The 72,089-nt window shown below is 34.0% G+C and overlaps 2 protein-coding genes across 5 annotated transcripts; both read left to right on the top strand.

The window, feature by feature from the left end:
• The first annotated feature begins 10,759 nt into the window (after nt 1–10,759).
• LOC120126049 (zinc finger A20 and AN1 domain-containing stress-associated protein 8-like) lies at nt 10,760–12,952 on the top strand. 4 transcript variants are annotated; one of them, XM_039144352.1, is made up of 3 exons: nt 10,760–10,963; nt 11,081–11,132; nt 12,087–12,952. In XM_039144352.1, exon 3 carries the CDS (start codon nt 12,100–12,102, stop codon nt 12,613–12,615), a length of 516 nt encoding a protein of 171 aa, XP_039000283.1. In that variant the 5' UTR covers nt 10,760–10,963; nt 11,081–11,132; nt 12,087–12,099; the 3' UTR covers nt 12,616–12,952. The 4 variants fall into 4 exon arrangements, with proteins under 4 accessions (XP_039000283.1, XP_039000282.1, XP_039000281.1 ...); XM_039144351.1 differs by having other exon boundaries at nt 12,081–12,952; XM_039144350.1 differs by having other exon boundaries at nt 10,760–10,968.
• Nucleotides 12,953–27,105: 14,153 nt separating this feature from the next.
• Nucleotides 27,106–40,330, top strand: LOC120125998 (transcription factor bHLH130-like). The gene is made up of 6 exons (XM_039144305.1): nt 27,106–27,820; nt 37,694–37,930; nt 38,002–38,172; nt 38,549–38,614; nt 39,612–39,680; nt 40,014–40,330. The coding sequence occupies exons 2-6, from the start codon at nt 37,835–37,837 to the stop codon at nt 40,083–40,085; spliced, it is 474 nt and encodes a 157-aa protein (XP_039000236.1). The 5' UTR covers nt 27,106–27,820; nt 37,694–37,834; the 3' UTR covers nt 40,086–40,330.
• Nucleotides 40,331–72,089: the final 31,759 nt, after the last annotated feature.

The raw sequence follows: 72,089 nt of genomic DNA, 5'->3' as shown, positions 1-72,089 counted from the left end.
TAAAAGATTGTTACAGCTAGGAATAAGTGTCACTAACTAATCCTGAATATTTAAGTCTAATGATATAAACAAAGAAAATATGCAATGGCAAATGATATGAACAGATGGAAAAAGTTTGTCGAGGCAAGAAAAGTGTGAAGTGAAGTAAACATATAAATTTTGTCGTGACAAGAAAATAATTTATAATGAGTAAAAATGAAAATGTTGGGACAATGTAAAATGGTAAAAAATAGCAAATAAATGGAATAACTTGATAATCCTCACACGGGAAACTACTTCAGAAATGATTGGTGGGAGACACTTAAGGAGATGAAAACGTATCTCTCTAGCTGATTTAGTCTACTAATGCCTTACCTGCTCAACGGAGTTTGCTAAAAGTTTTCTCACTATCTCTAGTCATAAGAACCTAACAGAATATAATGCCATTGTATATCCTCTCAGTCTCAACTATGGCAACCTACACTATTGATGACACACTACCCCACTTAGTCATTGAAATCCTAGCTTAGTATCTCTCAAGAACTAAAAGATTAGGCATAGTGATTAACTATATCCCATTGATTATGTTAATCTTACTCAAGTTTCTCTCGAACACTTAAGAATTAATGTCTAATTTCTCTCGAACATCTAGTCTTTATCTAAGAAATGGACACTCTCATGCCTCCTAGAATCTTAGAAGATGACACACATAAACAAAACAAGTAAAATCAAAAGATAAACATTAATCAACCATTAAAACAAAGTTTTCAAGCATCCATCAAATGAACCCCACCAAATATAGCTTAGTTCATAGTGGGGTTCGAATAAACCATGGAAAATATCCAATCATTCATTCAACCAAACAACGCAAATAAGTTTTTAATATTTAACAATGGAGCAAAGGTTAGAGAAAAAACACTCGGTGTGCACGGCCGGTGCTTCCTCAAACCACCATGAATGGATATAGCGTGAGCTCCTCTCATATGCTTACGCCACTTCCTCGAGCTTCACCAATGGAGGAACACCAAGAAAAATGGAGGAAGAAAACGATGGAGAGAATAGAGAAAATGATGATTTTTCAAGCTTGGTAACCGTCCTCTTCTCTCTCTTGTGTGGTGTCATTTTATAATAAAAATATCTAAGGGTATTCTTGTGAATTTCACACTCAAAATACCCATCATACCCCCAAATTCATTTTTTGGGCATGAAGCTTATCTCTACATGTGGCAGTGGACCCCTTTAGGCGGTTACAAATAGCAAACGCGTGCTTTGACAGTTGTTCTCTTGCGAAAATATATTTTTGTCCTTTTCTGTGCTAGAAATGCCAAGGCATTGCAGTCTGCTTCAGTAACCTATGATGCCACAACATTCTTCTCAGCTCACCCTATGCTCATTTTTTTATGCACATCACTAACCAAACACACATTTCCCATCAAATAACACATTAACAAAAGAAAAAAACACAACCACCGCAAATGCAACTATATGAATCTAAAATGACCTATATGAACCCTTAGATAAACAATAACTTAAGTAAAAAATGACTTAAAAGTAACATTTTTTTACAGAGTTATCAACAATATAGATACTCCCAGCCCGAGTATCGTTACTCCATTGTTTGTAGTATTTTAATCCCCAACGTCTCCAAACCATCCCCAACATCAAGAAACGGTCACAAACACATTCCAACATACAAAAAGAAGTTGAAGACACTTAAAGAAGATTACAAAACCTATCCGAGCAATCCACATCAAGAGAAAATCTATTTCAATCTTATTTTTCTTTTCTCTTGTAAATAGAGTGTTTTAGTGAGCTTAATTATGTAAAAACCTTCATTTGAGAGTTTTTCTTGTTTACATTTATTTATCCTTTTGTGAAAGGAATTTGGTTCTAGTTTAGCCATTGAAAGCTAAGGAGTTGTAAAAGATTACTCTTTATACTAGAAAAATACAAAAAAAATTAGTGAATTTGTTAGAAAATCCTTAGTGTGGAGCTAAGGTAGTGGTTGTAAACTTGGTTGAAAAGTCAAACCACTATAAATCATTGTGCATATTTCCTATTCTTCATCTATATACTCCCAAAAAATTTATTTGGCCAATTCACCCCCTCTTGACACATTTTCGGTTGATCGATTGATCTTTAAAAATCCTAACAATTGGTATAAGAGCGGGTTACAAATCAAGGTTTAACAACCTTGTGAAGATCCTTGAAGCTGTCTATTAAATTTTCGAAGCAACTGATCGAGAAGATGACTCCTATTATCTTGAGGACTCTCACTCTATCCACATGCCTCCTTACTTTAATAGAGCAAATTACTCATATTGGAAGAATAAGATGATGTTGTTCATCCAAGATACCAACCCTGCAGTTTGGGATGCCATCATCGACGGTTTTCCTCCTCCTTCAAGGAATCGAAAGGATTGGACAATTGAAGATAGGAAGCTTGCCTAACTCAAATCCAAATCCATGCACATCATCTTTTGTGCTCTTGGTCCAGACAAATATAGTAGAGTATTTTCATGCTCTAATGCTAAGGAGATTTGGGGCAAGTTAGAGGTGACCCATGAAAGAACAAGCCAAGTGAAAAAGTCCAAGATTGATATTCTCACTCTCAACTATGAGAACTTCAAGATGAAGCCCGATGAATACATTAAGATGATGTCAGATTTATTCACTTCAATCTTAAATGATTTGAAGAACTTTGGGAAGGTTTATACCAATGAAGAAGTAGTGAGAAAGATGCTTGCCTTATTACCTACATCTTGGAAAGACAAAGAAAATGTCATTAAAAAAGCCAAGGACTTGGAGCTATATACCCTCGATGAGCTCATCTATTCTTTATTCATTCATGAGGTGAAACTCCAAAGTAATAAGGTAGAAGAAGAAGAGAAGAACAAGAAAAAGAATGAGGTAGAAATTGCCTTCAAATCCACCAATGAGAGCAATCAAGACTCAAGTGAAGAGATGGATGAAGATGAAGATATGTCTAAACTCTTCAAAAGATTCACAAAATTCATGTCTTCTAAAGAAAAAGAAGTGAAGCATGAACCGAGTGAGAAAAAGAGTCCCCCGGTGTGCTTTGAGTGCCAAATAATGGGACATATCAAATATGAATGTCATCTTTTTAAAAAAGAGATCGAACAAAAAAACATTTGTGGCGGTTTAGAGTGATGAAGACAACTCTGATGATGAAAAAGTAGCCAATCTTTTCCTTATGGCCATCGAATAAGATTCAATAGTAACTTCTAACTCTAGTAATTTAAATTAATATTGTTTTAAAGAGTTATAAGATGCATATGATGAATTATATTCAGTATTTGAGACCATGAATTCGAAATATAAGAAATTAATTTCAAAATTTAAAGTTGAAAATGATTTTGAAAGTAAAAATTTGATTCAGAAAAACAAAATAAAATTTTTAAAATTTATTTAGAGCTTTCAAAAATAAAAACAACGATTTAGAAAAATAAAATTTTGATTTGAAAGTTAAGCTTGAAAGCTTAACAAAAGAAAAATAATTAATTTCTCAAAACAATTCATCATGTTTAAAAATGTTAAAATGCTCACATTGTCATTTTCATGGTCACATGGAATATACTTTTCCCTTAAAACTTAGAAAACAATTTAAAATTAGACAAGTATGAGTTCCTAAGGGAACAAGGGGCATTACCACTAATAATCAAGGATCCAAAGAAATTTGGATACCAAAATCAAAATGAATGTCTTTTGTGAATGTGTAGGAGCAATGGTGAAAAAGGTGAGATATTCAAATGCTCTAGCCACACTTGATATGGAATGGGTAACCTCTAAACTCAAATTTTTTTTATCTTGCATAATTTGTTGCCTTTTTGTTTTATGCATGCACAAGTAAGCTTAAATGATTATGTGTGTTTTCAATCTCATGTATGTTAAAATGTATTATGATAGACATTTTTTTTTTGGTTTTAATGATCTTTCATAAATATTTGTTCATCATAATGATTTTAGATCAAATTTGATTTTAATGTATTTGTTTTTACAAATTTTAATTTTGAACCTTAAATCTAAATGTTTATGCTTGTGATGTTATTGCAAATGATATCTCTCTAACAATTGATATCAATTTTTCAAATGCATAACATTTTTGGATAGCTTTATGCATATGAGCTTTAATGTCTCATGTTAATATTGCATAAAGTAGTTTAGACTTTGATTTATTGAATTTCATGTGTTACTAAAATATTTTTTCATCTTTATTGAGATTCAATAGTTTTTAAGTGTTAAATTTTCAAAGTCAAATTTAATTTTTTGGAATGCTTTTGTTGAGGGGGAGATTTTGATTTTTCAAATGATTTTTATGTTAAAATTTCTACTTACTCTCCATTGCTATTTTTGAACATAAATGTTTCAATTATTTTTTATATAAAAAGGGAGAGAAATATAGGTTTGAAAAACTCAATTTCAAGAATGAAAAAAGGGGGAACTTTAATATTTTTCAAAATATTTCTCTTTTCCATTAAAGATTTTATTAAGGAGAATTTTTGGGAAAAAATCATTTTTCAAATGTTTTGTTATATCAAAAAGGGAGAGATTGTTAAACTTATTTTGATATAACAAATTTAAGGGTAAAATGTTTTTGGACTAAATTGAATTTATTTGAAGTTTTAAAAAATAATTCAAAGTCCAAAAAACATAAATTTGAACATAAAAAATTTTCAGGGCAAGAAGTACCGATACTGTTTTTACAGTATATATACCACATGAACAGTACCAATATTGTTCTTGTAGTATCAATACCCAAGGTAAGAGAAGTATCGATACTCCCATGGCAGTACCGATACTGCCTATTGGTTTTAAATGTGTTTAGATTCCAGTATGCGAATTTGGTACTTATATATGCAAGTATCGATACTATAAACCCTAGTATCGATACTCCAAGCTCAACGGTCGAAAAAAGCTAGTTTTTATTAGAGTAGTATCGATACTCCTAGCCCGAGTATCGATACTCCCTTGTTTGGGCAGTTTTATTTTGTAGCATTTTAGTCCATAACGGCTCCAAACCATCCCTAACGGCAAGAAACGGTCACAAACACATTCCAACATATAAAAAAGTTGAAGAAGGTTACAACACCTATCAAAGCAATCCACATCAAGAGAAAAACTCTTTCAATCTTATTTTTCCTTTTCTCAAGTAAATAGTGTTTTAGTGAGCTTAATTGTGTAAACATCTTCCTTTGAGAGGTTTTCTTGTTTACAAATATTTATCCTTTTGTGAAAGGGGTTTGGTTATAGTTTAACTATTGAAAACTAGGGAGTTGTAACCCCCTACACCCCGCCTATGCATTTCGACTAAGTCTAGAAGATTACATTCACGGTTCAAAAAAACATTTTCCAAAAATATTTTCGATCAATGTAAAATCACATTATAAATGGAATTTAAGTACATAATAATTTTCTCATGAATATAAAACTAAATAGTTAAAAATTTAATTTAAAACATGTCATAAAATTTGGATCATCATAAACCCAATATCAGTAACAAAAGCAATAGTCATCACTGAAACAAATATTTTGAAATAAAGGCCTATGTTACCAAAATAAAGTCAACTTGCAAGATAAAAATATTATAATCAGATGTGCTACAAGGGTTGTGTTGATCCTCCAAGTGTTTGATTCGGGTGTCTAACCAAAAGTATCTGAAAGGAAGAAAACATTTTCGAAAAGTAAGCTAAGCTCAGTGTGTCCCAACATTACGATAAAATCATGATAGGTACACTAAACAAGTCATAGTCCAGTAAATCTCATAAAATCATACTGCAATAAATCTCATAAAAGAGTTAACCTAAGGGAACATCTTAAGGCCTGAGAGCCTACCCAAGAAAGATTTTGGGGTCATGGGGCCTACCTAAGAACACATCTTAGGGCTGCAGGGCCTACCCGAGAATGATCTCAGGACCGTAGAGCCTACCTAAGAGTCATATTAGGTCCATAAAAATTTTCCAGCTTGATCAGAGTTGTACTTTATAAATCAGTATCTCAAAAATACAATTGCACCGTGACATAATTTCCATAAATCCTTAATCATTGTAATCATATACCAGTGCAAACCAAAAATCAGATAGCAGTCATAATGCATAAGCCATTACATTAATTCGGTGCATCAATAAAACATTAACCATAGATTCCAGTGTACCACATGTTATAATAATAAAACAATTAAGTAATATATAGGGAACACACCTCGATAATAGGTTCAAACAGTAGATCTATTATGTACCGGCCTCGCTACGCTCAACTACAGTTTTTGAACCTAATTCATAACAATACTATATTACTGGTGGGTAACATAATTAATTTATGAAATCATAAGATTTACATGTCATACGAGTGAATATTGGTGCACGCGGTCTAACGGATTAAGAGGAGTTGGGTCGAGCCGTCGAGTGATAAGGAGAGCCTCTTGTACCTTCAAACAATAATAATTTATCAGTCTCAAATCTTACTTTAATCATTCAAAGCTAAAACTCTTAAGTATATATGCATGTTTCGGGGTTGACTGATAATTTGGAGGCTTTCGAGTTTGAATTTGGCCAGACGGACTGTTGAATCGAATTCAGGACGTCGAAAAAACATAAAATATGTATTTTCAAAAATTGACTTTTTGGTCAAAGTCAACGGGGTTGACTGACGATTTCAAGGCTTTCGGGTTCGAATTTTGAAAAACGGACTTCGAATTCGGACTCAGGACGTTAAAAACAAAAAATATAACTTTTCAAAAAATTTGACTTTTTAGTCAAAGTCAACGGTCAACGAGTCGGGTCAACGGGTCGGGTCGGGTCGGGTTAGGTCAAACCGGTTCGGATCGGTCAAACCGGTTCAAACTGGTCAAAACTGCCCAGCCACCATTTTGAAGCTCCCCTACGCGCATGGGCGGCGTGTGAGCCCACTTCTGATGTCCTAAAAATTCTCGAAAATTTTCCTAAAATTCTTTTAAGCAATTTCAAGACACTTACCAAGCTCGATTCAAAAATTTGAACGGTGGACAGCTCGATTTCAACATGTTGGAAACTTCGACTTCCTCACCTACCTCACGCACCGGCGACGACGAAGACGAAGACGCAACGGACACCGGTGGACTCGGAACGACGCAAGGAACACGATGGTGTGGGAGGTGTCGAAAACGGAGCAACGATCGGCGATGAATTGACTTCACGACGATTTTGTTAAAAAAAGTTAAAAATTTAACTCGAAATTCACGGCGTTTGACAACGTTTCAGTACGATTGGTTTACGGGGTTTTGTTCACCTCTCGACGACTAACACGATGGAGGTTTCAAATTGACGATCGGTGGCCGGACAGCATCGGGATCGAGTTTGAAAGGAGGGTGTTGGAGGAGGTAATTTGAGCTTTTGTTTTCTAATTTTGAAATCAGAAAACAAGTATATAACAAAGTTTTCTGTCGACACTCCTTGGATAAATTCAGGGCTTGGTCCCTGAATTTCCTTTAACTCTAAAACAGGATTCAAGTTTTCAAAACTTTTAATTTAATCCTCAAATTTCACCCAATTTCTTAAATATTTTTTTCGGGTTGTTACAGGAGTTGTAAAAGATTACACTTGAGCCTAGAAAAAGAAAGAACAAATTAGTGAATTTGTTAGAAAATCCTTAGTGTGGAGCTAAGGTAATGAATGTAGACTCAGTTGAAAAGTCAAACCACTATAAATTGTTGTGCATGTTTCCTATCCTTTCCTACTCCCAAAATTTTTATTTGGCCAATTCACCCCCTCTTGACACATTTTTTGTTGATCGTTTGAGCTTCAAAAATCCTAATATTTTTCTTTTTTTCTTCTTATTTCATTTCTCTTCTTCTTCCTTCCTTTAAAGCCTTATCTCATGAGTATGCAATGATCCAATGAGTTCATCAAGAGTAATAACTTCAAGATCTTTAGCTTCTTCAATATTCGTCATCTTGGATTCCCATGAAATTGACAAACTATTAAGAAACTTTCTCACAATTTTCTTATTTAGTTGAATTTCCCAAAAGCGCTAAGCTTGTTGATGTTGCCGGTAATTTAATCAGACAGGACTTCAATGTCTTTATTACGCTTTATTTTGAAATTCTCATAATTAAGTGTGAGAATGTCAATCTTCGATTTTTTTCACTTGAGTTATGTTAGTTGCATCAATCATACGAAATATGCCAAAAGGGGGTGAATTGACCTTTTAAAAATTTTGAGAAAGCAACCAGAAAATAAAAAAATTTGCATAATGATTTTACAGTGGTTCAACTTCTAAACCAAGTTTACATCCACTAACTTAGCATCCACACTAAGGATTTATCAAATCCACTAGATTTGCTAACCTTTGAGGATAAGGTGTAACCTTACAACAACACACAAGGTTTATACCTCAAAACCTTGCTTACACCCTCTTCATAAGAAGAATTACTAATAAAGCAAACAATTGAGAAAACCTGAAAACCTCTCAGTATCGGTATTGTTATTTTAATATCGATACTCTTACCCAGAAATCTCTCTCTTAGGCTCGAGAAACACAAAAAAATCATCCCAAAGGTCTTAGTTTGGTCTTAAATCATGTACAAAAGCTTTGGAAAGTTACTTAGGGTCATAAAGTACCATAAAAATACATGCCTTACATAAAAAATATCATTTATGGCATAAATCAAGCATAAACCCAAAAATGATTAAATACTTAAATTTTAACAAATCTTCATTCTTATGAAAGCCTGAACACCACAAAAGATTAAAAATACACTATCTTGATGCTAGAATCTCGAAATAAAACTCCTTTAGCTAGCTATCACTCTCCTCCAAGACTTGGATGATAAAACGATCACTTCCTCTAGCAAAATAAGAAACCCAATGCTTGAATCTTCAAAACAAGGTTAATGGAGATATTAGAGACGAATTTGAAGCTTAAAGTGAGCATAAAAGAGCTCAAGGAACTTACCCTTAGCTATGACGCTTAGAAAAGAAGAATGGGGAAATGAGAAGTAATGAAGAAAATGTAGAGAATAAGAAAATGAAAAGAGATAAAAGGCTTCTCATCTTTTCAAAATAGGGTAATTACATTATTGGTCCTTCAACTTTCTACTATACAAGGATCCATTTTTTTACAGATGGGGATCAATTCACATCCAAGCCCACACTCGATCCAACGACTTTAATTGAAACCTTCACGCAGTTCACTTACCTCTCGGGTAAACCTGAAACTACTAACTTAAAATTTGGGGTGTTACAAAATATGTTTGCACAATTAAAACACTCACATAATACATGCTTGAGCAAAATAAACAATTTAACTCAAGAGTGTGTTTACAATAAGGAATTTGACAAATTAAGCACAAAAGAATACATTGATGTTGGTAGGTTGGTTCAATATTATTCTTGATGACCTTGAGGACCTTCAATTTATATATTCTATATCAATTCTAGTATTTTGAAGACTTGGGAGTCATTATAGCCATTACTTACAATCAAAAATAATATTTAATGCACAAGGGATCGATCCTTTAGTCAAATAGATCGATCATTTTTCTAAGGGATTTCAGAGTTCGAGCTTCTTTTTCATTTCATTTCAATTTTAAATTTCTCAAATTTTAAAACAAATGGGTTTCGGAGCTCGTTTTTTCAGGAGCTCATGAACGGTGGTTAATTTGTTAGAAGCTTGAGCTTCAATTTCCATTTCATTTCTTCTAAATTTTCTCAACTTCCATCATTGTATTCGCCAACCAATCATTCTAAAACACTATGAAAATCTTCAATTTTCTCTCGATTGCTAACTATCTTCTTCATATTAAATTTATGAGAGTTGTTTTCAAAAAGAAGTAATTCATTTTGTAAATAATGTTGTCTAAAATCTGTTTTAAACGGATTTTATTAAGTGATTTTAGTTATAAAAAATATTATTTAAGCAGCTTTCATTGTACGAATAAAATTAAAGAAATTCTAAATAAGCAGTATATTGTAATGAGTCTATATTATTTAAAAAACCGAATGAGAATATATTTGCGCTTAGAGCAACTCCAGTGTTGCGTTGGAGTAGAGTATAATCTCTACTTTGGAGACTCCAGCACTGTGCCAACAATGATATCTACTTTAGCGAGTTTTACGATACATCTAGAGTTTTACGATAGTTGCGCTACAAAATTTTTTGGTTATTTTTATGATTTTTGGTTTTTATTTTTTACTATCTTTTGTTATTTTCTTTTTATTTTCCTTTTATTTATTATATTATTTTCTCTTATTCTATCTTTTATGTTTTTTATTGTAATTTCTACACAATAAAATAAAAATTAAACATAATATAATATATTCAAGTAGATTAAATTGTAAGATAAATAAAAATACATTGAAATTAGATAAATAAACATACTAATTTTTTGAAACATAAAAATACAACAAACATAAAAACATAAAAAATACTAATAAAACTCAAATAACATTTTATGAATTGTAATTATGTAATTTATGTTTTTTGTATTATTATTATTATGAATTGTAATTTTTTTATTTATTTATATTTTCGTAATGTTATTTATGAATGTTTTATTTATATTTTTTATCTTGATATTTATTAAAAATATATATATTTTATTTTATATTTGTAAAATCAATACTATAATAATTAAATATTATGAATAAAACAGAGTTAAAGGTAATAGAGAGATAATATTTTAAATGAATTAATGTTTCATCTTTAAAGTAGAGATAGAAATATTCTAAAATAGAAATGAGGGTAGGAGATAATCTCCCCTAAAATCGAGTACATGGACCAAGAGATGAGAGGCGCGTTCAATACAAGGAATGGTGGAAGTGTAAAAACGGAGTTGCTGGAGGGCAATGTGTTCATGGCAGCCAAAAAGCTGTACTTAGAAAGGTTTTAAATAATATGATGGAGGAAACATAATTTTCTTTTCAAATCCCAATATGTATATATAAATCCACCCAATATTTGCCTGTCTCTATATACCTCTCCGATTGAAGTAAGGTATTCTTATCCTCCTTTTTATATATGATTTCGTTTGGTTGAAATTAGATGGGAAGAAATGGATTTTATTTTATATCAAAAAATTGAATTTTGTGTTTTGCATATGATACAGTAATCACCGGGTTCGATTCTGTCTCACAAGATCGGCCTAATTAATATTTCAGGTAAGGATTAAGGGTTTTCTGCCTTTTCCCCTCTTTTTTAAAGTTCTTTCCACCTGGTTGTGCTTGATTTGGGTCAATTTGGTGTTTAGGGTTTTTGCTAAGAGTTTTGAACTTTTTTACTTGAGAAGTGTAAAGAGAAATTAGAAATTTGTTTGCTTACTGAGAGTTTTTAGTGTGGATTAAGATCAGTTTATATATTTTAATTATGAGCTGGGAGACTCTGGACTATCTGCTTACTTCTGAAACTAATCGTATTCGTAAAATTGATGAAGTTTGTGAGAAATGTTTAGCAGGGAAGATTTGTAGGAATAGCCTTGGCTTGATAGCTGAAATAATTTTATCTGTTGCGAAGATTGGGAAATTACTACCTTTGAGCAATGGAAGATAGGTTTTTGTTATATGATTTTGCTGAACTAGATCTAATCTTATGGTTATGGTTGCAAACATAGTGATTCTTGAGCCTGTATTACGAGCACCATTAGCTTGTTATCGTGCTAAACTGGTGTTAATAAGGACACTTCGTATTAGATTTATGTATGTGTCTTTTGTTTTGGCAGCTTCATAATGTTCTCTCTTGCTCCATTCTTTGCATCTTGGATTTGTTCCAACTCTTCATTTTTTTACCACATTTTTGGACATGAGCATGGGAATATTACTCCAAAAAAACTTGGAATAAATTGAACATGCCCCATGTTGGATACATACATATATTATTGATGTTCCCCTTTGATTGTGATAATTTGTATTAGGTACCAGTTCTTATCAAGTAAATTGATCATTTGCATGAATATGGGCTCATGCCTTCTATGTCCATAAAGCGCCATGCTTTCCCATCTGACATTTATTGATGTGGAACTTTAGGAGTTGAATGTCTTGTGGTTCTTCCCCTTTTTTGTATGTTCTTGTGTACCTCCTCCATTTTGGGTCATTGACTGTTGGTTGGTTAAGTTGCAGGAGAGTAGAGAAGATGGACTCTCATGATGAGACAGGCCGCCAATCTCCGGAAGGTCCCATCCTGTGTATCAATAACTGTGGTTTTTTTGGAAGTGCAGCTACCATGAATATGTGCTCCAAGTGTCACAAGGCAATGATCCTGAAGCAGAAGCAGCTGCAAGTGCAAGTCATAGCATCATCCATTGGAAGCATTGTTAGTGGCAGCTCTAGTGGGAATGATAACGAACCATCTATAGCACCTGCTTTGGCTGTACAATCCGGAAATTTCGAGTCAAAAATTGAATCATCCATCGATCCATCCCTTAAGAAATTTGATGGGATGAAAACAAAAGAGGGTCCCAACAGGTGTACTGCGTGTCACAAGCGTGTCGGTTTGACAGGATTTAACTGCAGGTGTGGAAACACCTTCTGCGCAGCTCATCGGTACTCCGACAAACACAACTGTCCTTTCGACTACAGGACCGCCGCTCGAGATGCTATTGCTAAAGCCAACCCTGTAGTCAGGACCGAGAAGCTTGATAAGATTTAAAGTGTCGAGGATGAAGGTGGAGATTTGTGTAATGAAATACGATGTTTCTCCTACGCATTTGTGTCATCAGCTCAATCATAATGAAGGTTAATGTAAATTGGGTGCTTTGTCTCATCATCATGCGTCCCCTTGATTGATATAAAAGAGCTGCAAAGTCCATGATAGGGAGGACATCGTTGCAGTGTAAGGAAAGTTTGTATTCCTTGTAGGTTGGCGTAACATGACGTTCGCCCCAATTTGTATGTCTTTATTTTATGCTGGTTTGATGGGAACATCGACATGATTACCTTGTAATGCTTCTTCTTCTTTTTTATATATATATAATTCTATATTCAAGTAGTTGAGCCTATAAAGTATGTGTGCAGTAGAAAAAATTTGAACAGACGATATCTTGTAAACATCCCAAACTAATAAAAAAATTATATTCAAGTTGAACCTATCAAATTTATTATTAGGCCATCTCCATCTCCCTTATAGAGTTCTTCAATATGTGCAATGATGGAAACTAACAATTCAACAACATTAGAAAACAAAAACGTAACTAATAAAAGCTTCTTAATCATAGTTTGTTCTATGATTTTACAACATGAATCAATCAACCTCATGACCCAAGTATTAGACTGAACGGCCGAGTTAGTAATAGTATTTATATGGTACAAGATATATTCAATCCAGTCATGAAACCTAGTTATAAATGGTGAGGCCTCTCCTCTACTTCCTCATAGTTTCTAATATTCGATATTATATACAATACTAGCTACCATTTAAACTATTTTCCCATAAATCTAACCCTTGAAACTTCTTCAGAATTCATAGCTCCATCTTCAGTTGATTTGCGTGCAATGTCGCTGCACTGAAGTTGCAACAGATGTTTAATTATTGTTATCAGTTGACATTAGGACAAATATATAACTCATTAGTATGAATCGATAAATTATGACTAATATCAAACTTTATAAATGTTACATGCAGCAAACATCTCAAAGCTGACAACAAATAATTTACTAGACACCCCTCCCAACCTGCTTCCCCCCAAGTTATCAAGTGTAAGTATGATAAATTGATAATAGCCACTGCAGATAATGAAATGGGCAAATATTTTGTTGGTTGCCCATTGGCCATTTTAACCAAGGGAAGTAGTAGTTCAAGTATTTATAGTTTAAGCTGGAACTTGAAAGTTCGCAATGGTTCAAAATGTTACACAGTTGTCTGCATATTTACTGATCATAGTAGTTCGAAAGCAATGTACCTGAATTTGCCGAGGAGTCGTAAGTTAAAAGTGAGTTCTCTGGAGTAATGTAATTATGGCAGACTTCTTCTCTTCCCCAAACAGGCTGCTAAAGTGCATCAAAATGCCATTGGTGTTGATATGGTTGTCTGTGTCCATTGCCTAGAACCTCAGGCCACATCACAGGCATAACCAAGCTGAGGAAGTTGCTGTCCATTGGAGATCCACTCTACACATGTTAAAAGATGGTCAGCCATGTTAGTAGAAGCTTTCAGGTAACAAAATCAACAGCTATTATCCTGTCATCGGAAGAGAGATTTGATGGACTACTGTGTAACTGAAACATTGTATAGGTACTTATTCCTAACATAATCTACTGCATGGTTAATTTATCATCTTCTCTAATTATCAATTTTCATAACAATATGTCATTTCACTACAGAGGGTAACATGTTCTGCTAAGCAGCATAGCATGTCGTATAGGTACTTATTTCTAACATAATCTTGCATGGTTACTTTATTATCTTCTCTAATTATCAATTTACATGACAATATGTAGTAAGAGGGTAACATGTTCTGCTAAGCAGCATTGCATGTCGTATGAGACCCATGAATTTCAATAATTTCTTGCAATCATGGACCTTCATGTATGGACCCACCATTCTGATCCTCCATAGCAATGATACACCTTCATTCAGCTGACTGGCAGCCATTGTTCCCATTCAAACATTAATGAATTGGTAGAAGGAAGTTGGTGGTCCAGACATGATCAACTGTCCACTAAATAATAATGAGGATCAGTCTTCTAAGAAAATGGGTAGGAATCCAGTGGAAGAAGCCATAAAATAAAGTGTATACCGGTTGGGCTTTACCGATCTACATTACAAGCTCATAACGAACAATCCTCGAATGAAAAAGAATTTTTCATGAAACTCCTTCCATAAAGGTGCTCCAGAGGAATACAGAAGTAGCTTAATTCCCACCAAAGTTATAAAAGGCAACATTGCAGAGCTACTAGAAACAAGAATGGGAAGAATCACCAGAAAAGCTTTCGATTTCCGACTTTGGCTTACACATAAAATGCAAAAGTGCTCAAACTTACCTCTGATGTTAATATATTATCAAGGTTGACATCAATTACTGGGTTCACTGCTGCAAGTATCATTGGTAAAAACTGCAACCAAAGAAATTTTTTTTACAAGAATCAGACCATGGGAATGGAAGATACTGCAAGTAAAACCACATCAAAATGATACAATATGTCAGTCTAGAGGGATCTTTGCTAAAATTTTGCAAATTTTTCATGTTATTGTTGGGAGGCAATGCAAATAACTCCATTTAACCTGCAAAGGATGCTAACAGTAAGAACCAAGAGAAAAACCAACATTGTAAGGGTCCTCCTACACATCAGTGAACCCCACATAAAACTCCTGGTAAATATGTAATATGATTAATCCCAGGTCACCAGACTTTCATGATCATTTAAAGGTAATTTTTTTAAACAAGACACTAATTTTTTCAAAATGCATATGATATTTAAAAAGAAAAATTGGGGTAGAAGATCTAATGGCTCATCTAGTGGCCAAGTCCCGGGTCTTGCTCTGTACCTTATCATTCCAATTGCGTCACTTAAGAAAGTGTAGCAATTCATATTACTACAACAAACTTTCTCGTGTCAAAGAAAAATAAAATCCAATGCATCATTTGGGGCTATCTAACATATTGTTCACTTGAATTAGCACATTGACCATCTGAAACTGTCTGATTGTAAACCACTACGAAATAAACATGGTTGTATTCTCGGGAACACACCATTTGTAGTTGGATCTTGTGTTGACGTGGAGTTCAAAGTACGAGCAACAATTATAGTTTGAGAATCTATCCTTAGTCTTGGACTAAAACCACTATTAGCAATATAATTGTCCATTTGTTCATGTTCCTCATTTAGTGCGCGAACCTGCTAGTTTTTAACTGGATTAGAAATTTGAGTCATATTACCATTTTCCTACTATTGACTTGCTAACTCTGTTGAAGGTTGTAGTTTACTAGTTGAAGACTCATGTCGCATCATAAGAATTTCCAAAAACCTCGAAGATGTCACAACTAACGACACACCCATTGAACAATCTTCACTCAGAAGCACATCATATGTGCTTGCAGCACTCCTGAAAGTAATATTTTTAGCTGCGAATAAAAACATTACTAGCATAAAAAACAACATTACAAGGAATAAAAATCCGTACCAGTTTCATCCAAACATTTGTACCCTTTATGAAACGAACTACATCCCAAAACACACATTGTTTAGATAAAAAAAAAAAAGCTTGTGACGATTGAAGGGTCGCAACAGCGGATAACATACACAACCAAAAACTCGAGCCAACGAATAATCTAGTTGTTGATTAAACAAGGCTTCATATGATGTTTTCCCTTTAGCACACCAGTAGGCAACCTGTTTATTAAGAACACAATAGTGGTAAAAGCATAACTCCAAAATTTCAAAGGTAAAGAATCTTGAGCCAACAAAGTTAACCTCATTTGAACAACATGTCGATGTTTATGTCAGCCTTTCCATTTTGTTCAAATGTGCTTGGGCAGGTAATGTGATGCTGAATCCCATTCTCAACGAGCCAATTTGCTATAGCTTGTTACTCTCCACCACCTTCTGTTTATAAACTTTAATTTTCTGTCCAAACTGAACTTCCACCATCTTATGAAAATTAATAAAACATTAAAGAACATCGGACTTATGTTTGATCAAGTACAATCATGTATGTCTGCTAAAAACATAATAGAAGAAACCATAAAAAACTAAATGAGTTGGCCCCCATACATATGAAACAACTAGTTAAAATGGAGAATCATATGTAGTTGTAGATAATGAAAAAGAAAGCTTATGTGTCTTCCCTTGTACGCACAACGAACACATGTAGCATTTTATTATCATTGACAACTATATTACAAGAATGTAAAATAGTGTTAAGAATATTTATTGTTGGATGCCCTAGACGTTGATGCCTTAAAAATAATGAATCACAGGATTGAGATGAGCCTTAGCATACAAGATGTCTTCAATATACAATATCCGGTATAATCCCTCACAAGTGAGCTAACTGAGACATAGATAAAAGGTTCTTTTTAATGTTATTGTTATGTCCCTAGAGACTCTAGCTCGAAAACGTGCGGTTCTCACGCCCTTGGACCTCTGAAATGTGCGGCCTTAGATAGTCTTTGACGGTACTTCGTTGGTTCTGTGCCTAAGTGAGCCTTACACCACGCCTTGTGAGAACACAAACTCAACAAGGGCTGGCCCAAGCCCTTAAGGCTTCGACGGATGCAGTAGCTTTAACACAATATGGCCACTCAGGCCACCAAAGTTGAACACTCGTGTGGAAGTGTAAACACCATAGGGGTTGCTCTTAGCCACCTAGAGATGCTACTAGCACAAAGAGAACTATAACAACAGAAAGGGACATACCTCTGAGCTTTATTACTATCTCAAATGAGAACAGAATAATGAATTACAAGGTATGAGATATGAGATGATAAAAATGAGGAAGATAGGCTCTCTATTTATACTTAGGCTCTCTATTTATACTTAAGCTCCCTCATAATCAATGGCTAGGATTAATTTACATCAACGGTTAAGATCAACCCTATTTAATACAAAATCCCCAAATCTAAGGAAAGTTGATCATCTCCTTACTAATCACATCAATTAATAGGAATCTTTCCTTCGATAGGTGTTCACATTAGATATGGTAAGAATCCTCCCCAATCTTCTTTGATTTGTTGTTTCTTTCCATATTTACCGAGCACCTGTGATCATCTTCTGATATAATGCCACTTTCCATATTTTCACGGCTAATGTGAACATGCTCTCTAGCATTCTCCAAGTGATGGGCCAAGTCTGGTGGTCTTGGCAAGCCCAATACTTCAAATTCAACCTCTTTGGTGGACTCCTATAATAATATCTCAGAACCAAATGCGTGGCCTGTGACATTATCCCCTACAGAACTTAGTGACACACTCGTCACTCCTATAATAATATCTTTGAACCAAATGCTTGGATACTTCCCAATGTCTCGGCTTCTTATTGTTCTCTCACTTGAACTACTTGCCTTGGCTCATGTTGCCATGTAAGTCCATGATCCTTTACGCCATTCCTTGAATCTACTTGGTTGCTTGACACTTCAACTTGCTCGTGTCCTCCATATGGACTTGGTATCCCATACAGGCTGAACGTTTTGGCTTTTACCTCTACGTGATGTTACGGGCTAAAGGGCCCTCGGGTATATCTTCACTTTAGGATCCATCTACTACCAAACTTAATTTGTCTCAACTTGGACCCTTTTGTCCCCGTGACAAAGTCTTGGATGTTACCACAACATTGAACACTGGACAAACTCTCAGATATGGTAACTCTAGCTTTAGAACTTTGAAAGGTCCCTCCCAAGCTTTGTTTCCTTAATACCAAAATTTAGGTTTTACCTGACCTACACCCGCTGAACATGGCATATCAAATTCAAAAACACAAGAATTGTGTTCAAGATGTACATTTCTCTTTGTGTTTGAATTTACTCTAAAACGTGTCAATCTTTCTTTCTCCACGAAGTCCGACACCCCATGCATCGAACTATCTTCATTGAAGTTCTTTGGTACATTGTGCATCGACTCTTCTCCCTTGAAGTTCGGTGTTCCTCGTCGCATCTGCCCCTCTATCTCGAAGTTCGTTGCTCCCTTTTCGTAATGGTTTTTCCTTTTAAGTTTCATGTCCCATATTTCTTCGACCCTTCTTATTTGAAGTTTGTAGTTTTTCCTTGCTTTGGCACTTCTTACTTGAAGTCCTTCGCTCACTTCTGCTTTGTCACTCTTTATTCAAAGTCTGTCACCCTCAACTCCCACCTTGCCCAAGGGTGGTCTCTTCACAATTGCCTTGTCCCTCAACAATTTTAATCCCTTCGACCCTTAGCTAATTGTCTCAAAAGAAATGTTCTTCCCACGAACATTCTCGACAAGCTTCTTCTTCGAACATCCCCTAATTGTAGTCTATGAATGAATGTTCTTCACACGAATATCCTCAACAAGCACCTCCTTTGACCAAATATTCTTCCCCCGAACATCCTCGACAAGTACCTCATTCGACCCTCCCTTAGTTGTGGCCTCTGAAAGGATGTTATTCTCCACTTGAACACCCTCCTTTGATCCTTTCCCGATGATGGTCTTTGAAGCCATGTTCTTCCCACGAACATGCTCGGCAAGCTATTTAGAAGCCTCCTTGGAATGACCAACCTTCTTTATACTTAGCTTCCACTCGCCTTGGAAAACACTATTGCACCAAGTCTCATAGACTTGCTGCTCTTGGCCTCGTCTTTCACTTTGGATGGTTTGGCTTGATTTGGGCATCTCCATAACTTATGTGACCCCTTACATTGGTAGCACTTTAGCTGCTTCCTTTTCACACTCAACTTGACGGCTTTATCATTTTCTATTGCATTGGGTCTCCCTCCGTGCTTGACTACTTTGACACTCACAATCTTGTCACGTATCGATTATGGGTTGACTACTTTGGAACTCGTAGTCCCACCATGCTTCCTCCTTGACTTGGCAACTTTGGAACTCGTAGCATTACCAAGTCCCTCTCTTGACTTGATTGCTTTGACACTTACAATCGCTTCGAATTTCTCTCCCTACTTGGTCGCATTGACACATTCAATTAGACCAAGTCTTTCTCCTTGTTTGCCCACATTGCCACTTGTAATCAAACCAAGTCTTTTCTCTTGCTTGGCACTTTTGACACTCATAACCGCACCAAATCCCACTTCTTCCCCTTTTGGCTCATCCATCCTTTTCATGATAGAGCAAGGCAATTCTTCTCGGGACACCCTCTTATCGCATGAGGATCATCACAAAAGTAGCACTTGATCTCCTTCTTGCTCACCTTCTTCTTCACAACGGACTCAATCTTGTTATTCTTACCCAATGGCTTCCCTTGTTTACGATCAGTCGATGGCACCTCATGGCTCTACTGTACCATTTCTTGGTCACCCTTATCATTACCACCAGGCCCGGTCCTGACATTTTAAGGGCTCTAGGCCAGGACGTGATGACAAGAAGACAAGTGGGGGCCCACACTTGGTTCTCCTCCCAATTATCAAAATGGGGCCCATTGAATTACCATGTTTTCGAGTTTTTTAAATAAAAAATGATGTTTAAAAATATTTTTTAATTATTTTTGGGGCCCACTGGATTACCATGTTTTCGAGTATTTGAAATAAAAAAATGATGTTTAAAAATATTTTTTAATTATTAAACTTAAAAATATTTTTAAAAATGGGCCCCTCCAAGCCTGGGCCCTAGGCGGTCGCCCCCCTCACCTATGCTTAAGGCCGACCCTGATTACCACTATCCTTGGGTATGGTCATGGACAACTCAGTCCTAGTCGGCTTGTCACCTACAAGCTCAGTCAGCTTCTCGGCTGCAACTATGGCTTTTGAAAGTCTATGGGCATCTCTTTACTATACCCTGAGCATCACCCCTAGTCTAAGTCCTTCCAATAAGGTCTTGAGCACACCCCATTCACTCATTGCTCTCTTGTATATGAATAGCTCCTTCTTGAGCTCTTCCATCTCAATCCTCAAAGCCTTTACCTCAACTTCAGGAGCATTACTCCCTCTATCTCAAACTCATTGTGTATCTTCCTTGAACCTATCCTCCATAGACTCCACTTTATCAAGATAGGAATTCACAGCTCCCTAGGTCTCCTTGGTCTCCTATGCGGATGCATCAAGTTTGATGACCCTATTCTCCAACGATATTGAGATCTCCTTCAGCTTATCTATCCAGGCTTTGCAATCATTACTTCTATCATAAAAATTTGTGATGTAATCCTCAATCAACTTTGTCCAAATTTATTTTTCACCATCAAGACTCTCATTGTCTTTATGTTTGAAAACACCTTCTTGCTCGAACATGCCTTGAACTCCACCCTTGACCTCATCTCCCCTGAAATCTAACTCCTCTTGTTGTGCTTTCACCACTTCAAGGCTTTCTTGCAAACTCACTATGGTATCCTCAAGCTGGGATACCCATGATGCCCTCAAGCCCATCAGACTCTCTTTTTGTTTTCCACTACGACTCTTCTTGCCTTTACGTGCGGAAACTCATTTTCTTTTATATCTCATCTCTCAATCACCCTTTTCCACGGACTAGCTCAATCACCCTTAACTAGATCAAATGCAAATCCTTGACACACTTAAAAGAATCGTAAGTTTGGTTAAATAGTAAGTAAATTCAACTTACTCGATTTACCATTTTCCATAAAATACACTCGGAACAATCGTCGTACTCCATAAAGACTCACTCTAATACCACTTGTCATGCCCCTAGAGACTCTAGCTCGGAAACATGCGGTTTTGCGCCTAAGTAAGCCTTACAACATGCCTTGAGAGCACACAAACTCAATAAATGTTGGCGCCAATCCCTCAAGGCTTCGATGTATGCGGAAGATTTAACACAATATGACCACTCAAGCCACTAAAGTTGAACACTCGTGTGGAAGTTGAACACCACAGGGTCTACTCTTATCCAGCTAGAGAGGCTACATGCAGAAAGAGAACTAGAACAATAGAAAGGGACAAAAGAACTTAGAGTAAATGCCTCATAATTTTATTACTCTCTTAAATGAGAATAGAAGAATGAATTACAAGGTATGAGATATGAGATGATACAAATGAGGAGGGGAGGTTTTCTATTTATACTTGAGCCCTCTCACAATCAATGACTAGGATCAATTTACATCAACGGATAAGATCAACCCCATTTAATACAAAATCCCCTAATATAAGGAAAGTCAATCTCACTCCTACCTAATCACATCAATTAGTAGCAATCTTTCCTTTGATAGGTGTTCATACTGGATATGGTAAGAATCCTTCACAATCTTCTTTGATTTGTTGTCTCTTGCCATATTTACTGAGCTCCTATGATCATCTTCTGATATGATGCCACTTTTCATATTTGTAAGGCCAATGTGTACGAGCTCTCTAGCATTTTCCAAGTGATGGGCCAAGTTTGGTGGTCTTGGCAAAGCTAATACTTCAAATTCAAACTATTTGGCCGACTCATGCGTTAATGTCTCGGACCCAAATGCACGGCCCATGACATTAGGAACATGCAATAAATTGTGCAACTTCAAGGACTTAGTAGAGGTCAATAAAGAACCTTGACCAACACGGGTGATACTAACCTTGTCACCATTACCCATAAGTAAGGAGCTATCACATTTGTAAATCATGTGGGATTGAAGATTGAAACAATCCTTTATGATATGATGAGTGGCATAGGAGTCGGGTACCAAGCTATCTCTTTAGCACAAGAGGTACTCACGATTCCAGAGCTTGTTGATGGAGAAACGGCTGGAAACGAAGCCGATGTAACTATTAAAACAATAGAAAATTTGTTGTAGTTTATATTCCCTAAGCATTCTGTTGAAAATTTGAAGGAACGAATCCACTAGGCATAGTACTGTAAAATTGACCTACTGGAAAACTTGACATGGGTGACAGCATGGAACCAAAATAACCAACCATGTGTCCATGATGAAAAGGTCCAGGGGTGAGACTGTTGATGAATTGATAGTTGAATTGTTTGGGCTAATGCCATAAGTGTAAGCTTGGATAGGTACATCTACCTTTTGAGCATGAATTGAAAAATTACTTCGACTTGAACCACCAACCTTGGAAGACTCATTCAGACTAGTCGTTTGTCCTTAAAAATTATGACCGACCCTATAGTAGCACTTTTTGTACTAGATGTCCAACACGATCATAGAGCTGACACTGAGGTCAGTTAGAGGAATAACGACCTCTTCTATGTCTGTGATGGTAACCAACAACTCGATGACCTTTGGAATAGCTTTGTGAGTTCTAACTATGATATTGATTCTCACTTGAGTAATTCTTTTAATATGAATTTCCACCTTTCATATCACCTTGTTGAGTTACTAAGTTTGCATGAATTGGGAGAGTCAAAAAATAACTCTTTTTGTCTAGTTTCCGAGTCAACTAACATCTTTGTAAGGTTGTCAAGAGACAAAGCTTCTGGCGAGGAACCGACAATTTCCGACTCAAACTTGGAAGAAAAGCCAGAAAGAACCACACTGACTTGTTCTTGTTTCGTAACCATACTCCATGAAGCATTCAGTGTATCATATATCAAACTTTATTTTTGCTAGATACTCGCTGACAGACAAACCTCGTTTCTTTTGTGAGTGAAGACTATGATGTAAAGAAGAATTTTTTGAAGTAGACCTCGTTGCAAACAATCGAGACAAAGTATTCCATATGACACTGGGGGTGTCAAGGCCTATAAGATGTAGAAGAACATCATAATCGACAATAGACAAGAGCCATGTCGTCGAGTGCCAAGAACACTTGATTTTCAGCAGCTTGACCTGTGTCACTTATAACAAACTGACTAAGAACATGAGAACCATCGGAAATGTAGCTGAGTAAACCATAACTAGTAATTATTAATGTTGCTTGATGTTTTCAGATAACATATGTATTTGTTGACATCTTTATCGTATCAATTTTTAGGAGATAATGGACAAGATAAGAACTGGAGGCAACATTAAACGAGCTTTCACTGGGGCTGGAAGCTAGGAGTATTCCTTGTGTCATTGCATAAAAATACTTCAGACGGGCAATAACGCAAACAATTCAAATGTAGAAAAACACACGCCAAAGTGAAAATCACTATCTAGTATCGAACCAATAGCAAACCAACAAAATCACAAAGAAAACTAACTGAATCCACAAACAACCAGCAAACTGACCAGAAAAAAACATTCAGAGAAGAAATCCACGCTCAAGAAGGTGAAAACGCTATAAAGCCTCAAGGAAAAACAAAATATTCAATGAGGCACAGTGTTCGATCAGAAAGGATACCTAACAATCACTAATCTGTTTTTCAACCAATGAGTCGCCATGAGACAGATTTCCACATGATTCAACAGATAATCCTTGAGAATGAAACTGGAGATCAAAAGATTAATGCAAAAAAATGAGAGTGGGTACATGAATCTTACCACAGGTGATCGAGTTGTCACTATTTGCTCCTCGGACAACAAAAGTTCGGAGACAAAATGCTTGCAATCAAGATAGAAAATAGCCTGGGATTTGATTTATGAGTCACCCGCTTCGAACTGCACTTAAAGCATTTTCCGTCATTAATACAAATTGAAACCAAAATGACGATGATCAACGAGCACAGCAGTAGAGAAGAACGAGAAGACCTTTCAACCAAAGATACCATGTTGAGTTCATAGCCATACCAGTGATAAGCAAAATGCTAGTCACAGGAAACACAAAAGAGAGGAGGAACAAAAGCTTGGAGAGAAGTATGGAAGAGAGACAACACTCTCACAAGTTTTATTGATAAGCCCGTAATATCCCCAGGGAGACCAAATAAAATTTATACAAGTCGTACGAGTCAGTTGAGACTAACCTCATAATAAATTTGCTAACAATTTAGTTTATACAGAACCTAAACAATAACCTGCACTTTGTTAGACTAAGATTCAAACTAAATCTATACTCATAACATTCATCTTACCTTCTCCAATTCCTTGTCCTTGTTGTAGCTGCTTCTCTAGCCTCTCCCCCTTGTTAAACTTTGTAGTAACTTCAACTTCACATCTTGGATATTACAACAAGAAAATTATTATACTTGTTAAACTGATGTCTATTATTTGATAATTTAAAATGATAAAATATTTAAAAGCAAAATTATTAACAATTATATATAAGTGATAAAAATATAAAATTTAAAAAATATTTAAAATATACAAATTTAGTAAAAAATAAAACAATTGACAAAGTATGATTATTTTCTATGAATTGATTTAATTTAACAAAAAATAAATAAATGATTTGAGAGTTAAATATGTGAAAAACTTTCAGAGCTAAATTCTTAAAAGTTCAAGGACTAAACATGTCATTAGACTGAATAAAATAGGTAAAAATTTATTTGATTATATATAAAATCTTATTTGGACCTATCAAGTTATCTTAGTTGTTAAAAGAAGTGTCGTTTTCTTTAAAGATCTCGTATTCAAATAGTCTAGTCATTAGGTTATATGTATGTTGTAAATGATTAGAAAATTTTTAAACAAATGTCATATTGTAATCGCCCAAAATTATTTAAAAAATAATCTCACTTGACTAAAAGTATAATTAGGCATGTAAATGAACTGAACGTTCAACGAACCGTTTAACGAGAATTTCATTTATGTTCATTTATTTATTAAACGAACAAATATGAACAAGATTTTATGTTCGTTTAATTAAATGAACGAACACGAACAAAAGGCTCGTTCGTTCATTTGAACATTCGATAATATGTTCGTTTATGTTCTTTCATTTATATTTGTTTATGTTCGTTTTTGTTCTCCAGACCCGTTTGAATATAAAGATTTAATATATTTTAACCTTAAATGCATTAATATTTTTAACTAATTTAATTTTAAACCCAGATAAAAAGTACTCAAGTCAATTAAAGAAAATATAAATCCTAAAATTATTTGAAAAGAAAAAAAAAACACTTCTCAAATATAAACACAATTGATTTTATGTTCACTTGTTTACATTCATTTACGTTTGTTCATTTGTGTTCATTTATCATTTAAACGAAAGAACACAAACATATTAATTTTCTTAATGAACGAACACGAACGAGAAATTTCATTCGTTTAGTTGTTCGTGTTCGTGTCCGTTCGTTTGTTGTGTTAAAATTAAACAAACGAATATGAACATACATTCGTTCGTGTTCGTCCGATTGGTTTATAGGCCTAAGTATAATTATTTTAATTTTTCCCTCCAAACTACTAATTTTAATTTTTTATATTAATCAGATATGTATTAATATATATCTCTCAAAAATTGTTTATAATTGTTTTTATCATGATAATATTTTTTTTTGTTTTACATAAAATACAAGTCATTATATACATATAGATAAGATGGTAAATTGTTTCTGCAGGTTGGGGAAATGGCCACGAGGTGCAGGATCAAGGTCCGACACATTTCCAAAGGAGAAGATGATTCGTCATTTTCTAGCATTTAATTATAATCACTGTTTCAATATTTTATGCTTTCTACTCCATTTTGTATAACTTTCCCCATTCTCCTGTGTTTACAATGTTAACTACAAGGTGACATTACTCGTCATGTGCAAATGTTCGCATTACATCCATAAATCAAGCCATCACTTTTCCTTTCTTTTCACATTTTGCTATCACCATTGAAGGAAAATCATACAACAGAGCAGACCATCATGTTATTTGGTAGCAACACTTCCAAGTCAATCAATTCCATGTTTTTTCATGGTACAATCCCACCATTGATTCCCGGTGTTGAATTGGAAACTTCGTGACATGTTATTTAAAATAATATAATATAAAATTTGGAGTACAATTTCAAATACATAATTAAGGATCTTGTGAATGTAATGTTAAATTGAAGTAATAGTACAACACTCCTAAGGAATGTATCAAAATTTCGACTGAAAAGGTGTTCCTCGAACAAGCTCAAGCTACTGTTGTAATGATATTCCTTGGTTAAACTCAAGCTACTGCTACGACGATACTTCTTGATCAAGTTTAAGCTATTAACCTACGAATGAAAACAATTGAATGTTGAATTTTACAAGCTTAGTAGTATAATGTTAATATAGAGTTTACATCATGAATCTCACAAACATACTAGCATAGATAACGATAAGCAATAAATATATGCATGATTTATAAATCCAACGCTTCTTGCTTAAGGTCTACCAATTTATCTTTCACAATAGATTATTTTTTAAAACGTGTATTATATTAAAATAAAATAGTAAAATATATTGTGTGTTGTTTTGATGAGTTTTCGACTATTATAAATTATAAATGATCTTTCAATTATATATTCATATGTTCTAAATTCTTCTTTTTCATTAAAAATTAACTATTATTTAAGTTAATATTAACATATTGATTAAAATATAATAGTATTTTTGAGATTTTAAAATCAGGTTTTATTAAATCTTATTTAAGAGGTTAAAATGAAGTTCAGATTGTAATAAAATTTTAAATAAAAAATGACAAGTTTTCTTTTATCCGATTTATATCTTCCTTGCTATCATTAGATCTTCCTTGCTATTGCTGCTCTGAAATCCAAATCTGAGGCGCCTCTGTATCTCCCATCCGTCTCTCTCTTCCCTCTTAAATCCATTTTTTTTTCTTTTATCCGATTTATATCTTCTAAATCCTTCAACTTCCATTTATTTCAAAATTTTCATAGGTTCCTTCCCTAGTCAACTTCTTGTTGTTGGAGCTTTGGTCCTGCAGTTCTTAAAACGAAGCCATTCCTTTTAGTTGCTTCTTCTTCAAGATCTTTTCTGGCTCTGCTTAGAAACTAAGCTGAAAATTTTCTTCTGGGAAACTGAGGGCAAAATTCCTTGAGAATCTTCATCTTCCTTTTAAAGGACGTCCAGTCGGAATACGTAGAATGGTTTTCTACCTAGAAAGTCATTAGCACAAACGTATCGGAAAAGGCAGAGTCAAAATAGGGGAAGTTTCAATGGATTCAAGTACCCATCGAAGCTATCAAGGCCAGAATAGCCAATCCGGTTCTGGGTTATTACGTTTTCGTTCTGCTCCAATCTCTGTTCCCGCTGATTTCACCGATACCGTTGATTGTGGCGTCAACAAAGGCGGTTTCGATATATCCAAATTCATTAGTTCAAGCGGCGGAAACGGCGAAGTAGAGGGTAAACCTGGGTCAGAGGCGGCTGCTAACTATGCAAGTTCAGGGTTGCCGCCTCAGTATCCGGGGCATAGCTCATATGACTTATTGGATCGACGGAGTCAAGGGAAACCGGCTACTTCTATTTTAACGAGGCAAAGCAGCTCGCCGCCAGGGATTTTTATTCAAAATGGTATTCTTCTTGCGCTCATTTATGATTTTCACTTTATTTATAGTTTATACTTTTTTTTTCCTGTTTTGCTAGATGTTTCTCCCCTAGTATTTAGGGTCTGTTGGGTAAGATTGGAAAGAACAATATATATACATATACATACATATATTGGTCTATTTAATAAGAAAGATGAAAAGTTTTACCTTTTTGCTTTTCTTACCCTCCACTTTCTTCATTGGGATTTTTGTAAAGAGAAAATCGTCTCAGTGATCAAAAATGCCTTATAATATACGATTTTAATCAATTTTTTTTGGATTTGCCAAAATGACCAACAAAATCGCAACGCGAAATAAAAATCGCAACGCGATCCCCAGAATCGCAAATCAGTTTCCAAAATCGCAACGCGATTCTTGAAAATCGCAATGCGATAGTACAAATTCGCATTGCGATTTTCCAGAATCACAACGCGAATATGAAAATCGCAACGCGAACACATAAATCGCAACGCGTATCCATAAACCGCAACGTGTATCCGTAAATCGCAACGCGTATCCGTAAATCGCAATGTGTATCCGTAAATCGCAACGCGTATCCGTAAATCGCAACGATAATCCGTAAATCGCAACGAGAATCTGTAAATCGCAACGATAATCCGTAAATCGCAACGAGAATCTGTAAATCACAACACTGAAATTTTGGGTATATAACTACGCAACAACAGCAAATCATAAACTAAATCCCTTAATCGCAACTCATTCCATCTCCATCTATCACTCTCTCCGGCGACATCCGTTCCTATATCCAACGACATCCTTCCCAATCCGACAACAGGTTTTAGTTTCGCAGCTCGTCTGTTTAGTAAATTAATTTACAACCATGAAATCATCTAATGTTGATCATGTTTGGATAGATTTGTGTTTTGGAGGGTCATGGGATAATGTTCATGGTGTTTTACAATATATGCCTTTACCCATGAATCTTCAACTAAAATTGTCTTTACAAAAGTTAACTTATGAAACTCTAATGCTACGTGTTTCAAAGAAATTGAATTTAGAGCCCCTAAGTGGATTTAGGCTATCTTATCAGAGAAATGGTAAAGTTTATTTGTTAACCGACAATGAAGATGTTGAACGATTCATTGCTTACATTAGTGTTTCACAAGATGATATTACATTGTATGTTGTTGAAACTAGAAGTAGTATTGTTGGGTCAGTAGCGGGTAGTAATCAACTAAGTTTTTCTCAAAACCCACAACCTTTCTCTAATCCAAATCCCAATCAACTTTCAGCACCAAATTCCGGTTTTCGTATTGACCAGTTAGACGATGATGAGCCAACAGAAAAAATTGTGAGTACTAGTCAGTATTCGAAATTTGGTCTTGGTCAATATCCGGACTTTGATATTGGTCAATACACGGATTTTGATGATGTTTCAGAAGAAGAAACAGACCCTGCGTGTAATGATTTTGATATTGGTCAATACCCGAATTTTGATGATGAAACAGCCGTTGCCGAAGAAGATATTGTTGATGATAATGAGGAGGAAGTTACGACTGTGAATGAACATGTTGAACATCCATTCTGTAATTCATATAATCCTGAAGAAGAAAAAGAAGAAGAAAAAGTCCCCGAAGAAAAGAAAATGCCACGGGCGTATAACTGGAATATGCCAGAATTACTTCAGATACCGGAAGAAGAGTTGGTAAAGAAAGCAGTTGATTGTTACACAAAACTTATTCGTATCAAGAAAGATGATTGTTTTGATACAAATGAAGACTTGAAGATAGCTTTGTATACGAAATGTGTGGAAGATGGCTATCAACTAAAAGTTAACAAATCAAGCAAAGATCGTTTCGAAACAAGGTGTATGATTGACAAAAACTGTACGTGGCGTATGATTGCAAAGAGAATAAAAGATTGCGAAATGTTTCAAGTTAGGACTTTTATTGATAAACATACATGTTCAAGAACCCAAGTTTTTCCTCACCATAGACAGGCAAACAAAAAGGTGTTGGGTGGTTTTCTGGCTGAGTTAATGTTTTTGAATGGCAGGGTATATCGGGGACATGAAATTATGACTGACATGAATGCTCGGTTCAAGATTAGTATATCATATTCTCAAGCTTGGAGAGCCAAATGTTATGCCTTGGAATTGTTGAGGGGGTCGCCAGAAGCATCGTTTGCCCAACTGCCGGCTTATTGTCACAATTTAAAGCTGAAAAATCCTGGGTCGGTAACTCATATCAAAACAGATAGAGATGGACACTTTGAGTTGCTGTTTATCGCCATTGGTGCTACGGTTAGTAAATCAATATAATTTTGTTGACTCATTTTTGTTAGTTACATGCATTTCACATTTAAATGATTATATTTCTTGTGTATATTATTTTGTAGATTCGTTCGTTTATTACTTGCATGCGCCCAGTTATTATAGTTGACGGAGCACATTTGAAAGGTCGATACCTTGGAGTAAACTTATTAGCAGTAGCTATGGATGCTAACAATGGGATATTGCCAATAGCTTACGGGGTTGGCAAATCTGAAACCTCTGATTCATGGACATGGTTTATGGGGCATCTTAGGGATTGCATATGTCCTATTAGCAATCTGACAATCATATCCGATAGGGAAAACTCAATTGACAACGCTGTTAGAAGGTGTTTCCCAGATGCTTTTCATGGACTTTGTGGTGTTCATTTGTATAGAAATCTAAAATCAAGGTCTGCTGGTATAAAAAAGCACAAATGGACATACTGGAAGGCTGTAAAAGCTTATCGGGAAGTGGATTTCAATAAGCATATAAACTGTTTAAGATGTGTTTTGCCTCAGTGTGCTCAAACACTAGAAGATGTCGGGTTTGAAAGATGGTCAAGAGTACATCAACTTGGAGCAAGATATGGTTTCATGACGTCTAATAGTGCAGAATCAATCAACGCTCTAAGTCGTCATTCCCGGAAATTACCCATTACTATGTTAATGGAGTTTTTTCGAGCCTCTATTCAACAGTGGTACTACAAGAAAAGAAACCATGCAGGTATTGTTTCTTTGAATTCGTAACTTATCATATTTATATATTTTACTAAGTATTGTTTATTTAAATTTACAGGAACATTGGAACATCGTGTTACACCATGGACTGAAAAAAAGATAACGAGACGTGTTGTGAAGTCAACGTCATGGAGAGTTGAACCATGTTCAAACACTTTGTTTCAAGTACTGGATAATAACTTAAATGGGCTGGTCGATCTAAATGCAAAGACGTGTAGTTGTATGAAATGGCAAACATCTGGTTATCCGTGTGGCCATGTTATAAAAGTTGCTCTTCATTTAAACCAAGATGATTCAAGCGCATACGCTATGGATTGCTACACTACAGAAGTTTATCGACAGACTTATGCCGAGATTGTCTACCATATTCCACATCCTTCTGAGTGGGACATACCAGATGACTTACAAACAGTTTTGCCACCAGCCATGGACAGAAGGCTACCTGGCCGACCAAAAAGTCACGATCGTATACCGTCTAAGGGTGAAGAGAAGAAGAGATCGACATGTAGTCGGTGCAAGGAAAGTGGTCATACAAGGTTGACATGTGGATCATCAGTGCCATCACAATCATCTTTTCCTCTACCAAAATATGGATCCTCATCAAAATCCAAAGCTCATATGGTGTCAAGCAAAAGGAAATCATCTTTAAAATCCCAATCACAACTGGCTTCACCTTTTGGGACTGTTAACTTAGGTGATTTTTAAATGCAAACGTTGTATTATGTGGATTTTATATGTGAACTTTTAACATTTTCAGTTGAATTAATGACTCAGGCCAACCATTTTGACTTAACCAACTCTTGTTATTCAATTGTTATCACTTATTAGGCATGCATTTGACTATCGCAACACGGAAATTACAATCGCAACGAGAGAATCGCAATGCGAAATGAAAATCCCAACATGAAAATCGCAATGCGGAAATGAAAATCGCAATGCGAAATGAAAATCGCAACGAGAGAATCGCAATGCGGAAATGAAAATCGCAATGCGAAATGAAAATCGCATTGCGATTCTCTCGTTGCGATTTTCATTTCCGCATTGCGATTTTCATTTCGCATTGCGATTCTCTCGTTGCGATTTTCATTTCGCATTGCGATTTTCATTTCCGCATTGCGATAGTCATTTTTGCCTTCAACATAATGCAGATTGAAATCAACCATTACATTTCAATCAATTAAACAAGCACAAATAAGAATTATGTTCGCATCAATTAAACAAATCAACTTTTACAAATCATCTTTTACAAATCAATTAAACAATCAAAAAATAAGCAATAATTCTTATTTCCAATCATCTACTATTGAATCAACTTTTACAAATCAATTAAACAATCAAAAAACAATCAATTAAACTATTGAATCAACTTTTGCAGCCATACATCATTTTCACGCAGTTCACTTCTGAGATTAACATGCAGAAACCAAACATTTGCTCAAACAACACTTTCTACACATCTAAAACCTACAAACAGCAAATTATTGAATTCTAGGTACTTAACCAAACATTTTCAAACCAAAAGTCTATAAACTTACCAATTGTTTATGGACATTTTTATAACGCGGATGCAGGTAGGCAGCGTCTCGTATATATCGATTTAGCCATATAATGCCGAAACCACAAGCCTACTGCAGCTCTATCTCTATCGGTGGGAGGTAGATACTTGGTGCTTCCCGTCGTCAAACGCTCCAACGCCAAGCATACGAGAGGACCACAATCTCCTCTGGCTCCTTCCGTTTGTTGTGGCGCGGTCTCGTCTCTAATAACTGTAATATTGAGCTTCTTTGGCTTCTTGTTTCCAGAACGAGTCCAATAATTGATCGCATCCAAGAATTTAGCCAAATGAGAGCTCCATCCCTTAATAATATCTCTTAAATCAGCCAATGATATGTAATTTATCATGCTGTCATACACTATTGTCTTAAGGGATGGGAGCTGAAGCTCGACGAGAATCCAATGTTTACGTTCCAAAACAGGGATAAACACCTGCAATCATAAGTAATAATTCATTCATTTGCGCACTTATTTCATAAAACCTTTAAACTCAATCTAAAATAAATACTAACCTTATCGACCTCCCACCATGCAGGATAAAGTTTAGCTTGTCCATTGCCCAAATCAAATGATTCATCTCGTTGATTCTTCAAGTGAACGGCGTTAAAAGACGTCGGCATAATTGTATATCTTATATTTTTATTTTTCTTAAGTTTTCTTATTATTATAAGACGTGTCACCCACGCATCGATATGCTGTTTTACAAAAAAAGACATATATTAGTGACTTACATAAATTTAAAAAAAATTAATCAAATTGAAATATAAGAAAAATATAAGACTTACCCCCCCATCGAAATAGTCATTGTCTTCGACCCCTAATAATACGCCCCACCAAGACCGATCAAGCAACAAATAGATATCATCGGTGAGCTTGCATATGTCAGTGAAACACCCCTGGCTCCGCTCATGTAGATAAAAATCAACTGCGGTCTTAGCCCAAAGGGTGTTATCCAGAATTGTGTATGGTAGTTGTCTCCTCTCCACTTCCGATACCGGAATGGTACTGGCCGGTAACTTATACGAGAGCCAACTCTCATCCATTATGTCCGGCACGTCAGAGGGTTTCTCAAGAAGCCTACATATGACGCCATGTGAATCGGGCTCTTGAATGGTGGGAGGGACCTCTTCAATGATGATAGTGGCCTCTTGAACGGTGGGAGGGGACTCTCGAGGAATGATAGGGGGGGGCCTCTTCAACGATAGGAGTGGACTCTTGAGGGATGACAGGCGAGTCGGGCTTCTTCTTGCGGTGTCTTCGCACTATTGGGGTGTACGGAGACTTAATAGCACGTGCACGCTGTCTGATGCGTGAACTCCGTCGTGCAAGCATAACCCGACGTAAAGCATCCACTCTATCGGGCCGCTAAATAATTAAATACAAAAATTAGTAAATAAACAGACATGATATTTAAACAGTGAAAACAAAGACAAATATGTTTCAAACTTGCATTGTATTCACCCAAGTCATTATTCTATCATAGTTCACAAAATGCATCAGATAACAAAGAAAAATATGTTTCAAACTAATACCCTGAAGTTAGTATTTGTCTTTGTTTTGTCTATTGGTTGAAGTAATGCAATCCATTCAAGTTTCAATTTGCAGAAGAAGAAATAGTTTACTTTCGCAACACGAAACTTAAAATCGCAACGCGAAATGAGAATCGCAACGAGAAACCAAAATCGCAACGCGAAACCAAAATCGCAACGCGAAATGAAAATCGCAACGACAGAATCGCAATGCGAAATGAAAATCGCAACGAGAGAATCGCAACGCGAAATGAAAATCGCAATGCGATTTTGGTTTCGCGTTGCGATTTTGTCGTTGCGATTTTGGTTTCGCGTTGCGATTATGTCGTTGCGATTTTCATTTCGCGTTGCGATTTTGGTTTCGCGTTGCGATTTTAAGTTTCGTATTGCGAAAGTAAACTATTTCTTCTTCTGCAAATTGAAACTTGAATGGATTGCATTACTTCAACCAATAGACAAAACAAAGACAAATACTGACTTCAGGGTATTAGTTTAGGAGAATTGGCAGCAACCGAACAAATTTACTTTCAACCAAAAGACAAAACAAAGACAAATACTATTTCACAGTGTTAAAGAATACACAGTTTAGCAGAATTGGCAGCAACCGAATAAATTTACTAAGCAATCTAAGTGAAATGGCTAATCTAAGTGAAATTACGAGTAAATTTATCATCAAGTTAAATATGGAAAATCTTAAACTTACCTCATTGCGTAGAGTATGAACCTCATTCTGCAACGATACTATCATCTCACGTAGAGCGGCAACCTCACCACGTAAAGTTGACACCTCCACACGCCATGCACCATCGTTATCGCGTAGAGTACCGATCTCCTCACGCAAGGCATTGACCTCATCACGTAACTCCCTTGACTCATCCCGTGGAGGTAGAGGTGGAGAACAGGGAGATAGGAGTCGTGGCATCTTTGCCGGTCGCCTATCATGAGGTGATGGTGGAGAAGAGGCTCGATGATGTGACGGGATAGGTGATGGCTCTCGTTCTAGAGGTGTATAGTCGGGTCGATCAGGTGATGGCTCTAGGTGAGGTGATGGCTCTCGAATTGGAGGAAGTGGATGCTGCTCATCATCCGTGCCATCAAAAAAACTCTGACTAGCTTGCCACCAATCAGTGGCAAGCTCTTCCTCCGTGGGTGTCAGTCTTTGTAATGGAATGTTGGCCTCCTAACAATATAAAAACTCAAACAAAGTTAAACGTCTACTATTAATAACTTGTTTATATATATATGAAAGTATTTGTGTTAACTTACATTATTTATTGTCGCATATGATATTAAGTCTTCCCAATCCAACAGATTTTTCCTCTTCCAGGAAATAGCCCTGGGAATATCATTTGACGTTTTTATTGCATATGTACGCATGCTTGGGAAAGCCTCGAATATCCAAATCTACAAACAATATAATAACAAAATTAGTAATTGTTAAATAATTAATTATAATTTTAGAAACATTATATAGAAATTCTTACCTTAAAGGCCCAAACAAAGCATGACAAAGTGTATTTCGACCCATCGCCACGCAAACTTTTGCGGTCATCAAAGGCAGTAGACAACTTAGTCCAAGTAGCTTTCCATATATACGAACCCCACGGAAACAGATTCCATGCATTCAGGTCCTCTACCAATATTATTAGCTCCCGAGGAATAGGTTGTCTGGCCTCTCTGCCTAAAAAGCCGGCATACAAAAGTAGTAGAAGGCATACTCGGACAAAATCGACGTCATCCATCCGAGTGAAACCATCTTTCTTATTAAACAATTTCTTCAGGTCGTCAACGTGTAGGTTCGGCTTCTTCATTGACTCATCCGGAAAAACCCGGGATAACCATGATGGGCGGGCGATATGACGAGTGTACCGGCCTACATCATCGTGTCCGAATCGTAGACCAGTGATTAAGCAGAACTCCTTCCGCCCAAAACAAATATACGCTGGTGGAAAATGAAACCATATCTCTTCCTCACCACGTTGTATACTGTCGGGTAGATTTGATGTCATGGTCTGAAGCCACAAATGGGTCAAATTAGCATCTCCACCCGGATGCTGTACTCTCAGCCATGGCCCGAAGCAGGTTTCCTCAAACAATTGTCTTTGTGCAGGTGAAAGCTTCGAAGCAATTGTAGTGGCTAGGCTAACTTTATTCCTTAATGTCAATGAAGCCGAAAAAAATTTCTACAAAAACAATAAACATACCAAGTTAGATATAACAAAAACTACACTGTGAAGATATACCAAAAACAATAAACATAAAAAGTAGTAGTTTATTCTTGAAACTAAAATTTGCAACACTGTTTTGTCTTTTGGTTGAAATGAAAATCGCAACGAGAGAATGACTATCGCAACGAGAGAAATGAAAATCGCAACGAGAGAATCGCAACGCGAAATGAAAATCGCAATGCGATTTTGGTTTCGCGTTGCGATTCTCTCGTTGCGATTTTCATTTCGCGTTGCGATTCTCTCGTTGCGATTTTCATTTCTCTCGTTGCAGATAGTCATTTTCGCGTTGCGATTTTCATTTCTCTCGTTGCGACTCTTCTGCAAATTGAAACTTGAATGGATTGCATTACTTCAACCAAAAGACAGAACAAAGACAAAGACAAATACTAACTTGAAAATCGCAACGAGAGAATAGCAACGCGAAATGAAAATCGCAACGCGAAATGAAATCTAAGTGAAATGGTTAATCTATCCAGTAAACTTATCATCAGTTTCAATATGAAAAACCTACAATAATGCAAAAATTTCAAAATAAAAATAATTAAAAAAACTAACCCTCGGATGTTGATTTTCCATTTCTGAATATTGTGAGGGATTTCTGACCGTGAATGGTTGTGAGGGATTTCGCCGGAGATGGGGACGGAAATCTTCGGAGATGAGGACGGATTTCGCCGTAGAGAGTGAGAGATGGAGATGGGACTGAGTTGTGATTTTAGGTTTTAGGTTATGAGTTGCGATTACGGGATTTTGTCTTAATATTCGTTTTTGTAATTTGAAAATAAAATACGCGTAGCGATTATAATGGCGCTTTAAAAATCGCGTTGCGATTTACGGATACGCGTTGCGATTTTACGTATTGTCGTTGCGATTTACGGATACGCGTTGCGATTTACGGATACGCATTGCGATTTACGGATACGCGTTGCGATTTACGGATACACGTTGCGGTTTACGGATACGCGTTGCGATTTATGTGTTCGCGTTGCGATTTTCATATTCGCGTTGCGATTCTGGAAAATCGCAATGCGAATTTGTACTATCGCATTGCGATTTTCAAGAATCGCGTTGCGATTTTGGAAACTGATTTGCGATTCTGGGGATCGCGTTGCGATTTTTATTTCGCGTTGCGATTTTGTTGGTCATTTTGGCAAATCCAAAAAAAGTTGGTTAAAATCGTATATTATAAGACATTTTTGGTCACTGAGGCGATTTTCTCTTTTGTAAATTAAAAGTGAAATATAAAAAAAATATGAAGTAATTAACATTGGATTAAATAATTATTCTTGACTTAATTTTCTGAGTATTTTGATATTCAAGGTTTCATAATAATGTAAAAGACACTGTCCTTTATTTTTTTCTAGTTTTATTTTAACGTTTTATTTTTAGACAAAAAGAACTATTTAATTAAATATTATAAATATTTTTTATTATTATACTTAAATTAAACGATAGAACTCTGAATGTTTAGAGCCGGCTGGGGTTTCTGTGGTAAGCCAAAGTCAGCTGAAACTGTACTGTTGGTTAAATAAACTGCAGGCTATGCCAGCATGAAAGATTTGGGAAACTACATTGGAGAATTGAGTCCATCTTCGAAGGGAATGAAGAATCAGATTAGCTTCTCAGCAACGCAACCTTCTTCATTGAGCATGTTGTCGCAGATATCCGAAATCGGCGACGATGAAGTTGGGGCTAATAGCTTCGACGGCGGTTCTTGGAAAGGTTCTGCACAATTTACACAATTTTTCCGGCTCGAAAATGTCACGAGATAACCAGGTATTATTACGTTGCATATCGATTATGAGAATACCATAGGTTGTATTTGTGAGTGGTTGTTTTATGAGTAGAATGGTGATGTTGGAAGTGGTGTTCATGTATTATCGCACCATTTGAGTGTACCAAAGACTTCAAATGAGATGGCTGCGGTGGATAAGTATCTGCATTTTCAAGATTCAGTGCCTTGTAAGATCAGAGCTAAGCGTGGTTATGCTACTCACCCTCGAAGCATTGCAGAAAGGGTAAAATAACCAACCCAATTTTTTTAAGGTTTTTTCAGCTTTGAGTTTTAGGGTAAATTACCTATTTGGTCACCCACCTATTATTTGGTTTTTGTTTTGATCACACGCCTTTAAAGATCAATAGTAATACTGATGTGTCATCACAAGATGATACCATGTCAATAATGAAAAAATAATTTTAAAAAATAACAAGTCAACGCCATCATTAATTTTTCAACCGCAGGGGATGAAAACAGATAATTGAATGCTCAAGACAGAAACTAGGTAATAGGTGGGTAACCATATAGGTAGTTTACCCCAAGTTTTATCTGAACACATTTGGTGATTTAATGAAGATGATTGTGTTAAAGGTTAAATTACCTTCTTTTTTTTCCAGGTGAGAAGAACCCGTATCAGTGAACGGATGAGAAAGCTTCAGGAGCTTGTCCCCAACATGGACAAGGTAAATCACTTTTCGGTCCAATTTATAAAAGATCCCTATACTATGCGTTTTTATTAGATTTGATCTCTTGTTTTGAAACTTGTATATTCAATTCTGCAATCATCATTTTTTTCCATTCATTCTGTTAAAATGACATCTACACTTTACTATTTTTTTTGCAATTTCTATAAATATTATAATTTTTATAAAACGTGCGACACAATTGTAATAAATCAAGTTCTATATTCTATATAGCATTTTCTAAAAAGTGTTTTTTTTTGTTAAAAGTATTGTGAAACCTATAAATAATGTTAAAAAGATGATTTTTTTAGAAAATATAAGTTTGATTTTTTTAAAAAATTTAAAGATCGAAGGTTGATATTTTTAGTTTTTCCATTTCAAAGTGCTTCAAAGTAAAAAAATATAGCTTTAATTTCTATTTATTATCATATATTGTATTTATTTTATAATTTTCTATCAATACATTATTATATAATTAATAAATTATTTTCAGGTATGATATTTTTAAGTCTTAGTATATTAAATTTTTAAAATAAAATTATTTTGAATTTTACACATCTTAATGTAATTTTTACAATAATTTACGAATTTATTTTTTAATAAAAATATCTTTTGTGTTATTAACTTAATTAAATTGATATATTTAATGTATTATAAGATCAATTAATTTAAATATAATTTATATAAGGTTCAAAAACATCATTTTATCGTTTTACAATATATTTTTAATAATAATTTAAATATCAAATCAATTTTGTGAAAATATTTTTAAAATACTGTTTCATATCATTTTCAAAAAAATATATTTAACTAAGTCACGGAAAAAGATTTGACAAAATTAAATGAAAAAGTTGATATCCGAATTGAACTTTTATATTTTAAAAATTAAAAGAATTAGAAATAATCAACCTGTAGGAGAAAGATTAAGTCTGTGAAATGCACAAACTTTTGGGGTAAAGAAATTGTACAAGGAAACTGAGTTGTTCTGATTGGGCAGCAAACAAACACAGCAGACATGTTGGATTTGGCAGTGGAGTACATCAAGGACCTTCAAAAGCAGTTCAAGGTACGTAAAACTGGCTTAGCACAAAAGATGGAAATAAGATGAAAATTTATTAGGCAGATAGTTTAACTTAATCATTAGGTTAAAAAAATTGAGTCCTCTGTATCAAGTAGAGGACGAGTTGGGACTCCATGTTCATTTTGTGATGCATTAAGATGGGAATAAGATCAGCCTATAGAGATAAGCCGAAGGGAACGGATGGGATAATCTCCTCCGTAACATAAAATTCTATGTTGGTCTTATCGATATGCATGATCCAAGATCATTGTGACATAGAACTAGCGAGTGTTTACTTCGTGCTACTGGTCTTACGGTTGCAATGATGCTGTTTTGCAGGTTCTTAGTGACAATCGCGCAAACTGCAAGTACTTAAATATTCACAAGGCAATGCCTAACCAGCTTGTATGACTTTGCTTTCCTTCAATGATAGAGGATTTCGATTTGAAGGAATTGCTGCTCCTTTTTGTTTTCCTTTCGGCAAAAGTTTGGCTACAAGATTCAATCCTTTAAGCTAACAAAAGCTTCCCACTTTGAAGGCTATAAAATAGAAGAGAGAAATGTATAGGACTTTACTTGTTTTCTAATAGCAATTTCACTCGTTTTTCTTCTTCTAATTTTCTAAGCAAAAAGGGCAGCAGCGCGTTTGAGATGGAGAAATCGGTGTATATGCTTTAAATCATTTTTTTTGACGAATTAGATTTTACTTTACAAGAACAATTATGCGAATTAATTAGATGTTCATTGTTAGTTGAAATTTCATTTTAGAAACCTTAAAGGATTTATATAAAATTTAGAGTCTGTTTGTTTGGAGGAATTGGTTTTCCCCGAATTTCAGTGTTTGATTCCGTAAAAACCTTTGGTCAATGTAAAATCATTTACGGTCAACGTAAAAGAAGCTCCTTCGTTCCCGTAAAACAACTTACCATGGAAAAAACGGGAATTCATTTTACGAACCAACTGTCTCTCATTTTCCTTTGCCTTTGATCTCTTTCATTCTCCGATCAACTATCACCATCTTCTTCTCTCTAAAAACAATTACTCACAACAACAAAATTAGCAGATTTTTTCCAGCAAAATCAAGTGAGGAGCTCTACGATTCTAGGGTAATATTTCGAATCCCTAATGCTCTTCCTCCCCTTTTGCTATTCTCTTTGATTTTCAAGGGTAAATCTCTTTAAAAGGTACCAATCGCCCTGTCATTTTCCCTATGTATGTGGTGATTGATTCGGTAACCACCACCATGTCATCTAGCATTGCATTGTTGATAAGTATTTTACTGAGATCTTTTTGGTTCTTAAAACCCATTTTTATTACCATTTATAGTTTCCTGCTTATGAATTTTGTTTTTTTCGTTGTTTAATTTATTGATTGAGCTCCATAATGTTGCATTTATCTGCTATGATTTCGTCATTTGCAATGCTTCTCCGTGCGCAACGTTGGATGAGTTTCTAACTCTTGATTGTTCCGTGAAGTACCCAGATTTACTGGAGTATAATAGTTGAATCATTGTGGTTTTTGAAGTTTGTAACATTACGTTAGTCTTACGCCTCTGTTTGGTTATTAAGAAAACTGCGGGTAATGGACATTCCTAGCAGGTTTTATGTTGTTTTCTTTTCAAGTACCTGACAATTCTCACTCAACTAAGTTTTTTAGAGTATTTCCTCAAGTGATTAAGAGGATCTTGAACCATTAGCTCATAAAATTTTAGATCCTTTTAGTATTTTTTTTACCCATTCGGTTTATGGGGGCCAAGATATTTTCAAGTTTTAACTTTGATTATGTCTTGTTTGACTGGGATTTGTAGCATATTTTGGTTGTGAGAACTGGAAGGATTCCTCCTATTTGGGAATTCATTAAGGAAAGAATTAAAGAGAAAGAGAATAAAGTTAGGTAGCAATTATCAGTTATCGTTTTTGGTTTTGTGTTATGCAAGCTTATGGTATAGATTTGAGCAGTGCTTGCTTAATTGACTAAATCCCATGGACTGTTCATGTTTTTTTGGATTTTATAATACTGACTTTTTAACTTCGAGAAGTGTTTTCTTTTGTCATGAAGTAAACAAAATGTTTTCTTGTGTGTGTGTCGTATCTTATAACTGATTCTTCTTTCCATCATTTCCCTCTCATTTTCCTTTCCTTGGCTTTCTTTACAATTTAAAGACCCCTTCTTGAGAGACTTAAACTTGGCTTTCTTTGGCTTCTTCTTCTTAGATTTTGCCTTAGGTTCACTAGTCATGCAATAAATTCTAAAGCCTTGCACATCCAATTTTTCAGTTGTTAAGCAATTTTCTCCCAATACGAGAGACACCTCACAATCCATAAATTGATTCTTCAGACTTAAAATTTTAGTATGTTAAAATTTTTCAGCTGTTAAGCCTTGCACATAAATTCTAGAGTTGCATTTTCTCCCAATGCGATTAACTCTCCCCACTGTTCAGCAATTTTTTTAAAGGTAGTATGGTTCCAACAGTACAATGCAATCTCTTTCCGCCCATGCTTTTGATACGAATATCCCCAAACCTCAAGCGTGTAGTCCTTCCTCCACGTGACCCTTGATCCTTGTTGGATTTACCTAACGTTGATTGCTGGCGTCCCTCTGTTTTGTAACATATAAGTTTGCTTTGTCTTGACTGAAACTATTTTTCTGAATCTTATTAGTTGTAATATTTGTGACAGGTTCTTCTTATAGGAGTCCACCTGCACATTTGGTTAAAATTTTCTCCAATACGAGGAGAACCTGGTATATCATTGATCACAAAAGGGAAATAACTTACGTTTTTCAAATATATGATACATGACATAAATTCTTAATAGTATATCGACATAAATTACATCCACTTTAGCTTAGGTAAAAGCTTAAACGTAATATGAACTTTAGCTTTAGGTTATAGCTTAAATGTAATATGAATCTAGTTTCTTATAATATATTTTTGTTAGGTAAATATAAATTTGGATCAAATCCATATGATTTATGGCATAAATTATTAATACTTCATATGAAACTTATACATAATATTGAGATATAGTAGACTTTACCCAAAATGAGTTAAAACAAATAAAGAACACTTATCTAGCTACAAGATTGAACATAATTCTATTCATAAAACAATAGTGGTTATAATTTAATATAAAGTTAAAAAATTCATAAATTTTGACGTCTAATTTCTTTGTAGATGGAACGTAATTCTATTCATAAAACAATAGTGGGATTCGCTGCTTCAGCATTGGCTTTGGGGCTCTTGGATTCACAGACTTAAATATTGTTGTTTTTAGTTTGTTGAATATTGAAATTGATAATGTTTTTAGATTGTTGGACATTGAATATAATTTGTTGGATGTTGAAATTATAATTTTAAAGTTTGTTGGTTTTATAAATGTTATGTTTTATGTTTGTTGGACATTTACATATGCTTGTGAGTTGAGTGCTTGGTGTATATTTGTGGGTTGATATTACAAATTGTTACATAATTGCTGGATAATTTATGTTTGTTAGTAGTCTAATTACTTACTTTTTTATGATTATTAATGTAGAAATGAGCACATCAAAACATTTTAGGTGGACAAAACCAATGGAACGTCTATTTCTCGAAATACTTGCAGAGGATATGCAAAAAGGTAATAAGCCATTTAATACATACAGAGCAGTTTCTATAAATCGAGTTGCTACAGTTATTTCCGAAAAATTTCAAGTCCAATGTGCCACCAAACACGTGGAAAATCATTTGAGGACTATAAAAAATACATGGAAAACTATATGTACAATTTGTGAAGAAAGTGGATTAGGGTGGGATGAGAACTTGAGAATGATAACTTGCAACGAAGTGACATACGATGCTATAATGACGGTAATCTTTATATACTTATTTTAATAAATGATATTTGAATTTTACTTTTTATGCTAACTGTGTATAATATTTAACATGTACACCCAAAATTTGGACCATTTTTGAACAAAAAATTGATTTTTAAGATGCGATGGCTCTTGTTGTTGGTCAAGATATGGAAACAAGGAGTTTTGCTAGAACATTCACTGATATAAAATTGGATGATGTTAATGAAGGTTCAGTGCCGTTAAATTTCGACACTCAAGATATCGATGAGGAAAAATTAAAATTATCTTCATCTGGTACATCAAAACGTAAAAGAAAGAATGTCTAAGAGAATGTCGAGGATTATCATATTAAATTTGTAGGTGAGAAACTTGGTGTGATTGCAGAAGCACTAAAAAAAATTTACAGAGGATCAGACACCATATCTTTACGAAGAAGATATGTCAATGGAGAAAGAAGGATTTGATGACGACTTTCTTTATTAGGTGTTTGATTTTTTAACGAAAAATGAGTTGGAGGCCAAAGCTTTCTTGGCAAAAAAACCAAAACATAGGAAAATTTGGCTTCAAAAGTTTCCTCAAAGTTAGGATGTGAACTTTTAATGTCGAGTACTACTATTTATGACTTAGATAATATTTAGGCTTTAATGTGTTGTAGTACTATTTATAGACTTTAATCATATGTTGGTTTGATGTGTTGTAGCACTAATTATGAATTAGACAATATATTTGTATTATTATGGTTGTATAATATCGTTATCTTAATGTGGTGTAGTTTTAATTAAACACTTTGAAAATATTATTATTATTTCAATGTGATGTATTATTGTTGTTTTAATAATGATGTAATTTTAATTATATACTTTGATAATACATTTTTAATACATTATCAACATTATATCAATTAAACCTACATATAATATTAATTATGAGTTAAAATTTTAATTTTAAAAATGCTAATAGATAAAGTATCATGAATACTTCAAACCTAAAATTGTGTATTTATAACATAATCAACATAAATTAGTATATTATCTACAAATTTAATTTCGTGTACTTATACAAATAAAACATTTCATTTCAAAATTTTATAAAATACAATTTTATAACATAACTTAAAAAAAATTAAAATGTAAATAACAAGAAAAATATTAAAATATATACATTTTTATAAAAAAAAAAAAGATTTCGTAAATTGTTTTCAGGAAAACTAACCAAACAGCGTTAAACATTTTACAATACAACATCCAAACAATGTAAACTATTTTCTGGAAAATATTTTCCAGAAATATAATTCATTTTCCAGAATTCAATTTTCAGAAAACCAATTACAGCCAAACAAATAGACCCTTACATCTATATAAGGGTTTGAGATAGAAAATTTAGTGTTTTTTCCCAATAACTCAAGCGGGTTAATTATTTAGGGTATTAGGTCTACCTAGACTTTATTTTGGTGAAGCGTTTCATCGGATATTATTTTTAAATGGTCTCAAGTAGTAAGCCACACGTGGGGTATTATTTTATTGTCATTAAAATTACTCATCATGTCGAGGTGACGAGTTCATTAAAAAATATTTTTTTTAAAAATTGAAAAATAAAAAAATTTGATAAATTTAAAAGAAATTAGGTGGAACTCGTCAAGTCGAGTTTCCGCTAGCTGCAAGGTAATTGTTTAATTTCATTTATTTAACATCTTTTTGAATTTTATAAATTTATTTATTTTATTTGTTTATAATATTATTTTTATTTTAAATATTTTAGTGGGCGACATAAAATATCAGACACAAAGTTGGCGGGTGTCACTGCACATGACATACGGATGAGGATCGACATCGTCGGTCGATATGCGGTATGACATACGAAATTATTATTATTATTATTTTGAATCTTTTTAATTTTATATACGCTAACTTCGATATTTAATATTTTCAGTTCTCTTGGTTTCTATATGTTGACGACGAGATCAACTAGTTATTGTCGGTATGATTTTTTGAGGGATCCCACTTATGGTGTGCCGTGATGCCGTTATTGCACCAAGCGATTGTTGAGTGGCACACTACTGATAGAGTGATGCGACAGTTTGCGTCGCAACAGCCGATTCCTACGCAAATGGTTGATATGGACGCATTCCATGCTATCAATACGCGTGGGAAACATAACGAAATTTGGCTGGTGAGGCACGCTTACTACATCGACCTATAGAATCAACGTGAACTATCGTTCCCCAGCGTGACGACATTACACCATTGGACCTAGATTCGACTATTCTCCCTATCTCCAAACTTATGAAGCAAATGGGAAATCATATCTCACGAGACTAGAAGATAATGGAGAATGACAACATCATAGGGCACATGCGCCAAGTCCAAGTCAAAGTCCAAGAAGAAAGCATCGTCATCGTCTTCTTCCGCTTCAGCATCTGCATCTGAACAATATTACTATGCATCTCAGGCTAGTTTCTATCCTCTATTTCATACATCAATCGAGACTTGACCGAATTGGGTTGGAGGTTCATGACATACATTGCAATACACTCAAGCATCTTCGATAGAACATCCGATTGTGGGTGAATGGGACCATATTCTATATGGTCAACAAAGTGGTATCCAAGTTGAAGCAGTTACGACAATGATGACGTCAAATGTCATAAATGTATAACCGTATTTCGAAGGTGGATCACAGAGTGTGTTGAGTACACCTCTTCAGCATGACAACGACAATAAAGGCCTACAACCCAGGCGTACTTGATGAGCCCCCAATATTACCATTCGACAACTCTTCGGCATAGTCAAGAACTTAGGAAATATAGATAAATCTTTGTAGTTTTTTTGTAAAAAAATTATTTTTTTGTAATTATTTATTTACTTCGTTTTTTTAAATATAAATAAGTTCATTGTTCTTTTAATTTTAATTTTTTAAATTTGTTTCCCGGCCGAGCTCGTCACCTCGAAGTGACTGTTACTGATCGTTGCCCTATCTGCCCATTGAGAATGACTACTATTTTTTTATTTGAAGGAACTCATCACCTCGATGTGACGAGTTCCACCTATTTTTTTTTAAATTTAATTTTTTTTAAAAAATTTTCTAATAGATTCGTCACCTTGGCGTGACGAGGCATTTTAATGACAATAAAATGATGGCCCAATGGGGTCCACTACTTGGGAACATTTAAAAATAATATCTAATAGTGCATTGTAGAAATTGTCGTATTCTCCAAAATAAAGTCTCGGTAGGCTCAATACCTTAAATAATTGACCCGTTTGGGGTAGTGGGCCAAAAAACCCCGAATTCAATGGACTCTTAAGGGATCTGGTGGATTTAAAAACCCGATGAAGAAAGAATTATTCGATGAACCCGACTCACCACGTTATTCGTGGTCCCAATCAATAATATTTCCCATCTTATTTTTTTCAAGGTGAATCTTCATTTCTTTCCTACGTGTAAATAAGGGGTTGATAATTATTTGAAAGTTATTTTAAAATTAATGGATGTGATTCACTAGGACCATTGATGACTTTATGAGTCAGATCCATCTAATAATTTCTCTTGCTGAAGGGTTTATATTTTTGCAGTTTTAACCACTTATTTTATTTTTTACGCAAATGTATTACTATTAATGTTTTACAGAGTGGTAGATCTAGAAATTGAAAAAGGAAGTTCAAAATTTTAATATTCGATTTAAAAAAATTGGATGTGCAAATTTTCTTATTTTTTTCGTATTCCCATTAGTAAACTAAATTAAATTTAACACTTTTCTCAAAATAATGGGTGTGCAATGACTCCCCTATGGAGTCATGTACATCCACCCCTGAGTTTTCCCATAGTCGGCTCCTCCCAAAAACATTTAAATTTTATATGAAAATTTATTTGAATCTTAAAGGATCTGAGGAGATTACTGTTTTACCTCATTTTGAGCTATCGAAGGAATAGATGGGGCAATTATCCTTTTAAAAATTTAAAATTATTATATATTTTAGATTTTTTTATGTATTTTCTATTTAAAATTTGTTTTTTGTTCTTGTAATTTTATAAGTTCGTTATTTCTTAAAATTTTAGAAATTCACTCATAATGTAAAATCATGAGTTCGTCTCTTCTTATATACTTTTCATTTAAATTGGTTCTTATACTTTTGAGCATCCTATTTCTTTAAATTAAATTATTAACAATATTAGTAATTATATATTGTTTTTTCTTAAAATACAATATAAGACTTTTATGTACTTAAAGTTCAAGTTTGAACTTAGCTCGAGTTTGAGATTCAATCGAGTTAAGATCGAAAATGTTTCGAGTTGGTGCAAGCTTCAATTTTTAATTTCGAGTTCGAGTCGAATATATGCACATGAACTTTTAAATCGAGTCAAACTTAATTTTAATTTTTTTGAGTCGAACTCAACAAATTTTGAACTAGATCAATAATACGGGAAGTTCTACCGTACGACAACCTTAATATACGGTTAAAGAACGACGCTACCGAAAATATTATTATTTTTTAACATTTTCGGTACAAAATTACCTAAAACATTATTTTTACCTAAAAAATAATGTTTTTTAACATTTCCGGTAAAGTACCAAATATTAACATTTCTGGTAGAAAAATAATATTTTAGGTAGCGCTTTACCGGATATGTTAATAAACCTGGTAAAGCGGCCAATAATAATATTTTCAGTAAAAATAATAATGTTTTAGGTAATTTTTTTAACGAAAATGATAAAAAAATAATAATTTTTTGAGACCAAATTTCCTTAACTGTATATTAAACTGCGGCACGCAACATTTATCCATACTCAATACAACAGAGTAGCAAAAGAAAACTCATTTGTCTCACTCAATATGCTAGGACCAATGAGGAGATTACTGTTTTACCCCCAGCCGGCTAAGGAAAAGAAAATCCTAATCAATTGAAAATGGAGAGCAAAAAGTGACGAAAATGAAGTCGTAACGAATAGTATTACTTACATTTAGGACGAAAGAAAGATGTTCTTTCCGATAGTGTTACTGTGATATGTATTATCATTTAATTGGAGAAAAAATAATGAAAAAACTAAACAATATAAATGTAAAGATTTTGGTGAGTCCAATCTGAGTCCAGAGGAATAAAAGCATAAACTTTTGCCACTATTACAACTTCAAACAATTGTTTTCTATAATACACAATATATATATATATATATATATATATATATATATATATATATATATATATATATATATATATATATATATAATTAATGTCAGAAAAAGAAAAAAGAATAATAATGTCACACCCATATATGGAGTTAGATTTTTTTTAGTTTAAAATATGTGAAATGATATAAAACTTAATTAGAAAATAATTGGGTTATCATTTAGGGCCACTCAATAAGAGATATGATTTTTTTAAGGATATGGTATGGCAGACAAGGTTGAAATCCATTGCTTTTAGCTTTCACTTTCGGCCAACTAATTTTTGTACCCACCAAAGCTGGAAATCAATTAAATAATTGATTTGCTCTGTCATTTCCCAAAAACAAATCCCCATACTTATAATAAAAAAAACCCATACCAAGATTTCTTTATTCTCAAAGCTGACCAGATTCTATAATTGGCAATTCTTTATTATGTTGGTAATGCTCAATCCCATATATAGTTGGAAATACTAGTGGGAATGGTATTTAAGGTTCACATTCTCCATTTCCTTGTTGAGTGATAGAGAACAATGCATGATAATATGTGTCTTTGACACATCCTCACGAATGCTATATTTTTAGAGAAAATTCATAAGGAATTTTTCTCCGAAAGATTAAATGAAAAATGTGAAAGATTCATCTGATATTTATAGGCTACTGAGACTGTTAAAGTTCGAATATTTCAGATGATAATAACTGATTATTAGTTGACTGAAATTAAATAAATTAAACTGATATTTTCTTAAATTAAATCAGAATTTAAGATGTATCTGGACTGATTTCAAGTTTTGTTCATGGGAGAGACAAGCTGTTAATATCAGGAGTTACAGGAGTTATCTGATTTAATTTCAGGAGTTATAACTGTTTAATTTTTATGCAATGAACATGGACTCTTTTTTGAGTCAGATTCATCAAGAGGAATTACAAAAAGGGTTTAAATTCAGAATTAAAATCAAATTTAATTTGATTTTCTTGTTGGACGGATTTACCCTTACTTCTAGCTTATAAATAGAGAGCTAAATTCAGCTTCTCAACACACACTCTTTACAATTAGAATTCACTCTCCAAGTGTTTTCTAAAGTTGTTCTCTCCGTGCTTTCTGATCAGAAGTGCAATACCACCAGCAGTCCACTCCGGTTTCGGGTGTACGGAATTCGGAGCGACCGTGTAAACCTCGGGGGACGGTCCGCCTACTGCAGCGATTACACACATCGGGGCGAATTCGTTTCTAAGGCAGTGGTTAATACCACTGTCGTAACCGGTTTTCGTCCGGGCACGAAATATTTACTTGACGGGAAAAGTGATGTGAATAAATGGTTTTGAAAATAATTTGGGAGTCGCCATCGGCCTTTTGGGTCAGGTAAGTCAAATACCTAAAAAAATATCTTTTAAAAGAGTTTTTAAGAAAACATCAATTAAAAGATAAACTGATCTGCGTTTTAACCAAAAATTCGTTCTTTTTAATAATAAAAAGGGATTCGTGGTCGGTTACATTTAGGGAAGGATTAGCACCCCTACAACGCCCAAAATTGGTACTTTTTAATTATAAATTATCTCTATTATTAAAAATTAAAAATTAAAAATATATTTAATTTAAATTTATTACTATAATTTTAAGTAAATTTATTAATTTATATAAATAAGATATTTATTTATTTAGAAATATCATAAAAGAGCTTCTAGGTGTTTTAAGACAGCTCATTCCTTTGATATTAAAAAATAAATAAATATTAAAATATTTATCTAAAAAATAGATTAATATATACAATTTATAAAAGTAGGACATTTATTTATTTAAGAATATCAGAAAAAGACTTCTAGGTATTTTAAGACAGCTCTTTTCTTAGATATTAAATAATAAATACATATCAAAATATGTTTATTTTTCTTAAAAGTAATTTATAAAATTAAATTTATAAATAGGATTTTTATTGAATAAAAAAATAGAATAAATAAATAAATATTATATAAATATATTTATATAACTTAATAATAATAATAAAATTATCATGAAGATAATAATTTAAACATATATCAAACGTAATAATAAAATAAAATAACAATAATTAAAATGAAAAAAATTAAAAGTAATAATATTAAAAACTAATGGATCATATTTATAAATATATGAACTTAAAAATTTAAAAATAATAAAACTTATGGTTAAAATTAAGATTATATAAAATTTAATGATCAAATTATAAAATATAAATATTTAAGAGACATGATTAGAATTATCATAAAATATAAATACTAGTAGTGTAATTAACCATTATTTATTTAATCAGTGATTAAAATAGAAATATTAAAATTAATAGGGACTAAATATGATATTTATCCTAAATATATTATTTAATACTGGTAAGGATTAAAACATAATAAAATAAAATTCGAAGACTGAATTAGAACATTTAGAAGTTAGTTTTAGTGACTAAAATGAATGATTACAAAACTCGGATGGCTACAGAAAGGATTTAGCCATACATGTAAATTACGCATATACCCCTTCCCAAAACGACGTCGTTCGGGAAGGGGTATAAATTCCCCAAATGGCTGGCCCGAAGGGCCAGCTCTCTCATTCTCTTTTCTCCCTTCTCTCTCAATACTGAGAGAGAACCAGAATTCTCTCGCCTCTCTCTAAAACTGAGAGAGAGGCCACCGCCCGGCAGCTGTGCTACGGCGTCGACAATCACCACCGGCCACCACTGCCGGTGGCCGGAAAATTTCAAAATTTCCCAAAATAAAGATCCGAATGTCCTAAAGACGAACCCGGTGTCCTTTTTCTCTAAAAGCCTTGTAGTTACCTAGATCTACAGAAATACTCTCGGTATTTCAATTTCTTTTGCGGCGTGCGAAGGTTCTGACTATGGCGTAGCTTCCTCGGTGGTAAGTTTTCTCACTCTATTCTCTCTTTGCTTTTTGATTTGTTGCTATGGGTTTTGTTTGGCTTGCTGTTGTTTGTTATCTCCGGTCCTTCCTCTCCTCCTTTTTTTGCAGGTTCGGTGGTAGCTTTTATAGCCACCACAGTGTCTTCTTCGGACCGGATAATAGGGCAAAGTTTAGTGAGTCACCAAACTATAGTGGTGACTCACTCTAGACTTCAACATGTGCGGCTGCTCTGAGTCTTCTGGAGTCTTCATCGGAGGTGTGGCACTGGTGGAGCGTCGGCAGTGGTGTTGGCAGCAGAGGAGGCACCGCGTGGTAATTGAAGAGGCGGCTAGATGATACAAACCCTAAATTAGGTTTAGGGTTTGTTATAGGCTTCTGGATATGGGCCACCAAGTTTGTAATTGGGCCTCGATTTGGGTTTTGTAATATTAATAAATAATATATAATAATAATAATTATTATAATAATAATAATAATAAATTTTAAAATAAAATAAAAAAAATTGATGTCTACAACTGCCCCTCTTTGCTCATCCTTGTGTTAACAAGAATAGAGCAAAGACGAAAAAGACAATAATTTTTTTCATTTGGCTTCCATTGATTATGATGGGAATGTTGAAATAATTCTTCTTTGGGATTAGCTCTTCTCATTATGAACTTTTTCGCTGGGGATGATGTTGACCTATTTCCTTCTGTGATAGAGTCATTCAAAAGGCTGAATAAGTTCTTCTCATTATGAACTTTTTCTTTCCCCTTCATATGAGTTCTTCTCATTATGAACTTTCTCTGGAAAGGTTGATGCTAATCTATCTCTTTCTGTAATAGAATTATGCAAAAGGTTGAACAAGATCTTCTCATTGTGAACTTCTTCTTCTTCAGATGAGTTCTTCTCATTATGAACTTTCTATGGAAAAGCTGATGCTAATCTATCTGCTTCTGTGATAGAATTATGCGAAAGGTTGAATAAGCTCTTCTCATTTTGAACTTTTTCTTCTCCTTCAGATGAGTTCTTCTCATTATGAACTTTTTCTGGAAAAGCTGATCCATCAGATGATGGATTTGAGCAAAAGGTTGAAAAAATTCTTCTCATTATGAATTTCTACTTCCTTCTTCAGATGAGTTCTTCTCATTATGAACTTTTTCTGGAAAAGCTGATCCATCAGATGATGGATTTGAGCAAAAGGTTGAACAAATTCTTCTCATTATGAATTTCTTCTTCCTTCTTCAGATGAGTTCTTCCCATTATGAACTTTTTCTGGAAAAGCTGATCCATCAGATGATGGATTTGAGCAAAAGGTTGAACAAATTCTTCTCATTATGAATTTCTTTTTCCTTCTTCAGATGAGTTCTTCTCATTATGAACTTTTTCTGGAAAAGCTGATCCATCAGATGATGGATTTGAGCAAAAGGTTGAATAAATTCTTCTCATTATGAATTTCTTCTTTCTTCAGATGAGTTCTTCTCATTATGAACTTTATCTGGAAAAGCTGATCCATCAGATGTTGGATTTGAGCAAAAGGTTGAACAAATTCTTCTCATTATGAATTTCTTCTTCCTTCTTCAGATGAGTTCTTCTCATTATGAACTTTTTTTGGAAAAGCTGATCCATCAGATGATGGATTTGAGCAAAAGGTTGAACAAATTCTTCTCATTATGAATTTCTTCTTCCTTCTTCAGATGAGTTCTTCTCATTATGAATTTTTTCTGGAAAAGCTGATCCATCAGATGATGGATTTGAGCAAAAGGTTGAACAAATTCTTCTCATTATGAATTTCTTCTTCCTTCTTTAGATGAGTTCTTCTCATTATGAACTTTTTCTGGAAAATTTGATCCATCAGATGATGGATTTGAGCAAAAGGTTGAACAAATTCTTCTCATTATGAATTTCTTCTTCCTTCTTCAGATGAGTTCTTCTCATTATGAACTTTTTCTGGAAAAGCTGATCCATCAGATGATGGATTTGAGCAAAAGGTTGAACAAATTCTTCTCATTATGAATTTCTTCTTCCTTTTTCAGATGAGTTCTTCTCATTATGAACTTTTTCTGGAAAAGCTGATCCATCAGATGATGGAATTGAGCAAAAGGTTGAACAAATTCTTCTCATTATGAATTTCTTCTTTCTTCTTCAGATGAGTTCTTCTCATTATGAATTTTTTCTGGAAAAGCTGATCCATCAGATGATGTATTTGAGCAAAAGGTTGAACAAATTCTTCTCATTATGAATTTCTTCTTCCTTCTTCAGATGAGTTCTTCTCATTATGAACTTTTTCTGGAAAAGCTGATCCATCAGATGATGGATTTGAGCAAAAGGTTGAACAAATTCTTCTCATTATGAATTTCTTCTTCCTTCTTCAGATGAGTTCTTCTCATTATGAACTTTTTTTGGAAAAGCTGATCTATCAGATGATGGATTTGAGCAAAAGGTTGAACAAATTCTTCTCATTATGAATTTCTTCTTCCTTCTTCAGATGAGTTCTTCTCATTATGAACTTTTTCTGGAAAAGCTGATCCAATAGATGATGGATTTGAGCAAAAGGTTGAACAAATTCTTCTCATTATGAATTTCTTCTTCCTTCTTCAGATGAGTTCTTCTCATTATGAAGTTTTTCTAGAAAAGCTGATCCATCAGATGATGGATTTGAGCAAAAGGTTGAACAAATTCTTCTCATTATGAATTTCTTCTTCCTTCTTCAGATGAGTTCTTCTCATTATGAACTTTTTCTGGAAAAGCTGATCCATCAGATGATGGATTTGAGCAAAAGGTTGAACAAATTCTTCTCATTATGAATTTCTTCTTCATTCTTCAGATGAGTTCTTCTCATTATGAACTTTTTCTGGAAAAGCTGATCCACCAGATGATGGATTTGAGCAAAAGGTTGAACAAATTCTTCTCATTATGAATTTCTTCTTCCTTTTTCAGATGAGTTCTTCTCATTATGAACTTTTTTTGGAAAAGCTGATCCATCAGATGATGGATTTGAGCAAAAGGTTGAACAAATTCTTCTCATTATGAATTTCTTCTTCCTTCTTCAGATGAGTTCTTCTCATTATGAATTTTTTCTGGAAAAGCTGATCCATCAGATGATGGATTTGAGCAAAAGGTTGAACAAATTCTTCTCATTATGAATTTCTTCTTCATTCTTCAGATGAGTTCTTCTCATTATGAACTTTTTCTGGAAAATTTGATCCATCAGATGATGGATTTGAGCAAAAGGTTGAACAAATTCTTCTCATTATGAATTTCTTCTTCCTTCTTCAGATGAGTTCTTCTCATTATGAACTTTTTCTGGAAAAGCTGATCCATCAGATGATGGATTTGAGCAAAAGGTTGAACAAATTCTTCTCATTATGAATTTCTTCTTCCTTCTTCAGATGAGTTCTTCTCATTATGAACTTTTTCTGGAAAAGCTGATCCATCAGATGATGGATTTGAGCAAAAGGTTGAACAAATTCTTCTCATTATGAATTTCTTCTTTCTTCTTCAGATGAGTTCTTCTCATTATGAACTTTTTCTGGAAAAGCTGATCCATCAGATGATGTATTTGAGCAAAAGGTTGAACAAATTCTTCTCATTATGAATTTCTTCTTCCTTCTTCAGATGAGTTCTTCTCATTATGAACTTTTTCTGGAAAAGCTGATCCATCAGATGATGGATTTGAGCAAAAGGTTGAACAAATTCTTCTCATTATGAATTTCTTCTTCCTTCTTCAGATGAGTTCTTCTCATTATGAACTTTTTCTGGAAAAGCTGATCTATCAGATGATGGATTTGAGCAAAAGGTTGAACAAATTCTTCTCATTATGAATTTCTTCTTCCTTCTTCAGATGAGTTCTTCTCATTATGAACTTTTTCTGGAAAAGCTGATCCATCAGATGATGGATTTGAGCAAAAGGTTGAACAAATTCTTCTCATTATGAATTTCTTCTTCCTTCTTCAGATGAGTTCTTCTCATTATGAAGTTTTTCTGGAAAAGCTGATCCATCAGATGATGGATTTGAGCAAAAGGTTGAACAAATTCTTCTCATTATGAATTTCTTCTTCCTTCTTCAGATGAGTTCTTCTCATTATGAACTTTTTCTGGAAAAGCTGATCCATCATATGATGGATTTGAGCAAAAGGTTGAACAAATTCTTCTCATTATGAATTTCTTCTTCCTTCTTCAGATGAGTTCTTCTCATTATGAACTTTTTCTGGAAAAGTTGATCCATCAGATGATAGATTTGAGCAAAAGGTTGAACAAATTCTTCTCATTATGAATTTCTTCTTCCTTCTTCAGATGAGTTCTTCTCATTATGAACTTTTTCTGGAAATGCTGATCCATCAGATGATGGATTTGAGCAAAAGGTTGAACAAATTCTTCTCATTATGAATTTCTTCTTCCTTCTTCAGATGAGTTCTTCTCATTATAAACTTTTTCTGGAAAAGCTGATCCATCAGATGATGGATTTGAGCAAAAGGTTGAACAAATTCTTCTCATTATGAATTTCTTCTTCCTTCTTCAGATGAGTTCTTCTCATTATGAACTTTTTCTGGAAAAGCTGATCCAGCAGATGATGGATTTGAGCAAAAGGTTGAACAAATTTTTCTCATTATGAATTTCTTCTTCTTTCTTCAGATGAGTTCTTCTCATTATGAACTTTTTTTTGGAAAAGCTGATCCATCAGATGATGGATTTGAGCAAAAGGTTGAACAAATTCTTCTCATTATGAATTTCTTCTTCCTTCTTTAGATGAGTTCTTCTCATTATGAACTTTTTTTGGAAAAGCTGATCCATCAGATGATGGATTTGAGCAAAAGGTTGAACAAATTCTTCTCATTATGAATTTCTTCTTCCTTCTTCAGATGAGTTCTTCTCATTATGAACTTTTTCTGAAAAAACTGATCCATCAGATGATGGATTTGAGCAAAAGGTTGAAAAAATTCTTCTCATTATGAATTTCTTCTTCCTTCTTCAGATGAGTTCTTCTCATTATGAACTTTTTCTGGAAAAGCTGATCCATCAGATGATGGATTTGAGCAAAAGGTTGAATAAATTCTTCTCATTATGAATTTATTCTTCCTTCTTCAGATGAGTTCTTCTCATTATGAACTTTTTCTAGAAAAGCTGATCCATCAGATGATGGATTTGAATCTTTTCTAAAATTTTTGAAATTCCTGTCAAATATTCAACATTGATAAAATGAATGAAAATACTCCTATTTTGCAAATGTCTAAATATGATGCATGAATGTTGATGCAATCTTCATTTGACTTCAAAATGGTGAACTCGGTTTTCCTCCACTTCATCATTTATTGCCAGGGTCACCTCTGGATATCAGTGTAGCAACTTATGCTATCAAGCTTGCATTTCTGAAGAACCATCTGATCAACTTGTATCTTTATGTATTCTTTGCTTCATGAAAGTCTCAGAAGAATTGTTTCATTTGTGGAACTCTTGTCGTAGTCAGAATTATGACCTTAATGCCCCATTTTGTCTTGGATAAAACCAACTTTATTTGTTTGGACTTGTGTAGAAATCCCATAAAGTTTTCATCTTTGAAAAGAGAATCTGTCATCTTTAAAAAGAGAATCTATCATCTTTGAAGAGTGTAGATATAGATATGCCTGACTCAGCAGGGATTAATTAGGAGAGTAGAGTCTGTTCTGATTTGACTCTCGAAACATATCACAAGGAGGATTTATTCCAATTCCTTTCATGTCTCCACATCTAATTGGATCTCGAACAAAGCAACTCAAACCATATCATGTAAAGATGTTTAACAACAACCTATTGTTTGATCTTAGTTGGCTCTAATAGTTTCTTGTTGTTAAAATTTCAGCTCTCCTTCTGTGGAAAGAAATCTTCATCATATCTCAACTTCTAATCTTGGGGTTGAAGAAGACAGACTTTATCTTGGATCAAAAATGGAAACCATATGATCACAACATTGGTTCAGCACCATAATCACTGGTTCATAAAACATTTGACAATACATTCATCTTTTCCTATGGTTTCTGTCGAGATGTAAAACACTTGACAACACATTCATCCTTTTCTGTGGCTTCTGCTCAGATGTTTGTAAAACATTTGACAACACATTCATCCTTTCTTGTGGTTTTTGCTCAGACGTTCATAAAGCGTTTGACAACACATTCATCCTTTTCTGTGGCTTCTGCCAAGATTTCTTAATCATTGAAGCTCTTTGCCTAGTGTTCAAAGCTTTTGAATGATATCATAAGACCATTTGAGAGCAAAACTCAGTGGAGATTCAAGTGTGATATTAGTATGACCAAAAAGTTGGTCAAATTCACAAAATGTACTAGTTTCGAATTGAATAGGAGATACCGACTGATCACGATTTCATATCGGGCAAAGGCAAATATAATACTGATCACGTTTTCTTCTGTAATGAGCGTTGTAAGAATTAGAAACATATCAGCTATAGGGGCCATGTACAGGAAGAGGTTCATGGAATTCTTGCCGCTGGGGATGAAACACCCATGATAAAACCAAAATAGATGAAAACTCAGTTCACCCTGGCTAGCAATGATGATCCCAATAATAACGGGAATAACAGTAATATAAGGGAGAGTCGAGTCTCCCTTTTCAATGTCATCAAGTAAGCAAAAAACTGATGTGAAAAACAGCTTAATAATAGGAATCTCAAAGAAATATTTCCAATCATCACCGACACACAAAAGGCCAAATTCAGATTTCGAGGTCTCGAGGAACTGATCCTTGGATCGAATGGTCTACAAAGGGACCATCTTTATTCATGCGATTGTGATGTAGCTTAACAAGGAACACGCTATCATGTGACACATGGTTAAGAAGATTGGGTATTTGAAAACATATTTGCTGAGTAGATATTTTTTCAACAACATGATCATAATGTAACTGTCTGATGAACGAAGCAATTATGTATAGTCAGCTTCATTGTCATTGTTTCACCATTTTCATTCTTCATACCTTTCTGTCTCATTGGAAATATCTGTTCAAGTCAATGATCTTGACACATGATGATGTGGGCCTTCAGCATGCCCCAACAATTGCTGATACGATCGTTCAAAAATACATCAACAGTCCTAATTCTGATTGAAATGGGCTTTCAGCATGCCCCGATATTTGCTTCTTGTTAATCTAAGCCTTCAAAATGCCAACATGGATATGTCTGAAGGAACCTTTAAAATGCCCCAACATTTGCTGATACAGATGTTAAAAGTGTGCTCAACATTACTTCTTGTTGAGATGAGCCTCCAAAAATGCCCAAATATTCATATTGCTGTGAGCCTTCAAAATGCCCCAATATTCTATTTCTGGTTGAAATTGGCCTTCAATATGTCCCTCTAGATCTGTCTAAATTGGGCTTTCTAGATGCCTCAATTTTCTATTTCTGGTTTACTCTCGACGTCTGTTTGACTTGAATATCATGATCCCTACAAGGTTCAATTTTGACAATACATTGTGGTGGATACTTGTGGCTTTATTCGTGCTCCAAATATGTTTATCCTGAATACTCTCATTCTGGTGTCACTAAACAATAATATTGTTAAGTAACTGGAGAAATTCTCTTAATATTGTCACAAACTTAAGAAGTACTCAATCATTCTGACAGAAACGTCTGAGATATGTGTCTTCTGAATGAGGTGACCATTTTCTGTATCTGGAGGGATTTAGTCGGACAGAGTAGTAAAAATAGCTTGGTAATCCGTTCCAGGCTGACATAGTGGCTTATCATCTTTCAGTGAAGGCCATCTCTGAAATATACTTTTCTGTGGGAGAAAAACCAATTTATGCAAACAGTAATCTGATGCAATGGCAAGACTACATATACAATGGTACAAGCTCATCAAAAATCCGCACCCATGGAACATGTTGATCCTGATAACAACTCATCTGATTATGAAGCGATCTTTCAGGATGATTTCACAGTTATTGATAGTTCTTCTGATATCGAGGAAATCATGAATTCTAATTCTGATGAGGAGAGTAAACTGTTATACTTGACAAAAATGGGATTCTCAGAGGCTGAGGCTTCAATAACCATGGAGAGATGTGGTTCAGATTCATCAATTGCAGAATTGACAGATTTTATATGTGCTGATCAAATGGCTAAGGTTACTGACGTACTTCTTATGGTAGAAGATAGGAAGCCATTATGCAATGATCTCAATTACAAGCAAAGGCGAAACTTAGGCTATGATTTGTGGAAAAGGAAAAAGTATAGGAAGCTTGAAAAAAAGCTTCTTAATGAAAACGATCATGCAGTTCATCTTTCAATTCAAATGATTGGTTCTGGGGTTCCTACCGAACCAGATCAGATAACTCAAAGAACACTTCCAGAAGATGCTATTGGGTCTCCTTATTTCTACTATGAGCAAATTCATCTTTCAAATCCAATGATTGGTTTTGGGGTTCATACCAAATCAGATCAGATAACTTAAAGAACACTTCCAGAAGATGCTATTGAGTCTTCTTATTTCTACTATAAGCAAATTCATCTTTCAAATCCAATGATTGGTTTTTGGGGTTCATACCAAACCAGATCAGATAACTCAAAGAACACTTCCAGAAGATGCTATTGAGTCTTCTTATTTCTACTATGAGCACATGGCACTTGCTCCAGTTAATGTTTGGACTGGAATATCACAGTACTTATTTGATGTAGAGCCAGAATTTGTAGATTCGAAGCATTTTCATGCTACTACACTGAAAGGGCTATATTCATAATTCTGCCAATTGAGAACATATTTTCTCTTATTCTGCTTCCTCCATGTGCTGATGCTTTTCCATTGACAAAGAAATGATGGCCTTCCTGGGATCCAAGAACAAAGTTGAACTGTTTATAAACATGTACAGGAAGTGCCAAATTGACAGAAATGATATGTAAGGCTCTTGAAGCTTATGACAACGAGCCACCTTCGAGTGTCCAGAAGTATGTTCTTGATGAGTGCTGAAAATGGAATCTGGTATGGGTTGAAAAGAATAAAATTGTTCCACTTGAATCTGATGAGGTGGAAATGCTTCTAGGTTTCCCTAAAAACCATACACAAGGATCTGTATAGAGACATGTTCCATGGTGGTATCAATGTCCTGTCTCTTTTCTCTGGGATCAATGATGCAGAAGTTGCCTTTTACTATCTTGGCATACTTTTGAAAACAGATGTGCAAGAACTGAATGATGATCGGTTGGAGCAATTGATGAGTAGTTTTGTCGAATTCGACCTTGTTGTAAGTGGCATCCAGCGTAACAACCTTACTGGAAGAAATAAACATCATTGTGATGGGCTTGAAGATTTTTGTTGGTGCATTTACTTGCAATGATTGCTACAACAAACTGTCTCTTATGCTGCTTCAATATATCCCACTCTTTTCGAATTATGGAACTGTTTAGTTGACAGTAAAATTTGTCATCTTCAACTTTTGGAATCCTGTAACCAATGTTACCCTATATAAAAGGCCTATAAGGGTAGATTCTGTTCCAATGTCTTATTCTGTGCCATAAGTCCTCAAATTCAAATTTAGCAATCTTCTGAAGGACATAATGAATATCATCTTGACAAAGAAAATGATCAGCATAGAAGAAGTAGCAATAATGTATCAAGACTTGAGCCAGCATCACGGTATAACCAGAGTGCAGGTAGTGACTTGTTAATGGCTTTATGATGTAATCTTCTAGAGAACATGAATTGATGGTTGGGGAAAATAATCTGTCTGGTGATGCTTATCGCCCTCAGCATGAGATAAACGATAATCTTTCTTGATGAATTGCTAATGTCATAGGAGAGTGTCACAAGTTCAATTCTCCAGACTTTCTGGCTTCTTGGACCACTGGCTTTTAAAAATGTGAAGCGCTTCATTCTTCTGGCTTCGTTCATTCTTTTTCTACAACAGAGGTAGAATAAGCAACAATTGCTTTAAGGACCTTCCTCATTTGAGACTGTACTGTTTGAAAATGTTTTTTCTCCTTTCTTTATTGAAGAATGAAAGAATTTTGCAAAGTATTACCCCTTTCAGGTTCACAATATAATCGAATCATAAATAATGAGTTTAATGAATATCAAATAAATCAACTACACTTTTAAATCATTCAAAAATCATAGTCCTATGGCAAGTGTCAAAATTATTGACTGATTTGAGGTGTAGGTTGATTTTGGTAAAGTAGGTTCTTTCAAGTTGGTTCAGTATGTCGCTTCGGGCTTCCACTAACTTGAAGAAATGGTTGTTATGCTCATCTTGTAGAGATGCTTCTCGTTTCCAGAATCTCAGGAACGTTTTTGAGATGTGTGGTGCTTCATTAAGAGCTTAAGATCGTCTCTTATGTCGTTGTTGCACCATTCAATATTCAAGCCGCCTTTTCAGGTTTTCAACTCGAATCCTCCTTTGGTTTCAAAGATGTTTTTTTAAAAATTTATATCTTGAACCCTCCTTTTATCATTTTTCATATCATGCATTAAAGATTTTAAAAACCAATTTTTGCAAATAAAAATCAATCTTGAGAGGCGGAATGAATTCTGAAGATATTCTCTTTTATTTAGAAATCCATGTATGATTAGAATGGACTTTTCAGGTACGTAACGTAGGCCATGGTTTATGGTTACGAAAGAAAAGGATAAAAAGGCCCAAATAAGTGTTTAAGGGTAATCAAACCAAGGATCAATTCATTCTGATGCTATCAATCTTGCCTTGCTTAACTTGGATCTGCTTTGTTGGGGATTTTTCCATCATTTGGATCCCTCTAGACTGCCAAATTTTGGATTCATTTCCAATTTCTCATATCTTCAGCATTTCTTGCTCTTCTTGTTCGTACTTGATCAACCTTGTAACTTGAGGCTCAATAAGTCACCCATCTTGATTCAATTTTCCTTTTTCTTCTTCTTTTTTTTTCTTCTTTCTTTGTTGGATGAGTATAATACTTCAATTGCTTTGAGCACCTCCTTTTCCTTTTGCATTTTGGAGGTTTTCCATTATTCTTGATTAGATTGATCTTCAAGCACTCTGTATTTGACATACTTTGTAGTTCAAAACTTTCATGACTTCATGGAAACTTGTCTTCGTAATAAAACTGTATTGACAATCTTTATTCTTGTGAGCCAATATCCTTTACCTTGCCCCCCAATGTAGAGGGTGATCCTTGGTTAGGGTTGAATTAGAAGAAACATTATTCAGGCTCAAATGGGGACAACAAAGGATATATATATATATATATATTAAAGGATAAATGAAACAATGCCGTTCATCATCTCAAACACAGAAACCTTTGTAAAAAGAGGTATCCACAGGGGGATGAATATTCAAGATTAACTTTATTTACATGAAAAAAATGTAATTAATGCATGATATATTTTTTTCAATCAATCACTTTCCCCTTCTTCTTTGAGTATGCCCTAATCACTCGAAATTATCATCAATGAGTTGGTCCCTGATGCCTCATCTCGTCTCTTCTTGTAGTAAGATTCACGGATAATTGAAAGTTTGGTTCTTTTGAGGTCTTTTGGTTTATGATGGTTTTGTGTTCGAAAAGACAAATGTGTGACTTTTGAAGTCATGTATATGGTGGAATGTAGTATCATCAATCAACTATACCCGAAAAGGTAAACATCTGGAGTAGGTGTAAAAACAGGTGGAGACATTTCTTCAGAATCTTTGTAGTGTCAGGATTTGGTTTGAGTAATTGGCATTGGATGGGATATTGAAGATATAATTTTACCACTTGCCAATAGATCTATAACTCTTGAAAAATTAAAAGAATATTTAATCTACTTGATACTCAATAATCTCAAGATTAAAATTTGACTCCTTGCTCATAACCATAAAAGAAACACATATTTATTTATTGCCAAAAGAAAAGGAACAAAAACATATTCAAACAAGATGCTAAAAATAGAAAAGTACTATAGTGGTAGATAACACTTCCATTTGTTTATGCATCATTACTCATCTATTATTGGGTGTGTACTTGGCCCAGGATTTTTATCCTTATTTGCCCCTCATTCCTTGATCGTTTCTTGTGTCAAGACTCCCTTGTCGACGAGCGTCTCTATTTCCTTTAACAGTGACCAACAATTCCCTGTTGAATGTCCAGATATTCCCAAGTGAAAATTACAGAAGTTATTTTGATCATAGCAATGGACATAAGGCTTTGGTGACATCTTCACCAATCTTGGTGTAATGTATTGACTTTTAACCAAATGAGGGTACAGGTCTGAGATAGATTCTTGAAACACCTTCAGAGTTTTTCTCGCTCGTGAGGCTATCACTTTCTTTGATCGTTCTGAACGAATGAATGCTCTCATGTTATCGAGGGGGTTCTGAATGCTCATTTCAGCTATAACTGGGGTAATATTAACCAGATTTCTTAAGTTGTCCTTTGCCTTACTGGTTTTCGGAAAATCTGATACATGTATCTGAGGTGTCTTCTGGGTTATATATGCCTTATTCTTTCTTAGACCTATAGGCCAATCTCGAATTACATCCATGGGAGCCTTTTAATTTCTTTTCCCATTTTCTTTGCAGGATTTGGTCACATTAGTCTCTGTTGAAGTAACAATTTCTGAACATTGAACCTTCACCCCTTTTTTTACCTTATATTTTTGAATTGTTTGCTCTAAAGGATCTTGGAAATTTCCCTCAAGGTTACCAGGAACCTTAGCTGAACAATTTGAAATTCCAGTCTGATTTATCCAAGGAACTTCCTTATAGGTCCAATTCTCATTTGGAGGCCATTGTGATTGATCAAGTTGTGGAGTAATTGATCTGGCTTAGAGCATTTTTTGATGCAATTTTTCACTCGAACAGTGGAAGGGAGGAAATTGAAATCCCTGCACATTCTTTTTCTTCTTGATCACTCTATAAGGTTTGGCACCATGTTTTACTGAATAAGACCTCATTGTATTAACCCCAGCTTCTTTCTTGACTTTAGTATTGTCAGAGCCTCTTATCTTGCCATTCTTGATAGTCATTTCGATGATTTCTCCACTTATAATGATGTCAGAGAAATTATTAGGGGCAACCCCTATCATGTGATTAACATAAGGAAATTTTAATGTGCTGATGAACAAAGTAGTGAACTCTTTTTCAGTCAATGGTGGATGTACTTGAGAAGCAACGTCTTTCTATCATTGTGAATATTGTCGAAAGCTTTCATTACACTTCATATTCATGCTTTGCAACATTGTTCGATCAGGGGCCATATCAGTCATGTGCTTGTATTGACCCAAAAAAGCTTGAGCTAAATCCCTCCAAGAACGTATTTGAGTACGTTTTAGCTGATTATACCATCTGGATGCAGACCCAGATAAACTATCTTGGAAACAGTGGATCAACAATTTTTCATTCTCTACATAGCCAGTCATACGAAGACAATACATAGTGATATGATATGAAGGGCATGTAGTCCCATTATACTTCTCAAAATCTGGAACCTTGAAATTTGGTGGAATAACCAGGCCAGGGACCAAACTTAGTTCTTTGGCGTCAAACCCATAAAATGTCTCAACTGTCTCTATAGATTTTATCACATCTTCTATATTTTCCAGTAGTTGAGTGAATTTTTCCTTCTCAACTGATTTTTTAGGTCAAGGACCTCATTACAAAATTCATCAGGCTTCAACTCAGAAGTAGTAGGACAATCAGTGGGGAACGATGCTCCAGCTTGATATGGTGAGTTCTTAACAACAAAATAAATTGGTGACTGAATTTCCTGGGGTACAGAGGTGAACTCAGGAATATGAACAGGTGTAACACCCAAAGAATTTGTGGGGTTTTCAACAAGACTCTTTCCAGTAGTCAAATGCTTATCAATCATTTCTTTCATATTGTTCAGTAGATCGATCTGAGAATTAGCTTCGATTTGTGCCAACTTGCTCCTCAATTCCTCTTGTATTTCTTTCTGCTTTATCTCAAATTTGGCTAGCCTATCTTCAGTTTCTTTAGACATTTTTCTTGTGTCGTGCTGAGCGTTCTTGCTTCAAGGAAAAACCAAGATCACTTCGTTTGAAATCCTTATTTTAATGAATGAATGTTTTAATGTATTATGACATAAAAAATGCAAAGATGCCAAATGCAAATGTAAATATGTGAATGTAATAACAAGAATACAAATTGTGCAATACAAATGCAAAGATGCCAAATGTAAATATGCAAATGTAAAAATGTAAATGTAAATTATTTAAAATACTAGAATAGGACATCCAGTTATATTAAGACTGCCCTTTTCTTTGATATTGAAAATAAATAAACATTATTATTTAATTAAATATGTTTTAATGCATGATGTAAATTTAAAAATGTAAATGTAAATACAAACGTAAAAATGTACAAATGCAAAATACAAATGCATATATGAAAAGGTGTTACTCAAGAGTGATCATCTTAGAACAGATTTCATTGAACGCAAAAGTTTCGGTACATCAAAAAAAACTTTACATATAGGGATATATTTCATTCCTAACTTCTCCAAAGCCAAATTAGTCTATCAACTTAAGGGACATATTGCTTGTCTGGACTGCAACCTCTTCCATGACATTCTCTTTCATTTTCTGTGTCACTTCTCGGAGTTGCTCATTTTCCCTTGTAAGAGATCTTTTCTGTCCAAGAAGTTCTTGAACAAGATCTTCATATATGTTGCAGTTCTTTTTCAGCTTGGTAACCCCTGTTATCCATTCTTCTGGGGTACTTCCTAGGCTAGTATTTTGAAAGGTTTGACTGATCTTCTGAAAATCTTCATGCATGGTTTTCATTTATGTGCTCAATTTCTCGTTTTGGTCGTTCAAGTCCTTCAAATAACATGCTTGAGCTTCATAAAAATCTCCACTACTCTGAATGTCCCGACTGATACTCTTACCATAGATTGCTTTTGGTATCAATCTGGCAGAATCTTTATGGATTACTTTTGGTATTAATATAACCGGTTCTCTGTGTGCAGAACTTCCCTCGATCCTCGTAGTTTCTTCAGGATGTCTTTCCTTGGTCGTATCATATTTTGTTTGATCATAAAACTTTTTGTCCATTTACGATTTCTTTCCAATATGATGAACAGTCTTTCAAGCCAACACCTTTTGGTTATGCCATGATCATGTAATGCAAACAAAAGAAATCAATATGAACATATTAGAGCAATGTAATATGCATGAAAAAAAAATAGAATAGTTAGTATCAACTAAAAAAATCTATTTATCAATGTATAAATCTTAACCTCATGTTTTCTAGTTCCATGATTTGTTTGGAAAATTTAACTTAACCGCACGATTTCTAGTTCGCATGCATTTATTCAGGAAAAGGAAATAAAATAAATTAAAAGCTAGAGCTTATTTCTCCTTTGTGTATACCTACTGACAAAATTTCGGTATGGTTTCAGATCGGGAGAGTTTCTAGGGTTTATTATATGCAAGTTTTCAGTTCTAGGAGTAAAGGTACTCGAACTGTCCTTGTTGATGCCCCCTTGGGCTATCAAACCCTCAATTCTAGTCCATTACAGACTTAAACGGACCGAGTTCAATTCGAGGGGATACATTTCTCTATGACTAACACGGAGAATAAATTCTCACGAAGACATAGAGCATATGAACCCCGAAAGTTACTTGCTAGGTCTGACACGGAGAATAAATTCTCACGAAGACGTCGCTTTCACTCCCACTTAAAAGGGACAAACTCAATTATAGAGCTTTATGTTATGCAATGCAAGTGTTGTGTGTGAGGAGAAATGTTCAAACCTTTGACAGAAAAAATAAATAATGAAATAAAATATTTGCAAATAAAATGAAATATTAATAAGAATATATAAATACTATGAAAATAATAAGTATATAAAAAAATTTTGAAAAGAAAGAATTATAAATTAAATATATGAATTTTTAATTTTCTAATTGATAGAGACAATTAATAATTGATTTTAAAGTTTGACCAATCCCCAGCGGAGTCGCCAAGCTGTCGTAACCGGTTTTCGTCCGGGCACGAAATATTTACTTGACGGGAAAAGTGATGTGAATAAATGGTTTTGAAAATAATTTGGGAGTCGCCATCGGCCTTTTGGGTCAGGTAGGTCGAATACCTAAAAAATATCTTTTAAAAGAGTTTTTAAGAAAACATCAATTAAAAGATAAACTGATCTGCGTTTTAACCAAAAAATCGTTCTTTTTAATAATAAAAAGGGATTCGTGGTCGGTTACGTTTAGGGAAGGATTAACACCCCTACAACGCCCAAAATTGGTACTTTTTAATTATAAATTGTCTCTATTATTAAAAATTAAAAATTCAAAATATATTTAATTTAAATTTATTACTATAATTTTAAGTAAATTTATTAATTTATATAAATAAGATATTTATTTATTTAGAAATATCAGAAAAGAGCTTCTAGGTATTTTAAGACAGCTCCTTCCTTTGATATTAAAAAATAAATAAATATTAAAACATTTATCTAAAAAATAGATTAATATATACAATTTATAAAAGTATGACATTTATTTATTTAAGAATATCAGAAAAGGACTTCTAGGTATTTTAAGACAGCTCTTTTCTTAGATATTAAATAATAAATACATATCAAAATATGTTTATTTTTCTTAAAAGTAATTTATAAAATTAAATTTATAAATATGATTTTTATTGAATAAACAAATAGAATAAATAAATAAATATTATATAAATATATTTATATAACTTAATAATAATAATAAAATTATCATGAAGATAATAATTTAAACATATATCAAACGTAATAATAAAATAAAATAACAATAATTAAAATGAAAAAAATTAAAAGTAATAATATTAAAAACTAATGGATCATATTTATAAATATATGAACTTAAAAATTTAAAAATAATAAAACTTATGGTTAAAATTAAGATTATATAAAATTTAATGATCAAATTATAAAATATAAATATTTAAGAGACATGATTAGAATTATCATAAAATATAAATACTAGTAGTGTAATTAACCATTATTTATTTAATCAGTGATTAAAATAGAAATATTAAAATTAATAGGGACTAAATATGATATTTATCCTAAATATATTATTTAATACTGGTAAGGATTAAAACATAATAAAATAAAATTCAAAGACTGAATTAGAACATTTAGAAGTTAGTTTTAGTGACTAAAATGAATTATTATAAAACTCGGATGGCTACGGAAAGGGTTTAGCCATACATGTAAATTACGCATATACCCCTTCCCAAAACGACGTCGTTTGGGAAGGGGTATAAATTCCCCAAATGGCTGGCCCGAAGGGCCAGCTCTCTCATTCTCTTTTCTCCCTTCTCTCTCAATACTGAGAGAGAACCAGAATTCTCTCGCCTCTCTCTAAAACTGAGAGAGAGGCCACCGCCCGACAGCCGTGCTACGGCGTCGGCAATCACCACCGGCCACCGCTGTCGGTGGCCGAAAAATTTCAAAATTTCCCAAAATAAAGATCCGAATGTCCTAAAGACGAATCCGGTGTCCTTTTTCTCTAAAAAGCCTTGTAGTTACCTAGATCTACAGAAATACTCTCGGTATTTCAATTTCTTTTGTGGCGTGTGAAGGTTCTGACTATGGCGTAGCTTCCTCGGTGGTAAGTTTTCTCACTCTATTCTCTCTTTGCTTTTTGATTTGTTGCTATGGGTTTTGTTTGGCTTGCTGTTGTTTGTTATCTCCGGTCCTTCCTCTCCCCTTTTTTTGCAGGTTCGGTGGTAGCTTTTATAGCCACCACAGTGTCTTCTTCGGACCGGATAATAGGGCAAAGTTTAGTGAGTCACCAAACTATAGTGGTGACTCACTCTAGACTTCAACGTGTGCGGCTGCTCTGAGTCTTCTGGAGTCTTCATCGGAGGCGTGGCACTGGTGGAGCGTCGGCAGTGGTGTTGGCAGCAGAGGAGGCGCCGCGTGGTAGTTGAAGAGGCGGTTGGATGATACAAACCCTAAATTAGGTTTAGGGTTTGTTATGGGCTTCTGGATCTAGGCCACCAAGTTTGTAATTGGGCCTCGATTTGGGTTTTGTAATATTAATAAATAATATATAATAATAATAATAATTATAATAATAATAATAAATTTTAAAATAAAATAAAAAATTTGATGTCTACAACCACGACACGGTTAATTGGTTCTTTGTTTACATATTTCAATATATATTTTTCCAGTCAATGCTAATGCCTCGTTTTGTAACAGTCTATTTTACCAACAATTTAGAAACGAATTCGAACTGCTGCATGATATTTGTAAAAGGAACGATGAAACTACATGTTGGATTCGAGTTTGTAAGTGTGAACTCAAATGTCGGTTTAACCTTGCATCAAAGTGGTACGTAATATTTTGATATAGATTATTACTATCGTGGTTCGATACAGCCTGATGCAAGTGACGATGCCATGAATTTTAGTGGTTTCTATGTTTTAATGCTTGAATTATTAATATTTATGTGCTTTCAATGTTTTAAATATTAGCTATTATTTGGTGTAACAGTATACTTAATGATTTTAAGATGGATATACGTTAGGTACATTTGAAAGCAATTATAAATATTTTAACTACAATCAACGTCCTATAATAAATGCTTTATAAAGTTTAAATGATAACAGTTTTATTATTAATTTGTAGTTTTAATGTTGTGTTATAAGCTTTTGTGCATGATAATATGTTATCATGATTAATCTGGAACGTTGGTGTTTAATGTACATCGGTTGAGTACGCATTAGTTGTATTTTTTAATTGATGATTCATTTGAATTTTAAATGGATTAATATTTGAATAAAAAATTAAAAATATTCATGTGAGTTGTGAATAGATATTTATTAGAAATTACAGCACTTTAAATGCTATTGTGAAGAATGGATGTACATAAGTTATAAAATTTATAATGGTAACTTATGTAAATAAATGTTTTTGACGTTTGCATTGTTTGCATTTATAAATGCATAATAATATATTAATCATGTGGTTTGAGAGATTAATATTATATTAATACATCATCAATATGATAATCTTTGAATAATATTTACATGCTCTATCATGTGTTAGTTAAGTGAATAGTGATTATTGATTCATGAGAAGATATGTAATTATTTATTTATGTATTGAGGAAATTAGTATGACACTTGAAAATCAAGGTGAAATAATTATAAATTTTTTTATCATACTAATAATTTCATTTGAGAAATTTATTAAAGACAACATGATAGTTGTAATTTTGGAGAATCACGAAGATGATGATGTTGAACGAGAAGATTCTTCAAACCGAATAGTTATTAAATTCGGGTTTGATTCCATAATTTCTTGAAGATAAGGAACCCAAATCCTAAAGATAAGGATCTTGTCACTATCAATAAATTATTTTAATTATTGTTAGTAAATTAATTTTGTGACTAGCCATGTATATTCTTCATTTGACTTCAGAAGATACAAAATAGATGTTGGTTCAGATGAAGTGATTGTCACGATGAATTTTGGGATCATGTTGATTAAAAATGATGATGCAAAGAATGAAGTTGTATGCATGGTGAATAAGTCTATTTGGAATTGTGATTCTACCTGCGAGGTCAGATTATTTATACTTGTTGCATGTTAATTCATGCCTTTTAAATACATGAATTAGATTGCATGAGCCTTTAAGATAGTCTTTAAAACTCAGTGGATACTATGAAATGATATAAAACCACTATTAAAGGGTAAGGTAGTACTACTAAGGCTAAGGTGGTAGTGTGAGGCCAAAAATATATATGCTTAATAAGATACTATTGTGAGTAAAAGTATCAAGCATAATTCTTTAAGAAAGCCTTAAGAAAGAGAAAATCTATAAATAATTTATTGGAAAATAGTGTGATGAGTATGAAAGTGCATGTCTAGGATTGGTTCTATGAAGACTTGGTACTTAAGCGTGCCTAGTGCACCACCTCTCTTTCATAGAAACCTACCTGGTGCATTGTTCATTACTATGCTCACTATTCCAATTTATAAAATACTATGACAAGATAAAAACTCTTAAAACTTAGTGCAGAAGTTAAAAGAGTAGATATTAATTTGGTTGAGTGGAATACCAAATTTAGTCATAGTAAATAAAACATATGATGATCTCTTTAAGGCTAATATGTTGAATATCATGAATGAGAATATGCTAGACACTATTGCTACTAAAAGTGTGTTGTAGCTATTAAATCTCTTTAAGTGATTTTCCTAGGTAGTAGAAAGAAAAGAGATTATCTATTTCATAATGGTTTATGCATTTTAATCTTAATGATTTGTAACTTCTCAAAACTTTGAGAATTATGTGTAAACAAAACTTGAGTTTGTTAAAATATAGTTTTATGGCTAAAACTCATAACAAACTTTACTCTAGTGTGAGTGAGTATTTGTTTACACGTTTTACAAGACACTTATGGATATCCTAAAATGTTAGAAATGTGGGGGTGTCTTAAAATGTAGATTAAATGCATAAACTTAAATAGAAAATATTCTATCAACTTCTTCTAGTATTCCTGCTAGGTCTTCTCAAGAAATTGATTTCGAGACTAGAAGAAGTAAAATGCTATTTGGACCAAATTTTATCACTTCCTTTATTTAT

Source organism: Hibiscus syriacus, unplaced genomic scaffold (genome assembly GCF_006381635.1).
Source record: "Hibiscus syriacus cultivar Baekdansim isolate YM2019G1 unplaced genomic scaffold, ASM638163v2 tig00110450_pilon, whole genome shotgun sequence".
Taxonomy (NCBI): Eukaryota; Viridiplantae; Streptophyta; class Magnoliopsida; order Malvales; family Malvaceae; genus Hibiscus; species Hibiscus syriacus.
The sequence above is the reverse complement of the archived record's forward strand: the minus strand, read 5'-3'. Positions and strand labels throughout refer to the sequence as shown.

Coding starts and splice junctions, on each gene's coding strand:
- LOC120126049 (XM_039144352.1), top strand. CDS start 12,100: ATGGACTCTCATGATGAGACAGGCCGCCAATCTCCGGAAGGTCCCATC.
- LOC120125998 (XM_039144305.1), top strand. CDS start 37,835: ATGAAGTTGGGGCTAATAGCTTCGACGGCGGTTCTTGGAAAGGTTCTG. Junction 38,615..39,611: donor TTGTCCCCAACATGGACAAG/GTAAATCACTTT, acceptor CTGATTGGGCAG/CAAACAAACACAGCAGACAT. Junction 39,681..40,013: donor ACCTTCAAAAGCAGTTCAAG/GTACGTAAAACT, acceptor GCTGTTTTGCAG/GTTCTTAGTGACAATCGCGC.